The sequence below is a fragment of the Nothoprocta perdicaria genome, unplaced genomic scaffold, assembly GCF_003342845.1.
Source record: "Nothoprocta perdicaria isolate Ctin4 unplaced genomic scaffold, notPer1 scaffold_3, whole genome shotgun sequence".
NCBI classification, from domain to species: Eukaryota; Metazoa; Chordata; class Aves; order Tinamiformes; family Tinamidae; genus Nothoprocta; species Nothoprocta perdicaria.
Genome location: NW_020455532.1, coordinates 2446759 through 2518553, shown reverse-complemented (window position 1 = coordinate 2518553; position 71795 = coordinate 2446759). Strand labels below are relative to the sequence as shown.

The 71795-nt window shown below is 44.8% G+C and overlaps 2 protein-coding genes across 2 annotated transcripts in view; both read left to right on the top strand.

The window, feature by feature from the left end:
* The window catches only part of SLCO4A1 (solute carrier organic anion transporter family member 4A1), a 15902-nt gene extending 11908 nt beyond the window's left edge, over positions 1 to 3994 (top strand). Inside the window, exons 9-12 of the mRNA XM_026042192.1 lie at positions 115 to 287; positions 653 to 717; positions 1164 to 1312; positions 2351 to 3994. Coding sequence (XP_025897977.1) covers positions 115 to 287; positions 653 to 717; positions 1164 to 1312; positions 2351 to 2500 — 537 coding nt within the window. The 3' untranslated portion in view covers positions 2501 to 3994. The remainder of the gene's footprint in view (positions 1 to 114; positions 288 to 652; positions 718 to 1163; positions 1313 to 2350) is intronic.
* A 12878-nt stretch (positions 3995 to 16872) lies between these two features.
* Positions 16873 to 65864, top strand: NTSR1 (neurotensin receptor 1). The gene is made up of 4 exons (XM_026042098.1): positions 16873 to 17640; positions 53444 to 53645; positions 63485 to 63575; positions 65293 to 65864. The coding sequence occupies exons 1-4, from the start codon at positions 16960 to 16962 to the stop codon at positions 65540 to 65542; spliced, it is 1224 nt and encodes a 407-aa protein (XP_025897883.1). The 5' UTR covers positions 16873 to 16959; the 3' UTR covers positions 65543 to 65864.
* The last annotated feature ends 5931 nt before the right edge of the window (positions 65865 to 71795 follow it).

Here is a 71795-nt window from a genome sequence, read left to right as displayed (position 1 = left end):
CTTTGGTAGCAAAATCAACAGGTTTCTGCTTTCTCTGAAATTTTGTGTTTGCAGCCCAGCTGTGGCCCTCGCAGGGCTCTGCTCACAAACTGACCCTGCACATTCGTTCCCCAGGTCTACAGCGAGTGCAGCTGCGTCGCCGCGAGCCGACGCTCCGGCCCTGGCGAGGCAGAGGCCGGGAAATGCACCTCCTCATGTGCAAAGAGGCCCCTGCTCCTCTTCTTCATGTTYGTCGTGATCCTCTTCACCTTCCTCAGCAGTATTCCCGCTCTGACAGCAACTCTGCGGTAAGTGCCATGGGAAACACCCAAAATCTTGGTCTCCCTTTCATTCTGCTGCCTGTTCAGAGCAGAGGGGCAGGAGTGCAAACTATTGCCATCTAGCTGGGGAGGCAAAAAAGCAGCATTTGCAGCACTGTCCTCTGTGCTCACAGCAAAGCAATTAGCCATGAGGCACCCAGGTATTGCCTGGCTGGCAGTGAAGGATGTGGCATTGCCCAGCACGAGCCCCAGGCTCCAGAGGGGAAGGAGGGCCCATGCTATGAAAGAGGCTATGGGAGCCGAGTGTGATGGTGAAGCAAGGATGGATGGAGGTTCTGGGCAGCCCTGTGGCATTTTCCAATGATCCCTGTTGTTTTTTTCTTGCTTTTCAGTTGTGTCTCCGACAGGCAAAGGTCGTTTGCRCTGGGGATCCAGTGGATCGTCGTCCGAACTCTAGGTAGGGTGCGAGGCGAATTGGCTCACGTAGGTCTGGTTGGTTTGGTGGAGCACATCTGACCCTGTTACTTCTGAAGAAAGATGTGGGTTTGGAAAGGAGGGGGATAAGGCATACGATGTTGAGAGGAGGATCTTCAAAACTCACCTGTAAGCAACTCTGTGCCACCTGCTCTAGGTGTCCCTGCTTGAGCAGGGGGCTTGGACTAGATGATCTCTAGAGGTCCCTTCCAACCTCAATCATTTTATTGTGATCTTTCCTCTTGCTTGCCCACTCATAAAAAGGTAATTCTCTTTGCATGCCATTTGCAAGCTGAAGCTGAACACAGCAAATAGAGCAGTCCCAAGGAGGAGCTCCCGCTGCTCTGGGACAACRTAACAGAAGGTGCATGAATGTGTGGAACCCTTGGCAGGGCTGATGCAGAGATGTCCCCTTCCCTCTCCCTGCAGGTGGCATTCCCGGCCCCATCGCCTTCGGCTCCATGATTGACAAATCGTGCCTGCTTTGGCAGGACCAGTGCGGCGAGCAAGGATCTTGCTACGTTTACCAGAACTCGGCCATGAGCCGCTACACCCTCATTGCTGGACTCGTCTACAAGGTGATGCCACGTCTTTCCTTTGCCTGCAGTGCCTACAGATGCCCACAGTGCTCTGACAGGCTGCGTGTTGCACTGAGAGAGGATTTTGCAGAGCTGTRTTAGGTGGTTCTGCCCACAACACAAATTACACTGTAATTGAGGAAATGTTCTTGCTGAAGGCAAAGCTCCATTTGCTTCTTGCCATCTAATGGTGCTTCGGGCACTATCATTCTCTTTTATTCTCATTATTTCCTAGGCTTACAGTTTTTGTTGCAGCACATGAAAAATCTCCTCTTTTCCTAACAATTACTGGAGTGACTTTTGCTAGAAATGGMATTAAGTACCTGACTGCAATGTGTTAGTGAGAGTGAGAGAGGTCACTGTGGGCAAGCTGTAAATAACCATTCCCCGATCACTGCTAGAAAATACAAGAGCTTAGCTGCAGGTTTCATAGTTATTAGCTCRAAAGCATCATTTTAACTGCTCCCAGACAAGCACTTGGCTCACAGAGTAGGGCTTAGCAGATGCTGTGATAAAGASGCTTTCAAAATCCTTCGAGAAAATAGTTCTGGCCATGTGGGTCCGCACCGCGCTGTGCTCTGGGTGAGTATCCTTGTCCAAACAGCCTCGTAGATTTTCCATGTCTCATTGCTGTAGAGCCCAGTAACTTCTGATTTTTGCCATATCTGGCACTGCTGCCCAGTGTAACCTTCACCCTCATCTCCCTAAAATCCCGCTAGGAAATCTCACCCCAAGAGTGAAATGTGTGCCCTCCGCTCCGCTTGGGATTGCCCGCTGGTGCCCMAAATGCCAGGACTTGCCTTTGCAAGCTGGGAGACCTCTGATTTCCATCCCTGGCACTTGCTTTGCATGACGTGGGGCTGAGCAGGAGCCTCCCCTCGAGCGGGGGACTCGGGGTGCTCGAGGGCACCGTGCGCTCGGGCACCTTTTGGACCCCGCAGCTGCTTTGCTGGGCAGCACCGGCTCAGGACCAGGCCCAGTTTAGGGAGTGAATTCAGTTGCTGGGTGCAGGACTAACAGGTATTTCTGTGGYTGCAGGTGCTGGGAACCACCTTCTTTATAGTCGCCTGTTTACTCTACAAACCACCACCCGCGGAATCCGCTCCGGGAAGCTCGGGCACATCTGAAAAYGGGAACAGTGACCTCCAGGAGAGCAAACCTCCGCTCCAGACCAACGAGGACCAATAGCACCAAGAATGTGCGGTGACTGTCCCCCTCTCAGTCTCAAAAATGCTATGGCAAGACATCACTCAGTTCCTAGGATTTTTAAATTAATATTATCGATTTTTTTTTTTTTTTAGCTCAAGAAGGATAATTTAACTAACCACTGGTGTACTTGCTATTTTCTCAACTGCAGAAGCACATTGAAAGTTGTGCGCTGATGCCATATGTGTAGTTATTTAATTTTATTTAAAAAAGGGCTACTATAGCTTTATTCCATGTCTGTAGCAAGGCAGGATAACGTCCTCCACCAGTGGAAGTTGCACCCGTAACTCCAATGGAGCACAAGTGGCTTAAACCAGAAGAGCGTCTGGTCCCTAATATCTCCACCATAAAGCCAATTGTAGCAAAGGTTGAGTTGGGGCTTCTTAAGCCTGAAAAGAGACCCGCTGTCCTGCAATCTGCATTGCAAAGAGGACAAGTGGCCCTTAAACTACTGTATGCAAAGCAAGTAGCCAGGGTGGTGTCTTCCTTTCCCCCTGAAGCATCATCATGCCCGTGCACTTCCAGCTGGTTGGGCTGTTTAAAGGCAATGCCTTTTGCAATGTGCACTGTGCTGAACCTGCATTTATTTCCCGCTGTTGTTCAAGGGATGCTTTGCTCTGGGGTGCAGGGACACATGAGAAATGGATCTATGCAAAGCTGCTCTTCGTTTGCTCTGTAAAGATGTTTTRCCATATTGTGGAAAAAGCAATGGGTTTATTTTTTTCTTCTGTAGACTGTGAGCTTAAGGGAGAGCTTGCCACAATGACAGACTGTCTGGTGTGGAGTGGGTGCTGGATTGCCACCCGCTGCTTGCTCATACAGTGTCCTCTTAATGGTCTTTGAGCGTGCACTTACAATCTTGGACACATGTCATTTCTAAGGGGTAAAGAAGAGGATTCTGGTGTTTGTCAGGGGTACGTCTGCATTACAGACTCTCCTAAACATCCTCAATCAGGCCAATTTGTTGCTTAGTCTGCCAATATTTGCACAGACCAAACAATCCAGGTACAGCTCCAGGGACAGCCTGGGGCCGACCCCGGGACCCGCGCACTGTAGAACTCACTCCTCGGGGCAGGACGTGCAGTGCGGAGCTGCACAACTGGCACTGACGCTGTGCCAGGTGCTATTTAGATTTACTCTGTAGGTATTTTGTATATTTTGTATATTTATGTTTCCTTCAGCGGGCGCAGGATGGGAAGCTGGTTTCAGTTCGCTGCCAAAGGACTAAATCTGCTCCGAGCTCCGCGTTGGGTCTCTCCCGTTGCCCATGGGGCACATGGTGCCAGGGATATATAAAAAAAAAATGGGATCTCCATCCTCTGAGTGGCTTTAAAAAATAAATACGCAAACTCCTTCTGTCTGCAGATATCCTGCAACCAAAGCCTGGGAGCTGGGTACCTCAGAGGTCCAGTGTTGTTTTGGGCACAAAAGTGCATGGTTTGGTGCACCTGCACCTCCAGGCAGTATCTCTCAGGAGGGGGATAGGCAGGTGGCCATGGAGAACACCAGGAGCTGCTTTTTCCCAGGAGTTAACCCCAGCAGCACACAGAGGCAGGAATCTTTAGAAGGGGAAAATGCATGAATGTATTTTGGGAACATGTTTTATGTATGATGTATTTATGAGGGATAGAAGCTGCATTTTTTTTTAATATATACATATAAATATATATAAAAATGGATATTGCGATGCAATTCTGGTGTTTATAAAGCAAGCTTTATCTGAATGTGTGCTTCTAGAGCAAAGGAAAACCTTGCAGGTCCTGGGGGATTACTGTATCCATGTGGGACTAAAGCATCAGGGGCTTCAGGAAATAGAAAAAAAATGTTCTTATTCCACAAACATGTTATGTAGGTGTACAGATAATTTAAGAAGAAAAACAACCAATTTGAAAGTACRTTTCCCGCTCCTGTATAAAGTATTATATTGCTATAAAAAGCATATAAATATAACTGATATTTCACAGGTACTTTGTGCGTGTCTTTGCTCTCCCTCATTCTCCCCAACCGTGGACACTGCAGACCAGCTGTGACCTGGAGCCGAGGGGYTATTAGGGAAGCAGGATCCAAGGAAAAGGGCCGTAACTTGGCACTTGGCATCCCCTGTTTGCACGGAGCAGCCCGGCTGGAGCCACCGCGCTCCTGCAGACCTGCCCCATGCAAACGAGGCCAAAGTCCTGGGCCGCATGTGATTTGCTTTAGGGCTGGTTCGTTCCCTTGAAAGGCACAAATAAACAACACTCGACATGGAAGGAAACCACTGGGCRGGCAAAACAAATAAGGACAGGCAAGCAAGACCAAGCAGGAAGAACAGACTGCTATTTATTGGGGGAAATCATGAAACAAGGCAATCCATGAGCTATTCTCCCAAAGTTTGTGTAGAAACTTCCTGCAAGTTTTAAAATGAAGGTGAAGGGAAGCTCGGAACAGCTGATTTTGCAGCCTTTGCTTCCCTTTTTCTCCCTTCATGACCCCTCTAAGGTGCCTCTCCCTCCCTCCAGGTCCAGGCTGGCTTGTGCTGCCTGGGCGGTCCCAGGTTTCATCCCTATTTTGCACCCCAAGGCCTCATTTTTTTCCCAGGGATTGAAGTAGGTGTAAATGTGCATAATTCCCTTTTTATACTTGGATTAGTTATACCTGGAATATATTATTATTATACTTGGAGTGGAGAGGGAAATAAACTTGAGGGACACGCTCTAATTGCATCAAAACAGCCGGCGCTGAGCACAGCCTTTTCCGGGATGCTCCCAACCCATCCTGCCCAGACCTGGAGGCCCTGGCAGTGCCGCTAGATGGCAATGGAGACGGCAGCTTGGAAGGAGCAGGACTGTTCGTTTGCTTCATCATCATCGGTGACTTGTCCAGACATCCCTGTGCACGGGCTCTTCCAAGCGAAGTATAAGGAAAGGCCAACGCAGCGGGTTTACACCAGTAAACTTTGCAGTAAACTTGCAAATATATTTTAAAAGATGTGAATAAGATCCAGGATAAGCTTCTTGCACTTAAAAAAGCAAAGAAAACAGAGATATTTCCAGGGAAAATGGACATCATTTGTACACATGAAGTGATGCACCGTGTGAGGGCTSAGGGAGCTGTATTATTTATATGAGGCTTTGACAAATTTGTATTCTAAACCTTCGCTTCCCACAAAGGGTACAGCTAAGGCCACTCCACTCGTCTTCACTAATTACTACYCAGGACTGGAATATTGAAATGCCTCCCAGATGGCACCGTCCCCCTGCYCAGCTTCTCCGGGCTCTGCATCGCACGTGCCAAGCTGGATTATCCCAAAGTTTAGACATTGTGGATTCACTGCTGCAGCTTTCTCATCCCAGCTCATGCATCCCTAAGGGAATGGGTCCTGCAACCCGGGATGGGTCCTGCAACGCCTGGCCGGACCCAGCCTCTTCTGCCCGGGAAAGCAGAGCTCCTGCAACGTAAATATTGCAGCAGTTAAGGAAACACTAACGCAGCAGTAACTATAGAAACTGTAGCTCTTCACGCCAGGCATATGGGCTGCACTGGGTCTAGCAGAAAAATGTGGTTTCTCGGTGCTACCGGTCTCAGCAAGGTGGATGATTCACCTCCAAACCCGCTACCCGAGCACACATGCATATCTGGGGTTTTCTCGGCAAAAATAAGCAAAGGGGCCAAGCTGGAGCTGCTGAGGAGGGTAGACAGGAGCTGTCATCAAAGATGTGCAGCCACCGAGCTCTTGTGCTCACCCTCTTGTGAGCTGTGCATGCGATGCACTAAATGCAGCAGTAAGAGCACCCATGCAAATTGTCTGCATTTGTCATTGCAAACTGCTGCAAAACTTCCAGGAAAAGAGTTTTGGTCACTGTTAAGATTGCCTTTTTTTAACATCAATCTGTACTGTATTTCTACTTGGCAAGCCTTAACTCCTACATGCRTTTAACTCATCTAATTAGACGAAAGAAAAACCCTCATTAGGGCACAGTGTGTCTAATTGATTAGCATTCCCCTGGAATGCAGGTTTCTCTCACTAGCGAATGCCTCTCTGCAAGGTGCATCTTACGTGTGGCTTTACAAAATGCTCAGTGCTTTGTTTGAAAATTGGTGGTGAGGGGAAAGGTAGGAGACGGAAGAAAAGCCCTGAGCACAAAGTTGTGCAAGAGTCTTGGGATGTGGTGGTTTCCCACCTTTTTTTGCATTGTTAGTACTAAAAGGCAACTAATGATTATTTTGCTATTCCATAATGCTTGCAAAGATTTTGTTATTTTCTCCTATACTGACAGAAAAAAATATTTATTTTTTGAGAGACAAAAAGTGACTTCCAAGAATCATTTGCAGGCCATTATTTTTGTGGAGTTATTTTTGCATCCATTGACTCCAAGCGGGAGCAGCGGGAGAGGCCCTACAGCTCATACATTATGATCTGACTCACTGATAAGTTCCTCAGTGGAGCCGTTTCCCAGCCCACCGTTGCTTTCCTTTCCCATTTATTTATTATTTTGCTTCCATCCTGCCCATTTCCTCTCCAACGCCTGCCCTTCCTGGCATCGCCTGCGCCTTCCAACTCCGTGCAGGACAGAAAACCAAGGGTTTATTGATCAAATAGGGATCCCGCTGCGCCTTATCCCGAGCTTTGCTCTTTATTCCCAGCTCCCTCTTCCAAAACCAGGAAGCCCCCAGGGACTCCACGTCCTCCAGGGCTCCTGCCACCTCCCGCAGCCCCTCTGGGGACATCGCGGGTACCCGAAGCGGATTTCACAGCACRAATATCCACGTCGCCTTCCCTCTGATCCCAGGCTTTTGCGTTGCATAGGACAAGAAGAATAGCTGAGAGCGAAAGATCAAGTTAGGAATTAAAGATACTGGAAATTTAATTACTGGAGAAACCAGCTGAGAGCATGCAAATGCTAAAACAGATTAAACAGGAAGCGTTCATTAGGTATTACCGTATTTGCTTCCTTAATATCCTGTTTATATAGATGAATCTAAACACACTATGTACTTTTAAGGGAGCCAAAAGGACTCCCCACTTCCCCAGGGCCAAGTGTTTTTATTTGGGATTCTTCCTATGGGCATATATGATTAAAACTCCCAAGCAAAGCCTTGCAGAAATGCAAACATATCCTGCAGTTGATCAAAAGTTGTAATTAATGCAGACAATTAATAAGGCATCAGAGATGGACATCTTTTACCAGCCTGTTCATGCCCACCAGCCTGCACAGCTGAGCTCCACAGAAAGCCTCAAACCGCCCCCTTCACTTTCCCATCACTTCATTCTCTCCTAAAAATCGGGATAATGACATTAAATCCCCCATCAACTGGAAAGTTTTCCTTGTCTTTTAGCATGGGAAAGTGAGAGGCACAATTAATTCATATAACCCATGAGGGCCAGTAGCATGTACATGGAAAACAAGATTACTGTTCCATTCCTGCACATCCATACAGCATGAACTAAGTTCCTATGGATGCAACGTCCATCAGCAATTAATCTCCTTTGGTGCATCAACCCTGATGCTGCCAAGTTGTTACTGGGTCTTCAGTAAATGCTCCAAATCCCAGTTTTGCTGCCCAAAGAGCAAATAAGCAATGAATAAAATATTTAGGGGACCCCATAGCTGTAGAGAGCAAAGGAGCTTCCAAAAATCCCACATCTTGTCCTCCTGCAGCAGCTTCGCGTGGCTCTTACCCAGGYGCTCAACACCCAGCAGCTCTGGGCAGCTGCTATATATTGCATTTACATGTTGCTAATTTTGATAATATCCCCTATGCATTTAGAAGGAACATGTGCAGAAAGAAAAGCCCAGTGCATGGGCAAAATCATCAGCCTTGCCCATAATTTCTCCCCACTCGCTTTATCTTTCAGTGAGTGCAATAAATAAATACACCCGTGCATAAATTCTCCAAGTCCAGCTTTTCCCAAAGCAAATTCTCCCCGGAGAGCATATAAGAAACATCATCATTTAATTCTATAAGTGGCAGAAAAAACTACTTGACATTTTTCACTGCGAATATCAAGATTGTTTTCTTGCCATTGCGAGTCCCTGGGGATGTATTCTGCCTGGTTATCTCTGTTCAACACATTTCACGGGGGAGATGTGTTATAGGAGAAGCAAGACTGACAAAAGTAAAAATGCACTTGAATGCACAAGGCAAATTTATTTCTCCTTTGGCAGGCTCCGGCAACTGATATTTAAACAGTTCTTGCYGCATATTGTGGGCACACGGTGCACTTCAGCTGAGAAAATAGCTGCCTCGCAGGCGCTTCCCATTGCCCTCCTCATCACGGCGGCTCACACCTGAAGTCACACAAAGCTGCCTAAATGCATTTCAGTCCGGGGAATTCGKGGAGGCTGTTGAGAGCTGGCTATTCATTTTGTAGTGGAATTAATTGGGTTAATTATCCCTTCCTAGGACTTCATGCACAGTGGCCTGGGACCAGCAGTGCAGAAGCTGCAAACTCGGTGCGTGGTTTTGTGCCATTTCTGGGCAAAGCTGTTGGGTTCTTCCGCCAAGGAAGAGCTAAACTTTGTTATAAGTGTGGGCTGCCTTGAATCAATTTGTCACAGATAACCTTTAAATACACTAAATTCAAAATCTTAATGAATTGTGATCTGGATGTGCTCTCTCCTGGCAAATAACCAGGTGGGTGGGTGGCTCAAGGTGCATTGCAGCACCCAGGGCTATGGGGAGCAGAAATCAGGGCTGGAGTAGGGGGCAGCATTAACTCCAGGACTTCTCATTCAGAGGATGCTCTTAATTAGAAGCTCTTCTCATTAGACATCAATTATTATTTTGACTCAACACTGGAGAGCAAAATTTTAAAAAGCCAGCTATGTGAAACTGCACTTGGGGGGAAAACACTAATGAGCAGACAGAAATTATGGTGCTTTCTTAACGATGAGCATTGCTGCATCTGTGCACGCTCCTGTCACTCTGCATCCCCCGGCAGTGAGGAAGGACGAGCTTGCCCAGCACTTGAATATTTACCTGAAAAGTGCATGGCTTTCCAGAAGATGCCCATAAATGCTGTCACCTGCACTGCAACATAGCAGGAATATTCCCAGAACACCCCCTTTTGCATCCTCCTAGCTAAATCTGGCAGCAGGATTTGACTTGGGTAAAAGACACTGTTTTCCTTGCTTTCCACTTTTCTGCATTGTTTGTGATTCGTGTTTATTAATCTGYTTTCAAAGCTTCTTTGCCTTGCCAATAACATTTTATTTAAGACTCTGTCTTCGGCTGATCCTCGGCGTTGCCTTTCCCTCCCTGCCRCTGCGCACGAGTGAATCAAGAGGGTCCTTTACAGTGCTGTGAATGAGGCTTGTTGCCAAGGGCTGCTGAATTCCCCAGCCTGAGCTTCATGGCTAATTTGTTTAGCAAAACCAGCACGGCTCTCACTCGCATGCCGAAGGTCACCTTTTAATTAAAGTTAGTGAGCACGTGTGAGCGTGGGCAGCCTTGGGCATCGGCCACGGGGAGCACTGGCCTCTGCCTGAGCTCCTGCACCTTCCAGGGTGTGATGGTTTGGGAAATGCAACCAAACCTTTTGAACAGGTTCAAGAAAACCCGTGTATTTTTAATTACCTCTTAGTAATCACTGCAGAGAGTGCTCTATAAGTCTGCTTTGCTCGTTTGTCTTTCTAAAGTGCCCGAATGCCTTAATTACTGACTCGGGGTTAGTGCTGAATATCTGTGTCAAACCACGCTGCGCTTGGGTGATATAAGGCAAAGCAGGGTAGTAAATCCCCCTCTGAGTTTGAAAGGCTAATGCATTAGCATGCTGCCTCCCTGCCCTGCCTAACACCATAATCCGATGGGATTAGGAGATGGCTCAAAAACCAGGAGAGTGGAATTTCTCCCAGGAAAGCTGTAGCTGCCCCGCAGCCCTTGCTGAGGCTCTGTTGAGGCTCGTGCTGCCAGGTGGGAGCAGAGCTAGAGGAGCAGGGACATCTGTCCCAGTTGGTAATGGGACCGGTGGCTGTTGGCATCACTGCTCTGCAGGCAGCAGTCCCGGGCAGGGACMATGATAAAAATTCCTTTATTAAAAAAGGAATAAATCCCAAAGTGCTGTCTCTTCACTTCCAGGGGTAAAAACCCAGACCCATGATCCTAAACTCGTCCTGGCCCTTGGAGAAGAACATGCCTATGGATGAACCATAGAGCTCTGTACATATATTCTTCAAGGAGCTTCACAGTATCCTCAGCATTCCTGGATTAATGAAATCATACCTACAAGGAAAGCTGAGGAAGGCATCACGCACCAAACAGGGAGAGATTTYCAAAGGGCACTTTTCCAGGTGCAGGTGATGGAAATCGGGCACAAGAGAGTCTGTTCATGGACGGACTTTCATTGCAGAAAGGCAACGCGGATGCCCTCAGGGTGGAAGATGCAGCGGAGAACAGACGTGACTCACATCTCACGCGTGCTCATGTTTGGATCCCACACGTTCTGTGTTAGTCATGGCTCCAAGCAAGATCTGAGCAGCAGATTCTGGATGGATTCTGATGCTGTTCACGCCGTACAGATAGCGGCATCACTCCCCTGTCTCTACCTGAGCAAACGAGATGAGAATCCAACCTGTATATTTTGCATACTGGAATATACATGTGCTTATGGAGACTGTCCAACAAACATAGGAAAAGTGATGGAAGAGGATATGATAAAGGCACTGGAGAGGTGCTAGATGATATCATGTCTCCAGGGGCACTTCCAGCACTACTCAAGCAATGACAACACTGGAAGGGCTCTGTGTTTCATTGGCCCTGGGAGGAATTTTGCTCTTAGAAACCTGCAGGACCCAYGTTTCATTAAGGAGTGAAAGGGGTCCTGGTACGGTCACGTCTAAGCTCCTCTTCATGAGCTGCCTTGGAGACTAAGAGGACATTCGTGGGTCTAGCTGGAAGCTGAAAAGTACCAAATCAGGAAGAATAACCCAGAAGGAAGTTAGTTATTATCTGTACTGCTTATGTACACATGCACCAAATAGCCCTTTCTGCAGCAACACGGGGAAAATTGATGTGCACAGCGAAATTAGATTTGATCGTCTGGTTACCAAAGAAATAGAAACTTGCCATGGGATACACAGGTCATTCATCCTTTCATTAGTCTTTTGGCTTTTGTATTAATTCGCCTTTAATAGAGTTTTAAATATTGGTTCCAATGCAGCGCGCTTCCTAAGTAGCATTAATGCGGAATCCAAACCAAACGTTATCTGATTAATTCTTGAYCCAGTTGAGTTTTGTCTGCTTTCTGTGCTTCTACACACATATCGACCATATGTTGTMTCATATGCTGCTTTTTCCTTTGCTGATGCTTTGGTCCCAATGTCGTAATAATCATATGTTGCTCACGAGACTAAGGAAGTTCGGGAGGTAGCGACTCTGCAGTCCCCAGTGTTAAGGGGCAATGAGCATCGTTGTGTCCTCATCTCACTTGTTCTTTCCGTGTCCCCGGCCTCTGGAGACACACTCGGCACTCAGAGCAGCTCCCRGCACTCTCTGTTGTGGCAGTTTTCCTCAGTACTTTAATTCCTATTTCTACTGCAGGCATCAAATCTCCTGTGGATGTCAAGTAGGACGCAGGTAGCTGAGGCCCAGGAGCACCGCTAGCTCCTTTTTGATGCGTTTTGGTGCTTTATGGGCATTGTTAAATCATTTTTTAATGTGCTTAGGTATTTGCTTTGATGAAGGGAAGGCCAGCCTAAGTGCAAGATTAATATTTATCACCGTTTGTTCATGGATTTGATTTTCGGACTTCTTCCCTCTCTGAGGATGACTTATATTTAAGTTCTTGGTGGTAAATATTCACCTTAATTCCTCTCTTCTTGCCTTTTCGCTCTCAAAGCAGTAGCTCTTGCCTGAGCTCTTTCTTTTTTTTCCCCTCCTCTGTTTCCTAGCAAATTGCAGTTATAGGTGAAGTATTTTCTCATTCAAGCCAATTTCTAGAATTACTCAAGCATTTAATTTAAAGGAAGCACGCAATTAGAGCACAGCACTTCAGAAAATTGTAATTCCTATACCATAAAGCTGCCTTGGATGCCCTAAAACAAAACCTGTGAGCTCAAGCACCAAAGGTGCTGTAGGGTTGGCCATCAAATCCGAGCAAATGGCCAGAGGAACAAGCCATTTGAGATCTTTTATCTCGAATAAGTCATCCTTATTTCAATGAAAGAACTTGATTTTCTTCTTTGAAATTTAGGATGGTAGAGAGAAAGGGGCTGTTCTTAAATAAGTAAGGCCTTGGTTTGCACTTTCAGCTTCTCCTGTGCTTGGTCATTCTCCAAGCAGCATGTTAGTGTGTCCAAGGACCCAGCCATGGCCTCCAGCCCACTAGCTTTGGGACTGAGATTTGTCAGGGTATTTGCAGTTTAGCTGTGGCAAGAAGAGCAGAGAGGCAATTCTAAGCAGACAGTGCTTTCTCAGAGATGTATTTTATTTTATTTTATTTTATTTTATTTTATTTTATTTTATTTTATTTTATTTTATTTTATTTCTTGACAACTAGATGGAAATATTTGCCCTCGGCGTTAGAACAGTTTGTGATGTATGAGAAAGTTGAGAAAGGATAATTAGTGTCTGGAGATTCCCTGTTCTTAGTAAACACCTTTCCACTAAATTGACCAAATTTATTTCATGCAAGCTGAGGGTTGATTTTTTTTTAATTCCAGATTTTGCAGTRCCTGCAGTTCTTCCAGCAATTTTGCACAAGACTTTCAGCAGATCCCAGGCATTGAATGCAGCCACCATCAAGGCTCAGCATATCAGAAAAGAGGGGGAAAAAATTCCCTCTCCTGGAACTCTGCCCAATCTACCAGGTTTAAACTAATTTTTAAATTMCAGACCTCTGCAAGGCAGGAAGGGTCAGAAATAGTCCCATTAATGCCCAAAATGCCTGGATCAGACCCCTCCTGAGAGTGGCAAGCACCCTTGTACATTTAGTGGTGTCTGAAGAGTTTCACGGGCATTTTTGATTCATTCCAAAAATGGGTGGAAATCATTGCAAGAAGAGAGCGGAGAACCTGCCCCTTTCTTCCAGGTGTCTGCACTCAGGCCAGGTTGTGATGGAGAGGCAGAGCCACCAGCTGGGACCTTGAGCTTGGACCATCTGTGACCGCTTAGCAAGGGGACCAGGGCTGAGCAGGAATGGGAGGCCACTAAGTGGTGCTGTTGGCACCAGCAGAGATGCTGGGAATAAGGGAAATGGGAAAGTGAATCCAGCCCTTGGAAAATATGATGGCAGCTCTCAGGGGTCTTGGGCTGATTGTGGCCATCACAGTTGTCCCAGGCATGGTGATGGGAAACGTTGCTGTCGCAGGTCCATGTGTCCCAATGCTCTTTCTGGGTTTAGTCTCTCCTTCTTGCCAATCCATGCAGTGATGTGCTTAGATTAAAGGAGTCTCAGGAGGATCCCGTGCTATGAAAACCAGAGGCAATAAATATCACTTGTCAACTATTTTGATTTAAAATGCTCTTCTTCAATGAGTTGAGTCAAACACAATCAACAATACACAGCAGTCAGCACTCTCTTATTGCTCACCCAAACTAGCAATAATTTATTTTACTATATGAGGATCGCAGAGAGGGGAAGGCTGCACTTCCATGTCCAGAATTAGTGACATAGTCAATATTGTCACCCAAAAGCTGATATATGCCCTGATTCCAGAAGGATCCCACCTGTGGAAAGCAGACTGCAGTAGGGTTAATATGAAAAATTCTTCCCTGTTCCCAAAAAGAAGCAAAGACGAAAAACACTTAGGTCAATATAAAAGGGGGTGAGGCAACCTGTGGGCCTCACATCTTGGCACCGTGGGACCCTCTGCTCAAAGCTCAGGTAGTTTTAATAGACAAGGTCTTTGGGTGACATTTTCCTGGAAGATTTTAAGTAAATGCCTTGCCGTAACATTTGAGATCCGGTGTCTCTTGATTTCCATGATTCTTTTTCTCTTTAAGCCACAGGCACACACATACAAAATATATTAAAACGAGCCTAGCTTAGCGGAAAGGTCGTCTAATTCAGAAACAAACAGCGGGGATTTAGGCTGGAGCTCTGCTGCATCTCCACCTCTGCCTCCGTTTGCAGGGAGCACGGCTGAAAATCCCACAGGGATCAGAGGTGCAAGAAGGAGGAAAGTGCTTTAAAATGTTCAAGAAAGCTTTGCGTCTGGGATTGCTCTCACTGCTCCCTTGTCCTCGCCATGAAACTGGGGCAAATCCCCATAATCTGGTGTAATTTTGAGATCATCGCGGTGTACCCAGGCTTAGGGGTGGCTTTTAGCAGAGTTGCATTTGGCTGGGAGAAGAACAGGATCTTGGTGTCCTTTGTACGGAGTCCCATCTTCCAGGGACACCTGGAAAAGAGCTGGAGGAGCCCCATGTCCATCCTCACAGATATTCATTTCAATTAGTATCCAATTAGGGATACATGGGATCCCATTGTATCCCAATCAGGGATACAATTAGGGATCCTTTTCACTGTGAGACCACTCCTGGCATCTTTTCTGCATAGGTTGATGTTATCCCAGGCCATGGGATGAAGAAGTGTAAGAATTGCCCCTGCTAGTGAGAATGCTTCAGCTCTGGCTGAAACAGGCTCACCGAGTAATGAATGGAATATATTAAATTAATCAGCTCATAGRAGCACCTTGCTGCAGCATTTACTGATCAGAGCCCCCAGACTTTTCATTAGGGATAGGTACCTTTCCAGTGCACTTTTATAAAAGGAGGTATCTTGCAATAAATGTCTGCTGGATTTAAAGCATATATGCTTTAAAATTAGAGCAGCAGATGGGCATCTTATTCCTAGGTAGCTCTGGAGAAGAGCTCATTCCTTCCAACATCACACAATTGGCACGACTTGCCATTGTCTTCCCGTCCACCTCTCCTTCCCCAGCTTAAATATCCTTGATTTTTCTCAAGAATCCACCCAAGAAACAGCAACAACTGGTGACACCAGCTGGGAACACCAGTCCTCACGAGCCAACCTCCAGTAATGGAAATTTCATAGCAGAAGCTTTTAAATGAAAGGAACATTGGTGCTGGGAGAGATTATTAGTCATTCTTTAAACTAGTGTGGGATGAGTGCTAGAAAATATTTCTCGTCCTATTTGTATGACTAAATAGATCTGATTTTGTTTAGCCTTCCACAGGGATCCTATCTGCCAGAGCTGGAAGGAGGGAAGTTTAGGGGAATATTGACTCTTGGAGGCAAGGTGGAGAGTTTGCAGCCTGTGAGCACTGATGAGGTGGTTGACTGCAGGACTAAGTGCCTTCTGCATCCAACAACTACAGGGTCTACAGGACTCAACACATTCAGCAGGCTCATGAGCACTAGCTACTAGTGTTTGCCAATGAATAATTTGAGCAGTTATTGCCAAATTGATGATTCCTTGGGAGTAATTTTTCCAGATTTCTCCTAGGCACTTATAAAGACCCTGCTCATGGAGATAAGTGAATGGACAACCAGCTAATGGGTTTACTGGTGCTGTGTCCCTGGCCTGAGAGCGGGTTTCCCCACTGCAGTGTTTGGGTGCCCATTCCTGGGGAGTGGAAGGGGACATCCCTTGTCCCCTTGGCACTGCCATGGCACTGCCCCACTCTGTCCCTCTCCACACACCTGCACTGGGCACAGRGCCACTCAATGAGAACCTTAAATCCCCAAATTTGTGAGTCTGGGCTGGGGTAAAAGCCACCAATGGGGACCAAAGTATGGCAGCTCTCTGCCATCACCACCCTGCCATGGGGCTGTTGGGACACCAGGCACATCAGGGCAGAGGCAGCTCCTTCCAGGGACTTTTTGCCTCCTTTAAAGTCATTCCTGCCTGCAGGAGCCACCGCACCAGGGTGGGTGCTGGGGGCCACAAAGATGGCCAGGGGTGATGGAGCATCCCTGGTGCCTCTCCTCTTGCCCAGGGTGAGGGGCTCTGCGGGCACCCCCGGCAGCCTCTGCTCTGGGACATCCCTGTGTTTGCTCAGAGTGGGGGATCTCCTCGGGGGGATGCAGAGGGGGAGGAAGCCCCGGGATGAAGGGGCAGGTGGTGCCTCCCTGAGCCACTATGCGAGACATGATGTGTGTGTGTGCAAGAGGTTCAGTGTGTGCAAGGTGTGCAAGGGGTTCAGTGTGTGCAAGGGGTTCAGTGTGTGCACGGGGTGCACGGGGTGCAGGGGGGGCTCCTGCCCTGCCCGGCGGCTGCGGGAGCCGCGTGGCTGAGCGCGGCTCGGCACGAACAGGCTGCTCGGCTGCCCGCGCCGGTTCCCGTGCGTGTCTGTGTGTCTGTGTGCGCGGCTCTCACTCTCTCTCACACACACAGGCAGCCCGGGAGCTGCAGGCGCCTCCTCCCCGACGCATTAAAACGAGCCAAGTTTCCACGTCGGGGCTTAGAGGCACCTCGGGGCGCAGACACGGARGCAGCGTGCGCCCCGGGCAGCACCGGCACCGGGGCCGGCACCGGGGCCGGGGCTCGGCAGGGGGGATGCACCTGAACGCCACGGCCCCGGCCGTGCCGGGCGGCCCCCTCCGCCTGCAGCCCTCGGGCTATGCCCTGCCGGGCGGCAACGCCTCCAACCGCTCCGACCTGCTCCCCAAAGGACCCGACGAGGAGGACCTGGACGTCAACACCGACATCTACTCCAAAGTCATGGTGACGGTCATCTACCTGGCTCTGTTCTTGGTGGGCACCGTGGGCAACTCCATCACGGCATACACGCTGGTGCGCAAGAAGTCGCTGCAGAACCTKCAGAGCACCGTGCACTACCACCTGGCCAGCCTTGCCTTCTCCGACCTCCTCATCTTCCTCCTCTGCATGCCCATCGAGCTCTACAACTTCATCTGGGTCCACCACCCCTGGGCTTTCGGGGATGCCGTCTGCAAGGGCTACTACTTCCTCCGGGATGCCTGCACCTATGCCACGGCGCTCAACATCGCCAGCCTCAGCGTGGAGCGCTACATGGCCATCTGCCACCCCTTCAAAGCCAAGAGCATCATGTCCCGCAGCCGCACCAAGAAGTTCATCAGCTGCATCTGGATCGCCTCCTTCCTCCTCGCCATCCCCATGATCTTCACCATGGGGGAGATCTACGGCAAGGAGCAGCAGCCCGACTCCATCATCTGCACCACCATCGTGGACGCCTCCACGCTCAAGACCGTCATCCAGGTGGGGGCCCAGGCGAGCGGGGGTGGGGGGGAGCCCCAAAGGTCCCGGCAGCGCCTAGGGGCGGGAGGCAGCGGGTCGGCGCGGGGGGATCGGAGCAGCGGGGCTCGGACCCGCTTCACCCCCCCGCGCTGCCCGGAGCGGGACTGGGAGCCGGCGCGGGACCGAACCTGCCTGTGCCCTCCCCGGGCTGGGGGCTAAGGCAGCTCCGGGCTGGGACCCCCCCCTTAATGCAGACCCCGGGCTGGGGGCTAACACAGCCCCGTGCTGGGACCCCCCTTAATGCAGACCCCGCGGTCCCGGCTCTGCTCCGGAGTTGCCGGGTGCCCCGCCACAGAGCGCAGTTCATCGCCAGAAACGCCGCTAATCCCTCTCTTTTCTCTGTATCCCCTCCGCCTCCTTTCCTGTCGCCGGGCGGATCGGGGAAAGCAAAACCCTCTTCCCCCTCTCGCAGTTCCTTTGGTTTATTCWTAGCCCATTTCCCGTGTGCAGGAACAGATCCCTATTCCAGGAAGTTTGAGGCGTGGACTGCAGTATAGGCATCCCCAAGGAACCACTCCTTCAGAGCTGGCAGCTGGAATTTTTACTGCTTAGGAGAAACCTGCAGCTCCAGACTCCTCAATTCCAGAAAGGCTCTGGACATGTCCAAGCATCTGCTCCTCTCCCACTCCCACATGCAGAAGGGATTTGGGATTTGGGCATTGGCACCATTGCTGATGGGCTTGGGAGGTCTGGTACATTTGTTTACTGGAGCATCAGCCTTGAAAAATGCAAGAGGGTTAGGAGCAGAGCTGGAAAAAGCAAAGCAGCAACGTGCAGGGATCTGCCACTGCCAGGCTCGTGCACGAGAGCTTTTCAATCTTTTATTTTGAACAGGAATTCTAGGAGAGTTTATCACCAGCTGACCGGAGTTTAAAGCCTCCATAAATCCTGCAAAATGTGCCCACAGTTCRAGGGAGGAACCTAAAGGGAAGCAAATCACAATGATTTCTCCCACTAGAAGTGAATAAGGGCAGATGATGTTCGATTCAAAGTCAGAGCCTGTAGACATGTAGCCCTCGCTCCCCAAGTTTCAGGCACTTTGCTCCAGCAAACCAAAATTGAGCCCCCACAAAAGCACTGAAAAATTGCTCTGAATTTTGCCTTGAAACCTACCTTTTATCTTGCAATTATGGAGGTTATATTTTTCCTGCAGATGCTCAGTATCTTGTGCCAGCCCAGTGTACTTAACCCAAATTCTCTACTCTCCACAGAGACACGAGCCAACTAATATAAGAACAATGTGGGTGAAATGCTTTATTTCCAGCCATCTTCCTTTTAGGATTAATCTGGGGCTCAACGTTAACATGATAGGGCTAAAGAGATGGGATTATTCCCGGCCACGTCTTCTGAGACTACAGTTTAAACAATTCACATATTTCATATTTCACAATATCACTGTTATTCGGTATATACCATATCCTGTTATCCAAGCAAGGAGGCAGACATTAATGCACAGTGTGTGGACTTCTCTCATGTTGTGTTTTTTATTCTTTTTTTTCTTTAATTACATGTGAGAATTCATTTATAAGTAAAAACAGAAGGAACTTTGCAGCTGGAAAAGAGGCCTTGGCAGCTGCTGKAGTAAAAGCAGCATCCCTGTGTTTCTGGGGGAGCTGGGAAGGAGGGAGAAATAGTGGGAGACCCAGGAGACAGGGAAAGGGTCATGGTAATGCAGGAGAGCCCGATGCACAGGGCTGGGATGTCCCAGATCCCCAGTGCACAGAGCCTGATGTCTTGCAGCTGGGAAATCCTAAGCCCTGGACTTTTGCAGTCGATTCTAACTGCTTTAAAGCAAGTCTTTACATCCCTCTGTGCTCATTTGCTGTCTTTAAATGAAACAGAGCAAGGATGCACTTGCTAAAGCTGGCAAATCACTTGCAATAAATCACTCGACATATTTCACTCCTCTTCTGTTTGGCAAATTGTCTGCAGCACAGTGGGATTTCTTAAATTTTTTTATATTGGAATCCGTTAGTTTTCCAAGAGGTTTGTTGACTGATTGAAAGCAAGTCCCAAAACAAGAGCAACTGCAACTGTTCATAGGCTCGGAGCCACTCTGACTTGTACTGAATGGCTCTGCTCGGATAAGCGTGGGATAATATTCCTCCCTGGACCCGAATGAGCTCTCCAGGATGAATATTTGACTGTATTAATTTAAGATCTCCTTTTTGTAAAAGTTCTCCACTGTTTGCTTTGAAGATTTCGGTTTTAATGGGCATTCCTGGGAGAAGCCAGATGTGCATGGGAGCAGTCAGGCTGCTTCATGCAAAGGAGAAGCAGCAGCTATTGAAGCAGCGCGCAGCACATTTCACTTCTGCCCTTTTTTCTTAACTCGTACCACATAAACAGCAGCTGTAGAAAATAATTCCTGGTATTTTTCTAGCAATTCTGTATTATGCTCTGCATCATGTGCTGCTAATGAGGAAGAGCCACAGGGAGCAAGAGGGAGCAGGGTGTCGCTGTGGGGTTTTGGACATGGCCAGTGAATGATGCCACGATGCTGCAGGACCTCAAGGGCTGGTGATATTCAACCTTTCCAAGCAGGACTCTTCCCTGGCTTCCTCACCTTTCTTGCAGTTGTCTACAAGCAGTTTGTGGCTCTAACTTGTCCTATATCTCCTTCATTGCCAAGCTTTCCCATCACTTCTGTCAGCCAAGGACGCCTGCCTTGAATTTTGGCATCACCCTGGAGTCTGGTAGCAGGCGTTAAGTGCATTATAGCTGTGCTATTTAGGCCTAGTTAACACTTTAACTGGCAGTCTTCCTACTGCAACCGATTTCAGGGTTTTTTTTTCCTTGCCATCCAAACTGAGCGCCTCTCAAAGCCATTTCCACACAAGTAAATTAATGTTTTCATGCCACTTCAGCTGGAGTAGGCTTTAAAAGCTCCTCATTGTGGCAGCGACAGATAAAAGCGCTCTAAGGCAGAGCACGTTGGCTCTGCTCGCTCGTGGGTCAGTGCCCRTGGTTTGGGCTGGTTCCCAACGGGGATTCGGGTCCCTCTGTATCCCACCTTCCCTGCCAAGGGTACCACACACTGCACAAACACCATTTTTCCTGCATTGCCTCTTGCTTCTTTGCTTTCCTAGCTCTTTTCTCACAAGGTCCTTAGTGGAAAAAAAGTCGCAGAGTCAGGCAAATCCTAGACCTGCACTAAATCCCCAGGATTTTAATTAAGCCTGGATTAGAGGGCATATGTACAGGGGAGGCAGGGCAGCTGGGCAGCTCTCTGCTACCCCGTAATGCCCAGAAGAGCCAGCAGCATCTGCAGGGACAGGCCCTGGCACACGCTGATGTGTGTTTTGTCCTCGTGGGCAGCTGGTGTGAGCCCGGACATTACAACACACGTGGCAACGAGCCCTGAGCTGCTCTGCATGGAGGTGGCATCACCAATTTCAAGCATCCCAGGGATGCAGAGCTGGAAAYGGGGCTGGAGAAGCAGCAGGAGAACAGGTAGAAATGAGAAACTGCCTGCAGGCTCTTCCCGCTCCTTGGGAATCACACTGGGAATTGTGTGGAGTGCCCCAAGGCTTCCCTGGGCTCCCGTTTTGAGGAAGTTTTGCTCTTTCTCGGTCCATCCTTGTGTGGCTGCAGCTGGTGAACCCTTACAAGGCCTTTCTCTTGGATGCTTTACAGCATCCGCTCCTTGCTCGCATGATCCGTGGAGTAACTACGTCAGCACAGGGAGCGGCCGGGAGCTGGAAAGTGCTCTCTCTTTTATTCCTCCTTGCACTCCTTCCCGTGGGGTCTTCCAAGGCTTTCATGTTGGAGAAAGAAGCACAGGGAAGGAACATCCATCTGCTCGGGGCAGCCTTTTTTGTTAGCAATTTTTTAATATTTTTTTTTCATGTGGCAGCTGTTGCCTGACCCAAATGCTACCCCGACCCTCTTTATCCCTCTTCCAAAGACATCTATGCAATTCCCATCTGTCCGAGAGGCCCATGAAGTTATTAATTCCTTGTGTGATATTGCAAACTGTTTCTTAAACCTCATGCTGGTAAAGCAGTGGTAATCTTACCCCTTGAGCCAGGTGACAAAATTATTTGGGCTACACCCATAGAGTCTTCACTCAGCAAAGTCTTCACTTTTGGTAAAGAAATGGATGCAGAAATGAGCCCTTTGCTGCGGGAGGAAGGACTGATCCTGATTAAAGGGATCCTGCTGCTTCCCTTTGCAGGGCAGCAGAGAAATGGAGCCGAATCCGCGTCCGGCGACCCTCTGGTCAGCTGTAGAGCAAGGGATAAATTAAATGAGCTCTGGTTTTCATTGCTTTACGTAACTGCTTGGCCATGCTGCGTTTTGCCAGTTCTTATATAATTTATATTTTTTTTCCCCTCCTCCAATTGATCTTAATTCACTCGATTCCTTTCCTCTCCCTCTCCCGCTTCCTGAGATGTCAGCCAGCAGGGAGGAAAGGCCAGGGAAGGGTGGCCGATCAATTTAGTCCTTATGTTTTTCTCGTAAAGGCAGTTTGCAAAGGCCAAGGAGATGAAGGTAATCACAGGGTCCTCCTTCACAGAAAGGAGGGGAAAAAAAAGCAGAAAAACCCTCGCAGTTGGCTTTAATCTTCTTCCAGATCATTTAAAGCAGCTATTTAATTGTCCTCCCCTGCCCTCTCCCGCTTTCCGTGCCCTGCTTTGCTGGAGACTCCGCGCGGCAGCTGCTGGGGACGCGCAGATGTCGCTTCTGCTCCCGGCGGGCACCGCTGCTGCTGCTGCTGCTCCCTGGCCACGGGAGCTGGGCCTGACGCGTCACCCAGGGGACACCCTGCTGGGACATCGCCTACGATGCACCTCCTCCAGACAGGTGCAACTCTGTCCTTAGTGCTAGCCTGGTGTTGTGGCCGCGGGGTGCCTTGGTTTTCCCCTCTCCGTGCCACATGCGGAGCCCCTCGTGCGCATCCAGCATCACCTTCCCGATTCTCCATCCCTCCGTGTCTCCCAGGCTGGAGGATTTTGAGYGATGTTGCAGGGACGTTTTGGGCATGGCCTCGGAGCCACTGTCACCTTCTGTCTCAAGAGAGGTACCATTGGCAGGATGGAAGAGCCGGCGCCAGCAGGTGATTCAGGGATGTGAGATTTACTGCTCATCTCCTGTGGCTTTTCACTTTAGTRATTTTCAGTGCAGAAAAGGAACCGTTGGTCACAGTTTCATGGGAGGTTTTTTCCTACAATGGTGGAAAAAAATACTAATAAACACATCCTTTTTCTGCTGAACTATYTTTTTGATAAAGTTGCTTTGAAGCTTTTAAGTTCTCAGAGACCAGAACTGATCACCAGCCAGCAACCTGAATCTCAGACATGGGATCTTCCTAGTGGAGATGAAAAATAAGAGAGTAAAATATAAACTTTCAGGACTTCTTTAGCATCTCAAGGGGGAAAAAAAACATGTTCAATATGAAGTAGTCTTGGAAAAGACTAACGTGTGTCTACAGAGTAAAGCTGCACTTTTAATGAACAGCATTTTCTTATCTGCAAATCAGGGAGGCATTTGGGGGATGGCGAAGCAGAAGGTGTTTGGCATGCCCGGAGTGGTCACGTCGCGGGGACCTGCGAGGTCCCCGTCCCTGCGCTCTCCTCCCTGCGTTTGCACCCAGCGCAGATTTGCAGCTCCCCGGGTGCCGAACTCCACGCCGTAAATCTCCCTCATTAAAACCTTCCCGTTGTCCCCTTGCCAAGCAGGTTTCTAAAAATATGAGAGAGAAACAGGCAGCCTAGAAAGGCCTGGGCGTATATCTGATCCCAGCGACGCTTTCCCTCCTCTTTGCAAACACCCTCTGGTACTTTCCTGCCAACTGTTACTGCCTCTGGATAATAAAGAATAAATTTAGGGCTGTTGCTGCCAGAGCCAACTTGTGCTCTTGAAGCAAATGATTTGCTTTGCTGCAAGAGATGAGTCCCTCCTTCAGAGAGCTCCTCTATCCCAGTGTCTGCTTTAAAATGAATGAGGTTATAAAACGATATTTGAGGCACCCAGTGCGAGATCTCTGCAGTCATGGAAGCTCTTGGAGGGACCTGGTTTAATCCTTGCATTCCTTTTTCCCTGATGGATGTACCCAGGAGAGACATGCATGGGGAAACGGATGCCTGGAGGGGATGGGTCAGCACAGAGCCCACAAATGTCCCACTCCCTGCAGGCAACGGCCACACTAAGAACTGCCACATGTTAAAAAGCAGACACTTGACCAGATACTGTTGCTCTGGGGACCAAAAATTCACAGTTTCCTTACTGCAGGAATGGGTCAAGGATTGGGAAGTGGCAAGGAATGGGTCAAGCAGCTTCTCGGTGGAACAAAGACCTGCTGCACATCAGCTCTACCCCTTCTTTGCAGGGTGGTGTCCCCCCCGAGCAGACCCCCGTGCTCAATCAGGACTCCTAGAGACAATTAATGCAATCATTACAGCGCCTTGTGCTATTAAAGCATAAGACATATAAGGCACTGCAGCTCTGAGACGATGAATGCGGTCTCAGTACTTTGCAAGACCATATCTTATTGACATGGAGAGTTTGTTTAATAAGTTCTTAAGTATTTGAGTGCGTTCAATACTAATTTAATATTAACTGACTTTTGTCTGCTGCTCCATTAATTTTTCAAGACCATCTTATAAAAATGCAGCTTGCACAGCGACTGGAGAAGTTCGGCTTGCTGCTTGCATCCCTCTATTGATATCTCCTGCAAAGGCCTTAGATTTTACCCTCACAGGGACAATTTTTACATTTTAATTCACTTGCCTCATTCAAAACCCAGGCTCACAGGAATGGACTTCCCTTTCCCAAGCCGTATGTTCCTTTTTCTATCACTGTCACTCACTCAATGGTCTTGTGACCATTATCACACTCATTGCCCCGTAACTCCAGCTGGGAGAAGTGTGATAAGGGACTGCCAGAGGAGAGGGAAATACAGGTCCAGAGATTAGATTTTTGCCCACAAGATACAGCAACTGGATGGTGTGCAATGCCCTAAAAACTTCACGGACACCTTTACGATATGAGGGATGTATGGGACTTTTTTGGACAATTTGATAGAATTTTCCTTGCTCCTATCCTCGGCAAGACAGGCACAAGCATTTCCTCAGACCTGCCTGATTTTCATGATAAAAAAAAAAAAATCCATCGAGTGAGTGGAGGGAATAAGGCAAGAGAAGAGCCTGGTTTGTATAGCAGTTCTGCAGCAGGGTGATTAAAAACGAGCCAGCAGGCTCTGAAAGCTGCTCAGGGCTTTCGAGGTGGATTAGTGAGCCGGGTCCACCGAGGCAGTCAGTGGGGCCCGGTGATGCGATGTGACATGGCATTGATCGTGTGCCGTCATCCAAGGACCCGCGCGCCAATGCCCCAGGGCCGAGGATGGTTCCACTGCCGTCCTGCCAAGAAATTCAGCGCTGGGTCCCCCTGGATGGTCCTGGGGGGGACTCAGCCCATGGCAGCTCCTTCCCGCTCCAAAGCAACACCCCCAAATCTTTCTCTTTCACTTGCACTGATGATCCTTGCTGTCTGCCACTATTTCCAGCCCCAAAGTAAGCAGCAGACCTGCRGTTCTTATCTGGAAGCCCTGCAGTTCTTATCTCCTGAAGACTTTAGTCATAACAGTGCTGGAAGAAATTGCATTTGAACCAGGGATTTTAATTGCAGTAATCAAAAGTTTCTCCCCTGATTTGTGTTTTAATCACACACACCCATCCATACCCATGGAGGCCAGGAGCAGCCTTCCTCAGCTGTTCACCTCAAATTCCCCAAGGATTCATCTCAGTTTATTTTAGCCCAAGCTTTTTTTTTTTAGTTTTTATTAGAAGAACAAGACTGTTATGTTGATATAAATAAGACATTTATACTTCAAATGAAAAAGCAACCAAGCAACCCCTCTGAGGTGTTTGCTGAACACTACCTCCACCAAAGCCACATTCGGCTCTCCCCAACCCAGCAGGGTCCACAGTACAGCCGGTGCTGCCAGACCTTAGTTTATACCCTAGACCTCTCTGAGAGTTTTAATTGCCCCCAAAATCGTTTCTCAGGTTGTCAGCAGAGGAACTTGCAACGAGCATTTTCTGCAGTGCTTTGGGTATCTGTCCGGACCCATGCAGGGCACCAGCAGCTGCTCCACCATTGGAGCCTGCAGTCAGCAGTCGGACAGTGTTTGGCTTAAATATGGCCTTTAATTTATTTATAAGGCTGTATCCGGCACTTGATATCATATTTAATGCAAATAACATTCAGGAGAAATCCCCACTGAGAGGCACATTATGAAGATTAACAACCTGGCTTTTCCTATGGCTCCTATTTATGCAGTGCTCGTTTGCGCCTGGTGCCTTGCGAGCACTAAGAACCCTCCAGTCGAGGAGGCTCCTTCTCGCACTGCCATTTTGCAAAAAAACAGGGCAGAAACGCTGCGATTTCACCCAGGGCTGTGCAGCAATATCCAAGGGAACGGACCAGTCCCGAGCCCGGCCCCTTCCCAGCACTGCATTTAATAGGGACGGTGAAAGGTAAACGCCGCCGCTCCTGGAACATGCCATCTGTGTGGGTTTGATTTCTTTTAATTATATAGCCCACTTCCATTTTAAACAAGCTGTCAGGAGGATTAATCTCGCCGCATTTAAGATGACACTGAACATATTCTCCTGCCCTGCAATTATCCGGCGCTGCTTTATTCCCTTTTATAGTCACAGGAGGGATGCGTCAGGTGAGATGCTGGGGGCTCAGCACCTCAGTAGGAACTTTATTAATAGCTCTGTGTCTTATCTTCACTCTGAATCCTTCTGTATCTTTCTCATCYTTCTGGAAAACCGAATCCTGCCCGAGCTGTGGCTGCCTGCAGACCGTGCAGTCGTGCACTCTTAAAGCACTCTCCTCCTCTAAGCACGGAGGGGATCGGGCGCATCCGATGAGCATCAGCTGCTAATAGGTGGATGCACTCGTTGCTTGCTAAAAGGCTTCTATTGCCCTAGAGGGGAGGGGAGATCTCAATTCTGTATTTCTCCTAAGGTTCTTGAGCAGGGAATAACCGGGGACACCGCGGCAGCACGGGCAGACCTGGCTGCTCTGCAGGCTGCTGGTGGCATCCCGGAGCCGAGCGAGGATCCTTTATTCTTGAGCCCGTTGTGCGGTGAGAAAGGAGTTCCATCTGAAGATAATATCCAAGAGCGGATGCACTGGGCAGCTGCAGTGCCATTTTTCTGCAAATCAAAGGAAATGGAAGAAACCTCTCAGACCGGCAAGGCCAGCGCAAAACAARCTCTGTCCGGGAGCAGCAAAAAAGCTCCGAGAATCTTCCAACAAGATCCCCATGATGGATGTATTTTTCCCTCAGTTCATCACCAAGCCCGAGCAGGAGGTCCTCATTGACAGCATGTCTCCAGGTGATAGTTTTGGTGAAAGGGAAAAAATACTCTTATCAAAATAAATGACACTTTGGAGAGAGAAGAAATAATAATAAAACACAAAAATGCACCATTAGCACCTAGGTCTATGAGCCCAGGGTCTAACTATAGACCCATGCTTGCATATTGTGCTCTTCCCAGTCCTGGTGGTTCCCACCGCTGCTTCCCAGGGTTTTGCCAAAGGGGCTCCATGTTGTAGCACTCACCTTAGCTCCATCCTTTTCCTTCTTTCCTTTCTCTCCCCCTTATCAGTGGAGACTTCTCAGAAAAGGCCTCCATCCTTACAATGATATTACATTGGAAAATAAAGTGACCTCATATCCAGATTACTTTGAATCCAACCTAATTGAGAATGGGCAAATTGCAGGGCGTGCTCTGGAGGTTATCTCATAACSCATACTCCTGCACTAAATTCCATCTCTTAATTATTGCCCTGGAGAAAATTGCTTTGAAGTGCTCCCGGGGCCCGTTGTGTTCTTTTTGAGTTTAGGTCTCCTCGTTCCTGCACAGAAAGCAGATTGAAATAATGTTCCCCTGTTTCCCCATTCAAAGGTCATTGGTTTCTTCACCATGCAGTGATGGAAAACTTTATTACACTCGCCAGCTATTAAGGGGGGGAAAAAAATGTCATTTGCTCAGTTTCAAATTAAAAAAAAAACAAGGAAAAAAAAGAAAATAAAGRCAATGAAAAGCCACAGGCAGCCTGTGAAAAGGAGAAGCCAAGAGACYAGGGCAGAGATGGGGCAAGGAATGACAGCTTTATACACCCCGCACTGGGTAGTGATAGAAGAAGYCTTTGTGCCTATAAAACAAACTGCTTTTTGTTAAAGCAACTGTTTACTCAGAGTGCACCGCTGCAGCTGCAGCTTTGCACGGGAGCTGTGTGCCTGCAAAGGCACCGACTTCCTCGCATCCGTGCCCCTCTGCTCCCGCTGCCCCCCGATTTTCCGTGCGAGTTTTCACTGCAAGCTAAAGCCTTCACCAAGCGGCCTCAGAGAGCTGCCTGCTTTTAAGGATATGTGTATCGATTGYTGAAGAGATTATTTTGATTTGTGCCCTGTAGGTGTTGTTGCTGCAACACTGAAGCCCAGCTGAAATATTTTCTGAGCATTAATTCCTCTCCAGCTGTGGGTTTGCTTTCCTCTTTGGGAGTCCTGTGTATTGCACTAAAGGAATAGCTTCATATTTAGCATAAGATTTCCCTGGATTTTTTCAGTCCTGCCTATTTCTTCTTGGCCTGGGTGTTTGCTGGCCATGTAGGTGCTGTTCAAGGCTCAGCAATGGGTGCAAATATTCCCTTTCCTGAGGTGRCACATCACTGTCAGCTGCACTTTGGAGGTCCTAGGGATTTCAAAGGCCACCGTTAGCCCATGCTGATGTTKGAGCTGTGCTGATGGACACAAACCCCTCAGCAAACTGCTAGTCTGAATGAGCATCCTTAAAATTATTAGCAGCTCCCAGCATGGAAGAAGCCTTGAAGAATTAATCCCCAAGCTGCGACAGCGGCAGTTCGAGGGAGTTTTCATTCCTCTGCTTGATATTCTATTGAAGTTTTGTTGGAGATGATAAGCAATCTCCGAGAAAACAGGCTTTTTGTTTCCAGGAACAGAGAATGAATTGCAAGGACTGCTGAGGAAAGCAGTCATTACCCAGGTAGGCGAGAAACGCAAGCGGGATCGAGCGTGGCTCTTTGTATTAATAATTTGAACATAACTTACCAGAAATCTGGGTACGCAAAACTGACTGGGCTGTAAAAGCAGTGGGAACCAGTGACAAAATATTCATTGATGGTCCCTAAAAAAAGCAGCCTGTGCCAAGACTTTCCTGCAAMGCGGTTCCTGCTTTTCCTTCTGCTTATTGCTCATCACTTGGCAGATACGGGCTGGTTTTTGGGACCTCCCATGACCTGGGAGAAGGCAACAGTAAACAGGTAAAAAGCAGGGATATTGCCCTGCGAGGTCCCCAGCCTCTCACAGCCGCCAGGTTGCTGAAGTTCAGCTTTTAAACTGTTTTAAGGTAAATGAGACACGCTTGCCTGAAGCGCCGCTATCAATTCCATAGCAAAAATGGACTGATAAAATAAGCAGAGCTTTCCCTGTTATTAGTGCTGTTTAGATAACTTTGAAATGCTTATWTTTTCAGCGTCATGAGTTACGTTTCCCCTGGTTTGGGCTCTAGAAGGAGTCAGTGAATTTCCTTTTCGAGAGGACAGCAGTTGTGCTTTCAACCACCACCCAGGCAAATTGTTTTGTACTTCTAAGCTGGGTGCCAGGCTCATTCACACGACCCTTTCTGTGCTGGCAACGGGCAACGTTGTCCACATTTCGTGAGCCCAGGCACTGCTCCATCCAGCTGTGGGGCTGTGGGTGGCCCTGGGGACAAGGGCATGGAGCCCTGGACCCTACCAGACACACTTGCTGTTTGCTTGGCAAGGACTTCTATGTGCAAGAACCACTCCGATAGACCTCGAGCATCTTTCATTACCTTTTTTAGTTAAAGCAGTTCCTCAAATTTATAGAAAACCTCATGCATCATTTTGTTTTCAGTCTTCCTTGCTTAATTTATGTATTTATTTATTGTTGGTTCCTGTCATGTGAGTCCTTGCACACCCAGATTTACATCAAAATTCAGGTCCTGCTGCCCACTCCRTGCAATATTTTGTGAACCGTCTCTGCATTAGACCTTTAGAGCTTATATTATTTTCTTTTCTTTTTTAATTCATGGCAGATAACTTAACAATAGGGTGGGAGTGTGGGCTGGATCTGCTACTCCAAAGGCTGTCCTTGCCACACGGGAAGAAAAGTCATTTCCCAAACTAMCTGTTCCTGTTTTCTATCACTGTAAGTGAGAAATGACATGGAGTGGTCCAAAAAGTGTTGTGGAAACTGTGCTGTTTAAGTCTCCCTTTAGTGTGTTATCTGTCAAAGTAATTACATGTGGCTCAGTAACATCAGACTGCTGGAACAATATCATTCTCCTGTAGCTTTTCCATTTCCATTTAATTAAAACATTATTGTTTCATTCATATTAGTTTGCATTTTAAAAAAGGAAGGAGAAGATGGGGACAGAGAGAGAGACCAGCTGATTGGTAACTTAGGCTCTGCTTGAGTAAAGATAAGCATTAATCACTGTCACCGCATTAGGRCTCTCTCTTCCTTTATTTATCTCAGACATCAAAATGCTAAAAAAGAGAAGAAAAAAGCCCGTGCCTTGATGGCCCTGATTTTGCTTGCTCCATTGGGTTCCTATGGAAGGAGAGCGATGTGCTCTGCCTTGCTACTATGAGTTGTATTTTGGAACACAAGGAAAATAAAACATTCCCAAATGAAGTTCTGCTGTGGAACCCAATCCAGTTGGAGACAGAAACAACATCCACCTCCCATTGCTTTTCTTTCCGTTGCGTCTTGTCCCTGCCAAGCGTGTGTCCCTTCCGTGTGCCGTGGCCACGGGAAAGCAGTGAGAGTACCACCCGTGAGCAAGCATCCCTGCTCAAACAGTAATCTGGGATAATCTCATCCATAAGTAATGCAGCCTGGCTGCCCATCCTGCCCGGCAGCCAGTTGCCCTGCAAGGAGGTGATCCAGCACACGTGGAAACGCCGATTCCCATGGAATGAYGGGCTGGCTGCTGGCATCCAACCAGCCTTGGCCACCCGGCTTTCCTCTCCTGTGCTCCGAATGCGGTTGGCATCAACCTGGCACTCATCCGGAGCCACCCCCGGGAGCTGGAGCAGCCTTGGGCTCTGCTGCCCTTCCCCTCTCCCAACACATCAAGCACAAGCGCCGCAGGCAGCGGAGATGCTCGAGAGAAAACCTGGCACTGAGACAGGAGCAGCGGTGGCCACYGGGGGCAAGGGCTGCATTTTGAGGAGGGGAGCCAGGTCTGATCGTTGAAAATCTCCCTCTTGCTCAGGTGTTTTGGGAGGCCCTGGAGCACGTGTGCTTGCATGGGGTATTTTTAGCAAAATTTAAGTTTACCGGAGGTCGCGGAGAAGTAGAGCATCAACGACTTGAAGAGTTGTCATTCTAGTTGCAGTCTAGCAGGAGTAACACATTGACTTATTTATGAGAGAAGTCGGTTCCCTTCTCTCYGTGTCTCACACAATCTGTTTTACCACTCCCGGCACAGAGAAATAATCATATTGTCAACAATTCTGTCTTTAAGAAAAGCAAATTAGGCAAGATTTGAGAGAAATGGAAAATGTTAGCAGATTTTTTCTCATTCTTTCCAAATTTTTCTGTGCTTTCACCATCTAAATGAATAAACAGCAGTCCCTGTACTAGTCAAAAGAAGAGRGGAAATCATTTTGCAAAGTATGAAGTCTGATGGAAAAAACATCAGTCTTAGCAACTCAAAGTGGTTKTGTGAGCCTTACGGTGTCAATGCCATGTTCCCATCAGCTGATTTGGAGAAATCTTGACTTTCCATCTGATATTAGGAGCTTGGGAAGATACTGGATGGCCAAGCTCCAGGAGAAGACCAGAGTGAGTAGTTTTCTCTCAAAGCACATTGCAGAGAAGGAAGACTTCTGGTGGTGATGGAATCAAATCTGGTTGTGGAATTTGTGCCCAAAGATGGGACTGAATTTGTGCATTGTGGATGTTTGTGTGATTTCATGGATTTTGATGGTGTGCCATCCAAAAAGCATTGGCCATGAATATGAACAGTTCAGAGCTCGTTACCTGGGGTAATATGAGTAGGACTGCCCACTAGCAAGAGGGGCTTGGCTGAAAAGCCAGGCACTGTAGCTACAACATCCTTGTGCTTTATCAGTATCATTCATTTCATGAAAAAAAGGCCTCTTCTTATTAAAGAACAGTCTGTCATAACTGTCTTTAAAGCTGTCATTGCCAAGAAGYCAGCTGTCACTCGCAAGGATGTGCTTCTGGAGCTGTTTCTGGCTAATTCTCCCGAAATGGCACAGTAGAGCAGTGCTACAGAGCAGAGAAACAGCCCTGGGGCACAGCAGGGTTCATCTCAGGCCTGGTTTTCACTAGATACTTGTGCTGTTTCTATGCTCCTCCTAGGAGGGGCTGGTTTCTCTAGTTGGTCTAATTCTTATTCAGGGCTTGTGGCAGTTGAAATGTCTCTTAAGAGCCTCTGTTGCCTGAGCACCAAAGCTTAAACCAAAGTAGGACTTTGGCTTAAACCAAAGTAGGACTTTGGTGTTGAGAAAGTCAGGTTAGACAAGAGGATGGGCAAGTGAAGGGCCTTGAGTAGAGTTGGGTTCCTGGTGCTGACGCTTGTGGGCTGGAGCCCCTATTTCTCTTTCCTCCGCTGTTTCTACTGGAAATGTTTCTCTTTCCCTTGGGAGAACAAGGGGTTTTGCAGTTTCATCCGCTTTAAAAGGAAAGAAAACGTGTTGGGATCAACCAAGAAAGAAAAGAAAGAAGTAAATTATCAGAGATGAAACAAACCAAAGCRATTAACTTGGGGTAGACCTACAGCACTTTATTTGCACTTTGTTTGCAAATAAAACATTGGCTTTGAGCTGAGGTGAAACACTGCTTCCTTTTTGGCTTATAACCCGTCTTTTTTCTATCTCTTTTTTAGCTTAGGACAATTCTGAAATAAAACAGAAGTTCGTCATGATTTTTCATTTAAATATGTTGAAATGAAATGTGTTAGCGTTTCCAGACAGAAGAAAAATGTTTGTTTGAAAACACTGAAATAGTTCAACGTTTCCCCCCTTCTTTCTGCTGATACTGTTTATTGAATTCAAGCATGAATCCACGAGCAGCTTTTGGTTTCCTTCCAAAAATTCAGTTCTCATCAAATTCACCGTTCTCCGCAGAAGATAAGCTATCCGTAATTTCAGAATAYGCAAGCAAGAGCAAAATACTGTGCGCTCAGGCTTGCAACTCGTGAGCCTTTTACATCAGTCTTCATCTTGTTGACTTTGTTGGATTTGGAGCGGGGATCTCCAGAATTCAGAGCATTTGAATTCAGAATTCAAAGGCTCCATTCTCCAGGTGGAGGCATAAAACAAAAATTTCTGCATCAAGGAGCTACTCACGGGTGGCAATAAAGGTAGTGGAGAGTCCAAGCGGCACAAGATTTGTCCTTTCAATTAAGTGGTGGTTGTGACTGCTTCAATTTTTAATAGCTATTCATAGGGTAAAACCATTTTTCAGCCCTTTTTACATCTTGTCTTTCCGAGTCTCTATCCCTGTGCTGYTCATTACTTCAGAACAGTGTGCCATATATCCCTAAATGCACAAAGCTTTTAAATTCTCAGATGGATCTCTCCAGTTATGTTTCTCACACAGCTTTCTGTGTACTGAGTCAAAGCCTCTCTGAGAAGGTTTCTGCCAAATTATATAGCGAGCCAGGTTCTACTTTTTTAGAGCTTATTAATTAATGAACAATAATTGAGTAAACACAGGCATAAACTATCCTCRAAAAGTTAGGTGCAGTCTTCTTGGCTTTCTCTCTTGATTCATTCTGTTTAAACTATCTGTCTTCTGGTACATCTCTTTTTAAGCCTCCTCATGCTCCTCCATTTCTTAAGATCAAAAGTTTTCCTTTGTCTGTGCCAGACAGATCCTAGAGGAAGAATATTTAATAGGCTCTCCAGCAGGCTCTAAATATAATAATCCAAATAGCACTCAAGTCAGTGGTGCCTCTCCCCTCTTTGCATTTGGTTTGTGCTCTTTATTCTGCTCCGGAAGCYGTGTGGGGACTTTGCCTGTATCACTAAACATCAGACAAAACCCTTTTTCTCTTTTACAAATCCTATTCTACCAAAAGCTGTGCCATAGAGTAAAACTCCTGAATATATTTTTGACAAACCTCATATGATAAATCTCTAAATGGAAACATTTTAGTGTGTTCCATTTAGATTTGAACTCTACCTTCAGAATTAAAGTTTTTCCTTGTATTACTTGTGCACATTTAAATAGAAAAGCCATTTTTTTCTGTGCAACAGGAGAAAAGATCTGAAAAAGTGGTTTCAAAATTACACTGAAAGAGCTATTGCAGAGCTGGTAGCCTTTGCCACTTGTACATCTGCAGCTGCAAAGGGATCTGGATGCGTTGTGCAAGGATCTAGGGTGATGAGGAGCTGACCTGCACTTCTTGGCAGAAGAAWACATCAGAACTCCCTCATGCAAACTGTGCACCAGATGTCAAAGTGGTCAATGTTGGCATATATCTATAGTGGTAGCTCTACTTTCTGAGTCCAAAAGTGCAGGAAATACAAGGTAAAATGGTTAAGTGCTGTAAGCAAGGGATAAGAGGGGTATTTTCAGAGGTAGGCTGGGTGCCATCAAAGGAGGATTGTTTTTGAGGCTGCAGATGGAAAGTTCTTATAAGAACAAACAAAAATGACAAATACAAAAGGGTCTGGATCTGACTAGAGAAAAAAACAATACAATCTGCAGCAAACATTGCAAGATTCAGATTATCAGGGAGACAGTGAGAGAAGATGAAGCCGAAATGCACCTTTATTTGGAGACGTCTGTGTTGGGGTGACCCAGCTGCGACGCCTTGTCTGCGTAAGCAAGGAGGTGGCATGGCCAAAAATCCCCAAAGAGAAACATTCTCAGYAGAGATAAAGAAACGCACAACAAACCCTCTGGGCTGGCTGAGATCTGGCTCTCTTGTGCTGGTTGTCCTCTTCTCTGACACTATCGCTCATGTGTTGATTGTAAACACTGGCCCAGCAGGGAGATGAGTCTTGAAAACGTTTAATTTCTGCCCTTAAACAAAATCAAACAATGCCTCCAGAGTCTGTAATTCAATGCAAGCTAAATGGAAGGAATGACTCATTTCAGTGCTTTCCGTTCCCACCAACACTACCTACAGAGTCCCAAGACAGCTCTATTTAAGTTCATCGGACATGAAGACACCAGCATTTATATCCTTGCCTGCACTGATTTTTGAAATCTTGTRAAAGACAATAGCGATTGAGAAGGGGAACGTGCCACCACTCTTCAGGCTTTGCTTGTGGTGCTACCCTTGGCAAGCCACACTTGGCCAAGACGTCATGACCAACTGCTTCACCAGAGAGATCAGTGTGATACATGATGAACCCTCATCTTCATTCTTGCACTCCCCACTTTAATATTCCTCTTCTTCCTTCAGCACTTTCCCTGCCAGCAGAATAAATGAGGACATTGATGTTTTAATTTCCATGATTTAGTTTCCGAGTTGGAAACATATGGCAATTAGAAGAATCAACTTTTTCAAGCTACTGCTAATTCCTTTAAACAATCATGAATACAGATGGAAGGCCAAATTCTAACTGCATCACTGAAACGGCATGTATTTTTTTTTTCCCTGAAATCTAAAATTTGTTTTATTCATTTGTAATATCTGTGTACTCAGTCAGACAGCCTGGCATTTCAAATCCTCTGCAAATGGTATTATTGCCTCTAGTAAAAGCAATACTACACAGGCTTTAGACTGAGGTATGGAAAGTCAGACTTTCCAGTGTCTCATGAGGCTTCATTCAGAAATAAACTTTGCAAAAAAATGGATAAAAATCAGGGTGAAAATGTATGCAACCAAGGGGTTTAGATCAGATCTGGTTATTTCCAGCCTCACTTTATTTACCTGTAAAATGGGCATAACCACTATTTTCTGGCACTCAGGAGGAAACGGGCCATTTTGCTTAAAGAATCATATAATGTCTTTGTCCAGACAAGGCTGAATAAATTCAACTTACTTCCTCCATTTCAACGCTTTATATGTTATTCTCTCTCTATGAAAATTCATTACAGTGCCTGAATTCTGAGAGCTAATGAGAATTCTCTGCACTTTAAGCACCGAAATTATAACGCTGTAATTACCAAAGTATCTTCCATTAGATGAAATAATTTATGAGAACTTGTCACTTAAAGGATTTGTCTTTTACCTAATCAGAAATCAAAAAATATAAGGCTATTGTCATATTTTCTGTTCCTAGACTAAAACAGGAACATATCTTCTCATTTTGACATGATTTCTTTGGGAGAACAGAGGGAACTCGATTTCTGACATGTCTTCCCTACCCATTGTGGCTCAAGCAGAGTGTCTCAAAACAACTTAGAGCTAAAGAACTTCAGCTTCAGTGCTCATGACTGATCCTTCTTGTGACTGATTCTTCATAGAAGGTCAATGGGAAGGGCTTGAATTAACTGCCTTGACATTCAATTAGAGCAACAACAGGTCTAGTACCAAAGGCAGATTTCTCTTGAAATGACTGACCTACGTCTACACAACTTCATTGTAGAACTGATCTGTTCCTCTAAGCCTCGGCATAGGTTTGATGCCAATCTTGGACTTTTTCTGTATGTCTTATATTCTTTTCTGAGTGGCTAAGTTCATGTGCAGCAAGTCAGCAGAAGACCAGCAACACCCCTATTTTAGTGTTTTGGGTGCATTATATCTTCTACCTTTGCAAATTGTGCTGGTCTTGAAGTTCAGCTGAATGCAAATATCCAGAGCATGAATATCAGAGCAAATCAGAAGATTTGAGGGACCTAGAACCCAAGGTAGAGTTAACAGAGAGGTCTCAGGTGTGAATTGAAGGGTATATCACCCTACAAAATAATTATATTTTTTCAGTACTTTTGGCAGATTTGAATTTGAAATCCCAGGTATTTTTCTATACCTCTTCACACTTGCAGAACTTCTCACTTTAAAAATTTTTAAGGCCAGACTCAGACCCAGGCTGAATAGGTCACTCCTCTAGCAGTCCTGGACTGCATTATAAACAGTTTATTTTCAACTGTGAGAGGTAAATGATAGTAGAAGTGCTTTTGTAAACCACCGTGAGGCATTATTTTGTAGGCAGAGAAAATATCTTTTACTAGAATAAGTAACAGAACTGTAAAACACACTAGCAAACAAACAGAAAACTTGGCACGTTCCTGAGAAAATATGACCATTTTTGATTTAAAGCAGGAGAAGATACCTTAGTTAAATATTGGATAGCTGGTCTGAGTGTGACTCATCCATTAAGATATCAGCAAATCTGAAAGCCAATTTAGTCCTGACAGTGCAAGGATGCTAAAATAGGAAGATAAGAAAACTAACAGTCCTGGATCCCTGGCAGTAGAAAAGGTTCATATTGCTTTTCATGCTTATAATACATTCCTCAGCTAAGAGGGGAAAGGGTTACTGTGAATATTGGTATTTTATTAGCCTTTTGCACATAGAAATATTTTTGAAAAGTGAATAAACATGCTGCTGTTTTTTCATCCTTTCTTTGTGGTTGGAAGGAGAGAAAAATATGAGAGAAATTAATTGCATTTGAAAGGTATCAGATATAAGAAATTTGAAGAAGACATCAGTCATTGAAATGAGGAGAATGTCTCATTAGAAAGCCAATTTGCCCTTTATTGAGATGGAGAGGCATTTGCCTGGCAGGATCCAACAGCCTTGCTCTGGGAGCTGAGCAGAGCTGTCCTTCTCCTCACACACCCGGGCTGAACCTTCTCCTCCTTCCTTTTCAACAGTGCCCTATGTTCTCACCCCAAAAATGTAAACCCAAGAAGCACCTGAAATGCTCCCTCTCACAAATACCTGGACATTTCTTTCCAGCAAGCATCTCTTCAAGCTTCATTTTACGCCCACGCAGGTGGCATTCAGGGCAAATTTTTAGCATATGAGCTGTTTAACAGCAGCATTAAGCAGAAACTCGATGTGTTGGCCCGTGACTGAGGTTGCAAAGGCAGTAAATAAAAGACACCTCATTTTTCTCGCTCATTCTGAAACCAGTTTRTAGTAATGAATTAAAAATTAAAAAMCAGACTAAATACTCAATTCTTATCTATGAATATTTATAACAATATTGGACTTGCAAATCAAAGGTAATTTAAATGTCAAAACCAGTGTAAAGTCTTTCCTTTGTAGGATAAGTCAGAGAAAATTTATCTTGATTACAAGTCATAACATTGGGAAATTAGCATCTTTGGGTGTCAGTAATAAACACTTCTGTGCTATCCCCCTCTTCAGCTATGTATTTTGCAAAGACAAGAATTAATTTCAATTAAAAAAATGGCCCCTTAATTAACTAGCTAGGCGAGTAACAGGGAAATCCTGGTTGCATTCCTGCCATAATGATTATTTCATCTTGCTAAATCACCTCATGTCCTCTAAAGACCCTGCCTCCATAACCRTTTTGAAAGGAATGGTTTCTACCTGAGACTGACTCTCATATCAAGAAAGCCTCTCTTTTCATTGGGGATAAATGCTGCATTTTTTTTCACAGCTTGTGCTTAAAAAGGAAATGATTTTTGTTAATGTATAGCAAAGGCTGGTGTCAGCAAGCACCGGTAACATCAACCGCAAAATCGCTGTAAGTAGATGATGTTACTGACGACCTCTGCAGTCATGCTCAGATCTCTAATCTGGACCAAGAGGTGCTAGGTATCTGCTCCTTATTCTTACATTGCCAAAGTCAGGTGTTTTATGCTGATTTCTGCTCTCCTAGTTCATTTTTTAACCATTCCTCCATGGACCCTTGTGGTTTTGAGAAAGGTAAATCTGAAAAACAACCCTACTGTTAGCAGTCTGAAAATTGCTGTATGGAAGGTTGAACTACCATGGCAAAATACGTAGAGATTTTTCTAAACCTGCAATCATAAACTTAATTTCAGGAATAGCAGTTTTAGAGGCAGACAGAGCTCCTGTACAGAGTTCAATGAGTTCATTGRGCCCAACCCCTCACAATTGCCTCATCTTTTAGACTATTAGACCAGTCTTAAGCGCTGTCTACAGCCAGATGCTTTGGAGTAATGTCCACAGAAATTTATAACAGAAAAGAAATCTACCCACAGAGAAAACAACTTCCTCATGACAGTCATTTAGTGCCTGGATTATGCCTTCAAGCAAAGGAGGTTACATAAAGACTACACTCRGTAATGAATTCTCAGTAGCAATAGCAGGAACAAATCTGACATTTGTCCTATTAGCTTCATTTGTAGTCTTATCCTGTGGCATTTAGTTCTACATGTTCATTTTGCACCTTATTAAAAAAAAAATCAATTTTGTGAAATAGGGAGGCAATCAGCCTAAGGACTCCTCTTTGTTTTTTTGTGATAGATTTATGACCTTTTTGATGTGTTTTGCCTTGAGTTTGTTTTCTGAAGGATCACGCATTCTGCACCTCTGTGGATTTGGGGTCTCAGTCGCTTCCCCTCACTCCTTCCCTCCTTGTCCCTCAGAGTTGCAGATCTAAAACTTGCCTGAGGTCCTTGGGATCTGACCTGGTCAACACAGGGAATTTTAACCAGCCAACAGAGACATTTTCACCACTGAAGGGCCACAGGTTCTTTGGTTGCACTCTTCTCCCCTAGTTTGGGCCTAACCTAGCAGAGGCCTTTCCTCTGCTCCCATCTTTAGCCAACAAGTACTTCCACTTTCTGCTCTATAATCTCCCTGCTMTATGTGTATTTACCAGCTGATTTAGCCTCAGGATTTTGTGAGGTAGTGGCTTCAACACTCAGAAACCAGTAGATTCACTGAGCAATCTGGAGACACCAGGCCACTCTACAACAGGTCTTGGTCTCATCTTCCAGGAAAAACGTCTTTTCTCCAGAGATGGAACCCCACCAAGGCTGACACCTGTAATTCTGCAGTAAGAGCAGTATAGTGCATGGTATTACTATGAAAATATTAAATAGCCCTTTAAAAAGTAGTCTGAAGGTTGTGCATGAATAATCACCCCAAATTCTCTTAGAGACCTCATAGTTCCCCTTGCATTATAATGTTTTGAGATGTAAGATGAAGCCTCCAGAGTAGCCCAAGGTGCCCGTTAAGGTAATGGTAGACACATCTAAGAGAGTTTTAAGGCACCTACTTGTGGAAGGCCCATGGGCTGTGGATGGAGCAATCCAGGTTGTCCATGACCACCTTGGAGTCACTAGGGTTTTCTAGTGGAGTTACTAGTGTTTTGCAGTTACTGCAATGTGGAGCAAATCTCGCCAGTGCTGGCCTCCCAGCCTCCCATGCCGGGCTGGGGCTCTGATTCAAGGCCAGGTCAATCCATGAATCTATTTTGCATGAAGAGCAACCTGTCTCAACACTTCAGGCAAGGGAATTACTCATTAAAATGTAAAAGCACAATTGTGCCCAGTTCTCAAGCCTCCTTTGAAAAAGATAGTTCTGAGCATTGCCAGCTCTCATGCTGTTATTTTTTTCTCCCTTTCTGCATTGTGTGAGCCATTTCTTTCTCACTCTTACAGCTCTGAGAAAGGAAGGTGATACCCTCATTGAACTGATGCTTTTTCTTCTGTCCTCTGGACAGATCTTTTCCCCATTTCTCCTGCCATATTTTACATCCTCAGCTCCCCATCTCTCTTTTGCTGTAAATACCTTTAAATCCCTGTCTGCAAAGGGTGGGCTCTGTAAATGTGCTGAGGAACAAGCCAAGCTGTAGAGAAACCCTCAATTTCACTCACATCTGCAGAAGCAAAAGTGGTTTTCAAAGCAGGGCTGAAAAGAGGAGGTGATTCTGCAGGATCAAAGGGAAAGGTCCTGCAGTTCAATGAGAGCATCATCCCTGACTTTCTTCAGGCCTCAGTAGATCTGAGCTTCACATTGTAAATTAAAGATAGTAATTGTGGATCAGAAAAATGCACGTTAGGTAACTGGAGTTTAAARAATGAGCAAGCAGCAGATCACAGGTACATCCCATAGGTCAAGGTCTGACAGGAGAAGAGGACATGTCTTCCATTAAACCCCCTTGGTTTTCCCATGTGAACCATACCTGGACGTGGGCATGAAGACCACGATGCACACTAGCAAATTTCTTGCTGCTCTGTTTATTCAGTAATGCTACTGGAAATACTCAAGAGTAAAAAGGTCTTGTTTAGCTGCTTCCAAAGCCAACAGGATTAGACCTGAAAAAAATGACTGTAACATGACATTATTATAACACATTTGGTGATTAAACCAGATGACAAAGGCAGCCTTACCGATCCACTTCCTGCTGGGAATGCTGGGGGTCCACATCACCCCAATATTCACTAATATTCACAAATATTGCTATTTTTGTCCCCCTGGTGTTCTGTTTATGTGCTGGTGGAGGAAATGCAATCAATGGAAGACGCCCAGCTAGTATGTGATAAAGGAAGAAAGAAAAATCTTGTTTTATGTTATATTTATGTCTTGCCCACAGCAAGGGAGTGACAAAGTAARAGGATTTGGCCACCATTAAATAAGCACTCAGTGAAATGCAAATGCACTTTCTTTCTTCAAATATAGAAAACTGAGGAGAGACGGCTGAAACTTTCTCATGATTGGCAAGATGATGAAATCCCAGAGACCTTCACAAGTAGTTCCATGACTCTGAATCAGTYAGGCGGGTCTATAAACAAAACTGTGTGCCTTAATTTGCCTCAGTCACACTGTTCTAACACAACAGAAGGAGATAATTTTAGTCTTCCTCCAAGATACCACCTGGAGGACATTTTTTCTTGGTAGCAAATCCCATTATCCTGATTAAGAGATGTGTAATGGGGTGTCTTGGATCTGCAGGAGAGAGGTTCRGGTTCACATGTACTCAGTGCTACTTGACCTTGTTTGCTTTCGAGAGGTCAGCTACATTTCCAAAGTAGCAGAACATCTTCAAGGAGAGCTGGAGATCTCTCCAGGCCACCTCCTAGYCTGTTGAGAGAATGGAAGAGGTAAAACCTCCTGGGAAGGGCTGCCATGGAATTAGGGACTGCGAGAGGATATTAACAGCATTAACATTAACCTCCTCTAGAAAAAGCCTGGAGTTAGTTGGTGTAATGATTTTGTGTAATTGATTTTATTGCACTTGCGTGTTGTTTAGCGATGGAACCAGCAATAGCTGCATGGATTTTCTGTGCATCTCTTTGTGGACCATATTTCTGACTGAGATGAGCAGAAACATGAAGACTACTTCTAACTTGGCTGCCGATGGCAGAAAAAGTTGTCCAAAATCACTGCTGTTCCATAAGCACAGTTAAAATCCACCTCCAGCTCTGCGACTTATGACAGCTGCCTCTCCCAAAACCCACAGCGGAGCTTAATTTGGTCACTTTGTCCTTTATCTTCCTCCACACCAGTTAAGTCCTCTGTTCTGGCCAGCTTTCCTTCCACAGCCACCACAGCTCTCTCATCTCCAGGAAGGGGCTAATTTCTTAGGTGCAAACTCACTTTCTCCTGGAAAGTTTCATGGGAAAAGCTGTCAGCTACTCTAGGGAAATATATCTTTTATAGCTTAATTACATACCTGCACTACATAAAACCAACCAAAAGCCTTTTTGTCACTCTAGTAATAGCTATAATGGACATTTCCCCTTACAGAAATGCTAAATCCACATTGCTTCTGTACCAGGGATGTTTTTCTTTAAGTGGACCAGCTGTTATCCTAGGCCAGATGTTGGTCTCCCCCCCAGCTCTGGGACTGTGATCAAGTACTTTATATCAAATTAGCTTGTATTAAGTTAAAAGAATAAAAACAAAATACCTGCATTACCATGGCCTAAGAATGCAAGTTAGGAAGCAACGATGCTATTTTCTTAGTAAATTGAGAAATATTCCAAACTTCAGCTTTAAAGTTTGAATCCCAAGAGATATTGCAAGATTTTAATTGCTACCTTAATCAAAGTTTATTGGTGCTAACCAGAGCTCCTCATGGATTTAAAATTCAACCCATTTGTCAACTACTAATTATTTTAAGCAGACAAGCTGTTATTTTACCAGCTATATTAATGTAACTTCTCAGCATATGTGAACTACTACAAATAGCTTCAGAATATTTGATTCTAAGATATAATTTAACATACAAAGTATCTTTGCAATGTTCTCACTTGTCTCTCAGCCAAGTATAGGAATAGGTATTTCACCCCTTGGCCTTTTCCACAAGACATCTTCCAGCTCCTCCCAAAAAACATGAAAATAAACAGAAACGGGTCCAATGGGTTTCAATGGGAGGAGCATGTGTTCTTTCCTTTCTTTTTTATTATCTCTCTCTTGACGCATATACTCAATGCATCAAGCATCACTTCATTTAACTGCTTGTTGGTCTTAGTATTTACAAGTCTGTGCTTTATATAGCTCCATGCTGATGGCTTTGTGCCATTTGCTTTGTTTACTTCTGAAATGCAGACTAGAAATTCCCATCCTAGCTGGTCCCTTTAAGTGTTTTAATACATGTGTAGGCAAAAGCCATCCCTAGCACTTATCGGGATTGAAATGACTCAGTGTTACCTAAAGACAGAAAGAGAAAAGTTGAGGGATAATTGACTGTCACCACAGTTTGATTATTTTTGGACTTGCCTCGGGAGAAAACATCCAAGCATAATGGTCTCATTCATTGCAACACATATCCTTGAGCATGAACTGAAGAAGCAGGGAATAACACAGGTTTTAGAGAAGCAAGGATCCTGGTCTTGACTCACAAAATCATCTGCTGTGCTTTGTTTACACGGAGATACACTATTAAGCTAAACACGTAGTCTGCACTGTCAAGGCTGTAGTGGCTGCCACTTTGGCAACAACCCAAAGTAGCAAGGAAGCAGGATGATTTTTCTCAGTTTTGACAAGAACATCATTAGCTCCCCCAAAAAGGGCAAAATCACCCAGCATCAGGGCAAGCACTAAGCCAYGGAGGCCCTTTGGACAGATATCCACCACACAAGCTCCCAATGCTTTTGCAATGCCTTGTAAGAAAGAAGAAAGYAGAAAGGATAAATGCAAACTAAATATTTCCAGATGGCAAAATTTGAATTAGGACTGAATTAGTCAGACTGAATTAAGAGCATTAAGCATTATATGAACATTTCTTGCATTATGTATATGATTGACAAGCAGCAGACTTGGGAAAAACAAAGTACATTGTGATGGGTGATGGACTGTATCCCTTTGACAAAAACTCACTTTTRCTGAGTGATGAAGATGAACATCCATAATGTAAAACAAAGCCTTTTGCAACAGATATGTCTCAAATGTTAAAATCAAAAACTTCTTGCACCTTCACGTTTGCCAAGTTCTCTGAAACACCCTTCCAGGATCTCCCAGATTTGGTAACTGTCTCTTTCTTTGGGAATTGGACCAAAAGAGMCATTCAGGTTTGAGACCAGCATTCCAAAGATCAGGAGAGCAGGAAGTTTTTTCCTTGTGAATAGTGATACTGAAGAAGGTTTTATGGTATTTAACCATAGGGAACTATTTAGTAATAGGGAGCTTGAAGGTCCCCAGGGAATTGGATACTCAGATATTACCACTGTGCACAGTTAGGTAAGATAAGCCTTACATAAAACATTTATGTATGAATCATGCCTTTCTGCTATTACCTACGATAAATATGAAAATACTTTAGCCTAGAATTAAAACCGTGCATAGAAATGATGTTAAATGATCTCATCAGGTATCCAGTCAAGCTCAGGAATGTTGCCATTACTCAGTGCTTTGACATCTCCACAATCCCATCATGACCAAGAGAGGCATTTAAGTTGTTCTGCATCAGATGTTGTTTCTTATGAACTAATGATTTCTCCACAAAGGGAGATTTATGAATGGGAAAGCTGCTGGAATGTTTTTGCCATAGAGATATGATAGATTTCTTTTTGTCTCTATGCAATTTATTTCCATCTGTTCTGTATCTTATTAACTCCTGCAGAGTGTGTGATTAACTTAACTTCTCAAGATCATTAGCTGTTCTGCATTCCCATTATAGTTTGTCACTGTGGGACTGCACACAGGCTTAAAAATGTTACGTGTTAATTATTCTTAATATCTTAATCTGCAGYGACTCTCCTGTGATGTTCATGGATCTAAAGAGAGGAGTCTTGTTACCAGGAAAACATCACTGGGCTGGAGCAAACACAAAATGCTAATCAAAACACAGTTTAAGTGGACCCACTTTCTGATCTTATTACTAGAGCAAAACTCAACTCTAAGGAGTGAGGTGGAAATATGGAAAAGATCTTAGCTGGCTCTTTGCTGCCAGCCTCATGCCAGGAGCTGTTCACGCTCTCCGTCTGCCACTTGAATTTGTGTCAGTCTTTGACCCTAACAGACTTCCAGCTTCCTTCTTTTTGCTCATGAAAAACGAGTGTCTCCTGACAGAGCATTCTGTACCGTGTGGGTGAAAAGTTCAAAATGTGCATGAGCATGGAAATAATTTCCTCACGGTTAGCATTCACCCTGCGTCTTTTGGACCACTGCAGATTTGGGACAGTACCCTTTAATCCACCCACTGCTGAGGGTGTCAGGGAGGCCTTGAGGGGTAAGGTACCACATTTCAAGACATATCCTACTCGTAGTTATGAAACAGAGCTGAGAACCCACCCAGCATTCAGTCCAGGAACGTTTCCTTACTCTTTTCATTGTGAGAAACAAGTGAGAAACGTGAATTCCTTTTGGGAATAATTTTTGGGAGAATTTGTGTCTGGTGTCAGCTGCTCCTCCATGTAGGTGCTGGGATGCTGCCTTATGTGCCTGTTGGTCCTGCTCGGTTGTGTCCTAGCTTCAYAAGTTGCCCCTGTAATTGGTTTTGTACCAATTTTTGTACCAATTTGTACCAATTTGTACAACATTTTGTACCATTATAAACTTTATTTAAAGTATCTCAGGATGATATTTAATGCTTTAGAAAAGACCCCACTGGGGTAGAGCTAAGCTGCTCCTCAATCTTTCTGATCTATGCATACAACTCCCAGAGACAGACAGCGAACCATCTGAAATCAGATTAGATTAGGGCAGCTCAARCTGACTTGGTTGACTTGGGTGTGAAATACGGAACCTGTGACCCAGAACCAGATATAATAGCCTAGGGTTTAGAGTGTGACAACAACCACAGTGTTCAATGGCCACTTCTCTTATTGTTTTAATTATTAGCAGTTGGGTTTTGGTCTCCTGATCAGAGTAACAGTGGAGTATGAAGGAGAATCATTCCACCCAGCCAGCGGAGCTCCCCTGCTCGCTGCATAGAGGTGGTGCCTGCAGATACAAGAGGACATCGCAGTGAAGGAGCAGCTGCCAAAAGAGCCGGCACGGAGCACCCAGAGCTCCCCCTCTGCGGCTGCGGGCAGCCTCGCTGCGAGGACGATGGCTCTGCCAAATGCATCACTCTGCCCGCAGTGTTTTCAATAGCAGCCACCAGGAACACACTGTGACAGGCAGCTTTGCGTAAGGTGAAAYGTGGAATGTGTAAAGATCAAGCCCTTGCTCAAATACCTTGTTAGAGCTCCAGATCAAACACAGGTTTTGTCACCTGCCCCTATGCTTATTTGTCCATTATTTATGTTTCCACACAGGGGTGAATTTGTCTGGGGAAAGGACCCGTGCACGTATTCTGCAGTACAAGCCCTTCTCGTGCTGCATATCCAGTCAAGCATTTCAAGCTTCTTAGTCTGTTCTCTTACTTTTGAATTCTTTTAGGCTTCCTCAAATCTGCAAATTTAATTTAGACATTTATTACTTAAACGACCTAAGAGATTGTAAAGATTTGATACTAAAATCCYGTGCTAAGTAATACACTCTAAACCAAGATACGCTGATATGACTGATATGCTTCTTCATTTTTCCTTTTCTAGGTATAGATTTTCGATTTCCACATTCTTCCCTCTCCCAGGTACCGCCTGTGAAAGCAGTTGCTGCTTTCTCTCCGCRCTCACAATTGCAAACCTATCCTGCCCTGTTATAACTAAAGAAATGGCATTTAGCTGATAACAGCTAAACATTTGGCATAGAAATTTGGAAAGCTGTGCAAAGATGGGATTTAATTAGATGGTAATTTATTTTCTGGAAAAGGAAAGTCTTTGGATTTTTCAGATACATTCTGTGAGCATCAAATATGAGCATCATTGCCAAAAGTTCTTCTTGGCATGCCAGTGCCATATGCATTTCCTTTTCCTGCTTTGTCTTTCACAGGTTGCCATATCAAGAATCATGGTAGTTTGCTTATTAAGGACTGAAATTATCCACTGGGTGGTTAAAAATGCTAATTGTGGACGCTGAGTGAGATAACCAGCAATTTTGTAAAGTACATTTAGTCAAATAATTATTTTTTGGCAATCAAATGTTGATGTARCAGAACGTGCTTTCCTGATTGACATATGCTAACAATACTGCCTCCACAGTCAGGGGGAGGATAATTTACTTTTCATTTCCATTGGAAATTAGGTGAAGGAGAATGAGGTAGATTGTTAAAATCATCTATGTGGTTTAATTGAACTGATTTACTCAAAAAACACATGCTGAATGATACTGTGCGTCCTCCGGAGCCGAGTCCTCTCCATTGTCACTTCCAGGCGAGCTGCAAAGTCACATCTTCTCCTGGGAGAATATTCATCCCCATTTGGGTTAGCAGTTGTTCCCCAAGGTAGGTCCTCGTCCCCTTGCCAACCCCAGCTTCTGCCTTCACCTCTGCCTTGGCTTGGGCCATCCTTTTGGCACGCAACCACCCTGGACACATTTTGCTGCCAGAAACCCAGAATTTAGTTTTGGCTGCCAATCAATCAGGCCCCAGGGCAGGAGACCCGGTGTCACCAMGAGGACCTGCTCTGGTGACAAGTGTATGTCAAAAACTTTGTCAAAACTCAGGGCTAAAATTATCCCTTCACCACAGGCCATTTGCTTCCCACTGTCCCACAYATCCACTTATGGCAGCTTGTTCCTGGCAAGGGTCTGTGAAATCTGCAGCTGTCAATTTAGGGGATGCACCAGGGCCATATGAAACAGCATGGGACTGCCATGTCTACTGGCGCTTCACACTTTATTTCGTCCTCTGGCATTTTGATTTCATGCTTTGTGTTGTATATTTATTTAGGGAAAAAAAAAAAAGAGACCTTTCATGGGTAAATACAAAACATAAGTTAAAAAAAAATTATGTTTATCGTTTTCAATGAAAGAGTGTTCTGTGATGCAAATTCTCTCATTCAAAATATTTTGGGTCATTCCAGTTTGGGGCTTTTTTAATTATAAATACTTCCAGTGGACTTGTTTAATTTGTTGCCCTGTCTCCAGGAAGACTAGATCCAGACTTTAACCTTATTTTAAACTTTAAACTGATTAAGCAGTCTCAGACCTAGTAAAATATCTAAAAATATCGCTTAACAGTTCTAGATCCTTTCAGAACTGTGCACTGAAGAAGCATGGAAATAGTCATTTGCTGTCACTCAGGTGAGACAGGCAGTCAAATCTGCCTKGGAGCAAAGCTGCCCAACTACATCTAGGCAGGATCCTCCCCTGACATTCCCTCAGGTTGGATAAAGAATTTCTAATTAGGGAATTGACCCTTGATTTGATGGCGGTTTTTTTTCTGCTTTAAAAATAACAGTCACTGATGTCACAGAAATAAGGAAAATTCAAAAGTGAATGCCAGGTCTCCACTAACTCTCCTTTTCCTCACTTGCAGTAGCTTCSCTGCTGAGTGCCTGGTCTGGGGAAGGTTTTTGATGCCCATTATTAAATATTTGGGCAGGGGGAAGGAATTCGCCACTGCTTTGTCCCCTTGGAGATGCTGCTACCATGCAGAAGCGGACAAGAGCCCTGACCTAGGCAATTAAAGGTCCCTTCTGTGCTGGGATAGGGCAGATAAACCCAACCTGCATGTCTTTCCTGGGAACAACAGTCCCTGGGAGAGCTTCTTCCCATGGCTGGGCTGCACACAGCTGGGATCACTACCTTGGGGTGAGGCTCAGAGCAAGCTGCACCTTTTTCTTCTCTCCAAYTGCATAAAATTCCTCTAACAGCTGTGATTTTCCCCCTCCTCCCTTTCAAATACATAGATGCTAAAGTCTGGGTTTGTAGGACRGAGGGAAAAAGAAGTTCCCAACTGAAAAAAACATCTCTTTTCCAAAGTGGCCTTTGGATATGTGTTCCTCCAAAAGTGACCCTGGAGCACGACTGAACAAACCTTGKTGGAACTACTAATTTAGAGGGCCTATTTAAGCCTGGTGGGGAGTCATTAAGCGAAGTTACACGCCTATCTTATCTCTCACTGTGGTGAACAAGCTGATGTCTGCTTTCAGCGGTAACCCAGGGAAACCATGGCAGCTGAATAATTCGAGGGACAACTTGGCAAAAGCAAATCACGTCAGCACGAAGCTCAGCAGAGCCAGGAGAGTTGTTTTTAGTACAAAAGATTTAGGAAAAGTCACAGACCCAAGAACTTGGTTGTTATTTGATTTCATTTGATTTTGCTTGTCCTTTCCACTGTGTCTCTCTGACCCTTCTATTTTGAAAGAATAAGGAAATTCGCATCACCTTAAATTTTCCTGTCTCCTCCTGCTTGSATAGACAACATAAAGTAGGATTTTTATGGAGCCAGTTGAGATAGTCTGATAACTGGCTTTTTCTTCTCCAAAAGTGTGACTGAATTTCCATGAGGATCCGTTTGTCTTCTTATGAGCTTACAAAGTCCTCTTGGCAGCCTTGAGCTGCCTTCTGTGCCCTGCAAAGCCCTGGCTCATTTTAAGGCTTCATATGTGGGGYTGAATTAAAGTTTCCTTTGGCAATAGAGAGCTAAGAGAAAGCTAGGATGAAAAGCGTGCCAAAAGACGTGAGTGGCTAAATGGACTCCCAGCAAGGCCGAGTGACTTSTCTTGGATCTGAGAGACCCACTGAGCACATTATACCCATGCAGGAGGAAGGGCTGAATCCCCTGTTGTTCTCCTGGTTCTTCCAAGGCCGGGAAGGCTCAGGGAAGTTCTTTAGGAGCCTGGGCAGGAGAGGACTCTTGCTTGCAGCAGATCCAAGCTGGGAAGGTGGCTTTGGCGTGTGTCATGGAGCAGCAGGGAGCAATCAGATCAGCAACTTGGAAGCCTACACAGGCATTGCACTTCTAAGAACTGGATTAAGACAGAGCACGAATTGCTGTCACGTCTTTACATCCAGTGAGCAGTCAAATATCTCTGTTGCTCCTGCATGAGGTTGAGTGTGTAGGCAGAGCTTTCTGCTCAGAGGTCACCCTTAGCTGGCATACACCTCTTCATGATTTTATACAGTAGAGAGCAATCCGTGGAAGTGTGATTGGTGTCTTCAGGGCAGCCTTTTTAAGAGCATACCCTGCTGYTGATGAGATTGTGTAAACTGGAAATTCACTGCCTTGGGTAGCTGATCCTAGAAGTTAGGGAGTGCTTTGGGCAGTGGGATTTGGTCCATTGAGGAAAGGGAGAAAAGCTCTGACTAAATTAAACTAGGAGAAAGTTTCAATCAGTCTGCAGATAGAAGGAAGCCGAGCTGTGTAGTGTTTAATTTTCAACTCTGCTTCAGGTAGATTGCAGGGAAAGATCTCTAAGGTACCTACGGACACAGAGTTCACAAAGGTGTTCACTGACAGTCGCCACAGACACTAGAAATTTCAGCACTGTATAAAATCCCATTAAATGCCCACATAAGTTTATCAGGTCCTGAAGGCCTTGGATGTATAGTCCTAGGATTTCTCTTGAAGCCAGTGGGGAACTTTCTCTTGTCTTTGTAGAGAGGCCAAGTTTGAGGCATCAGCTCCAGCTGTGTATAAAGGCATCTGAAAATGAAGTCCTACTGAGCTGCCATGCAGAATTGACTAGGGTCTGAACTCACAGAACCTAGAAAACCCAACACTGGAATACAAAGGGTTCACAGGAGGGGAATTAGCTTTGTAGCTCTTCCTGTGCTCAGGAATTTGTGCTTGCAAATAATTCTTTCCCCAAATTAAAACCTTCTGCCTCCAGGGAAAATATTGAATTTATTTCTGACTATATGAGGGTTGTGGTGCAGCATGAAGACAGAGGAAAAATCATTAAATATAGCCTTTCATGGAAAGCATGCAATTTTAAAAATTTTATCATAACAATTCATAAAAGAGAAAGTCAATACTATTCTAGACAGTTTCTTGAGTTCCTTGAAGAATGTACAATACAATTAAGGAATGAATCAAGGTTTTAAAGAAGAGTTTTTGAGCTCTATGTAATTATATCAGGCAAGACTAATTTACAGGTAGGGCAAATTTTTTGAACAGAAGCCAACAAACTATGAATTCCAGGTAACAGAGTTAAGMACTTCCCTTTCCCCATTTGCCCAACAGGTGGGAAAGGATATTCAGCAGCTACAGCAATAGAAATAGCCACGTAAGACCACGTGCTCATTTCTGAACCTGCTAGGAGAAGTTCAGCCCAGCTGTACTGGGGAGACTAAATAAATAAACCCAGTTCTTTACAAGTGCAAATTACTCTCTCGGTAAAACTGTGACAGTTTGTACCAGATGAGAATTTGTTTCCTGTTGCTTAATGATCTTTCTAAGTGTCTTGAGAAGGTTCCAAAAGATAAGTATTTTTTTGTATTCAGAGAGCGTGATGTCCGTTATCTTTCAGAAGGTAGGGGTACCTTAGAAAATCACTATGTATTTAACAAAAGAAGCCATTAACAACTTATAATGGCAGTGTATATCTCGGAATTTCCTCAGGAAATTATCCATACAGGAATTCTGTTGTTATTGCTAGCATAAACCAAGAGAAATGCTCTCACAGTTGTGGGTTGCTAGAGACAAAACTCAGCTGGTATTTTTGCTAAATTCATCAAGCTCTAGAGCACACGCTGTACAGAGATTTGATCTAACTRAAGACAACTTTGGCAATAACAATGCTGCCTGTCTTTGCCAAAAGAGGAATTGTATCTTTCATAAATTTACCAAAAAAAAAAAACATATATATATATATATATAAGTGCTTCTAGCTGTATGTGCACCTGCTGCCCCTATGATTAGGTGCTACTTATTTCTTTGTTTTGTGGGTGCTGTGTTGTATCATGTGGGTTGCTTTCCACCCTTAGCCTCAACTCCAACTTGGATTTGGTTGCACAGTGAATGCTTGAGAAGATGGAGCACTTGTTTGTAGATGAGACTTTCCTGGCTCTTGAGTCTGCAGAAGTATGTACGGTTGGGTTAGGATGCAGGGATACCTCTGTATTTTAGGGCACTCAGATGCAAGAATAATGTGGCTATTCAGGAGAAAAAAAGCTAGAATCCTTGGGACACAACATGAGCAAAACTCCCTATTTTTTTGGCAGTTTTATTATTTTAATTGCTTTATTATTTTTAATAAAGCTGCTTCCATACTTCTAGTGATTTGTAGCATGCAGTTTAACTGCCATTAATATTTTGAAGTTTTAAAACTGCCCCAGTTTATGCTGCATTATGACCTGTTATGCTTCCAAGAGATATGAATGATCACAGAAGCTTATGGAGAAGAAATTCCTGTCCATCTGGTGACAGTGTCTGTGGACCCTTGTGGTTGTACAACCATTTCATTGTAGACAAACAAGCAGGCAGAAAATCTCACCTGCCAGTCAAAAGATTTCATAAGACGTGAAAGTGAAAGACACAAAACCAAGACCCTCTCTGTGAAGAGGTCAAGGAGCCTCAAAACAGAGATCCTAATGTAGATACAGTTGCATTGATTCAGTTCCTCCAACTCTACACTTCCCAGTCTCTTAGATCACCAAATTGCATGTGAAAGAAAGTGTCCTTCTCAACAACTTGGACCATGGGATATTAAGTCAATGGGAAGACTTGAAGAGACTTCTGTTTTGGTCTGCGCTCATCATAGCGATGTGACAAACTTCCTCCTGAGTCTTTTTGGAGAGAACATCTTGCCCTTGGTCCCTGTGTACTGATGAGGAGTTCACCATCCCATCAGGCCAGCCTTGACACAAACATATAGACAGAGCTATAGATGCCTCTTCTTTCCCAAGCTGCCTCGTTAAGCTTGTTTCCAATCGAGTTTTATAGAGAGCACACAGAGCACACAGAAAGACTTCCTGCTTTTATTTGACACGAACAGTGACTTCCACTTGATTCAATCATTGTTTAATTTGATCCTCCATTTAATTTTATCAAAATTGTAGTAATCAAATAATTTGTACTGCAAACAATATAACTTCCACTTGTTTATTCCGATCAATTTTAATCCTTTAAGACACAAGGTTTATTGGATAATTTGATCAGCAGATAACAAAAAGCTCTCATTACACCTACCAGGAAAGGCCGTAACACACACATACACACACAAAAAAAGAGAGTAAAAAGATTCCAGTGAGAGCTCATAAATAAAGAAAAACATAGTAATATGCTGTTATTTAGAAATCATTCTATGCACAATGAAAGCTAAGAAGGATCCTGCTGTTCACAAGATGTAAATATCAATGGCGTATGTCGGTCAAGGTATTTCTGGCGATGAACTGCATTGAAAAGGGGAAGACACATAATTGGATGCAAGCCACTTTGTCTTTCTCGAGGCTGACCCATCTAAATGAATGCATGTCAACGTTGTTTAAGCTTTCCCTCTGTGCAATAAGGCTTCTTCTTCTTCAAAAGYCAAAGTCATCAGAGTAAGTGCTTGGAAGAGATTTCCATTGCATGCAGTTTGTGTCTGGTTGTGTGAAATAAAACGCAATCCCTTGGTTCAGTGATCATTCTTCCTTGACGGTGCCACTTCTCTTCCCCACAGGCCAACACCTTCATCTCCTTCGTGTTCCCCATGGTCGTCATTTCTGTGCTGAACACTATCATTGCCAACCAACTCATGGTCATGTTCAGGCAGGCTGCCCAAGAAAACCAGGTTTGCACCATCGGAGGACAGCAGACGATGCTCAGCATGTCCATGGAGCCCAGTCGGGTGCAGGCCTTGAAGCATGGCGTGAGGGTCCTACGTAAGTACTCGCACACTTTGGGCCTGAGCAGGCTAGAGGCGTCTATGCAAATGTGCTTTCAGGAGTAACAGTCTAAAAATGGTAAACGCCCTCATTCAAAAATTGTCTTCAACAAAAAGTAGCTTTTTTGAACCCCCTAAACATCCCCCAAATGATTTGTCCCTTCCAGAATTGCCCAGCTTTCTTCTCATAGCCCAAACTTTGGGGAAAAATCTTTTATTCTTTTCCTAGGTTTCCTTTCCTTCAATTTATTGAGGAGGGAATTCTAGGGAATTTTATAATCTATTTTATTTTTGACTTTCTTTTCCCCTCTTAATCACTTTTCTCAGTCCTAATCTTCTCTTAAAAGATAAACGAGAATTTCATATAGAAAAATGGAGCTAGACAGCGAGTGAGCAATATGATGTTCAATGAAGTAGAAGATGAAAAATGAAAATCATGAAATAGAAACAATCTGAAAATAAGCCACTTTGTTTTCTACTTTTGGCCTTCTACAGTCTGAACAACTCTCATATATTTTTTTTTCAAATGGAATGGGTCAGAGGACTGACGTAAAACCAGACAAACTCATCTTGAGGGATCAGTTTTGAATAGATGGGTTCTAGCATCCCTTTCATATCTCGGTGAATAAGTCAATATGCCAGAGCAAAAGGGTAGGGAAATGCGGCAAAGTGGAGGTTTGTGGGCTGTGCTCAAGGGCCAGGGGATCTAGGAGACAAAAAGGCAGATTTTTTTCCAAATACACCACAACAGGGAGACAGTGGGAGAGGCAGAGGCCTTTGCTATAACTAGCTACGTCCCTATTTAGAAATGCACTTAAGTGTATTCTTAAATTCATTCCTTTTCCAGAGTGCCTCATTACAGGCTTTGAGCTAAATATGTACGTAAGTGCCATTCTACATAGTTATACTCTTCATTAATCAAAATTTAAATACCAAGTCGGCTTAATGATGTCTCCAGTTTTGCTAACAGACTCATATGGGACTCGGATCTGTATTTAGTGACGTATATAAAAAACTTTCAGAAAGCATGAATTGCCCTCGGAGTGGACTCGGCGCAGGATTTGCAGCCAGGTTAATGTTGTCCACAGTGAATCAGACACGTAAACTTCTCTGAGCTTTTATAAGTGGAGACTTTCAAATCTCAGTGTTGATGGATTTCTATCCTTGGCATTCAGTGAAGAACTGCTGTGAAGGTGCTCTCTGCTTTGTTAAAGGTGTATGGAAGTAGGGAAAACCAGCTTTCCTCTGAAGATATACATGGAGAAGTAAAGAATTTGTCACAAAATAATCATAGCTTGACTCAKATTTCAGATTTTCCTTGTCGGAAAAGAAATGTGACAAAATGACTCAGATTTAAAAAAGAAAAGATTTTTGATCAGTTCAGTCTTTTCCTAATGTTTTTCCTCTTCAAATCCCTAACTTACAATTGTTTCAAATGTGAAACCATGCTAAAATATCACTCCCTCTGTTGCTTTGCTAACAAAACATTTTTCACATAATCCCATGTACTTACATTGTATAATAACCCAGGGATGACTTCACTACATACTTGAAAACTTGACGTGAGACAATGACAGAGCCAGTGACATAATTCGGTTATTCCTGTTGCACATAACCAGAGTCAATCCATCTGAATCTTCTGCGTTGCTCTCACTTGTCCAGCAGTAGATTGCATTCTCCTACATGCAATTGCATTTAGAAGCTCCAAAAGCTTCCAAAACCAGCCTACATAATGCCATATAAACATACTACTCTAAAAAATTATATCAAATAGGGCTAAATGTTAGGGCCAGTCTGTGATAGGAAATGACTGGAAGCTCTTGATGAATATTGACCATGCTGGGAGAGGTCCCCGCTTCTCCCAAAGTCAAGTGCCTGGCTGTGGGGAAGGTAACTTGGATTTACATTCTTCCCTGGGAGTCAGATGTCTCCTTTTAACGTAAATCTGCAGATTTCTTAAGGGATACACGTGGACCTCTTTTATTCTTCTTCCTCATTGGTTTCTTCTTTTTTAGCTCACTCTTTTAAAGAAAAATTGGTTTCTTCTTTTTTGGCTCACTCTTTTAAAGAAAACTCCCTGAATCCCACAAGGCTCATGAAATTTTTAAATGGATGAGGTGCATGACAAAGAGGATTGAGCAACACAATATTTTTTTTCCTGTCCTGGTGATCCGTGCTGTAGGCCAGGACTAATTTCTGGGATTCCTTTTGTGAGTTGCAATTTGTCTGCAATAAAGACCAAGAAAGAATTTTTTAAATCCCAAACTAGATTAGCATGCATCAGATATTTCAAGAAAAAAGCCTCTTTTTGCAATGCTTCTAGCAGAATTTTGCAGCCCTTTGAGGACTGGCTAACTAAGCATTTTTCAGATCATGCTCTGTTCTGGAAAATATCTTCATACATATTTCACATGCAATGAAGTGTTCACATAGGTACACGCAGTTATTGCAGTTTCTCAAACATTTGTAGGTATTAGCAGAAATGGCCATTTATTAACTGCTCAGGTGGCTCTTCACAGTTTGAAGAAATTAAACAAAATTGTGATTGATGCAGATGAAGACAGAAAGAGAGGATTTTTTTTTCCATCCAAACAATCTCGATTAGACTAATCATAAATCATCTTTTCCTTTTCGCCTTTATTCATTGATATATGAGGCTAAAGAACAGACCTRCTCACACATGCAAACTCTCTGAGGAAGAGCTTTCAAATCAATTTAAAAGCGAAATTGCCCCAGCATTTTAACGATTCAGTCAATAGCAACTTAAGCCTTTCATATAAGGCTTTATTCCCCTTCTTTTTCTGCAGAGCTTTCATTCAGACTAGGTTAAGTAACAGATCCTGAGCCCAGCAATCAGTTTGTTCAGTGGAATACTGGATGTCTGTGTTAAATAAGATGAGGAAAACACCAAAGTATCTGTACGTTTAAAATAACAGATGGGAGAGCAGAAGCTGTTCAAAAATAGTATCCAAAATAGCTGCATGGCACCAGAACCCGCCCTGGGGCACGAGGCCYGCAGGTGTTGGTGGCATCTTTTCCAGTTTCTTAACGTGTCTTCCTCTTTCCATTTAGCTGCCTTTTCTCACTTTAGCCACAGCATTTCACACTCCTCTCTATCTTTCCAGTATTTTATACTCTCTAACACGTAGGAGAGCAAGCTCTTCATGGRTAACACCAGGGACACCTCAGCTCATGCAGCTCTCTGGGCCTGGCTCAGGAACATGGCCCTTACCGCTAGGAGGGCATGAAGTGGGTGAGATAGAGCAACACACAGCCATGGGTGGCCTTGAGGTGGCCCTTCAGGTTGAAAGCAGTGTTTGGCCATCATGTTTCTCCAACAGGATAACTTTGTAATGTGGACTATTGACCACAATGTACACACAAGTCTACAGCCCTTGCAGCAAATACAGAGAGAAATCACTGTCTTCAAAGCACCTTTCATAACTCTGCTGATTGCCTGTCAGATTGGTTACCAAGTGAATGGAAAGAAAGAGTTTTGAATGACACAAGCCTAGCTCTGGTAATGGGATTGAGACAAGCTGATGGGTGTTGAGGGGAGGTTTTGTGTATCCCAGGATGGACATTGGTTAAGCTTATTAAAATGTGATCAGTTCCAGGTAGCATCTGCTCTGTTACAGGAGCTGCTTAATGAAAGTAATCGTAAAGCACTTAGAGAGGTTCAACTAATTAAAACACTATCTGTCAATCTTCCACAACTGTCTGGGTGATGCTTCAGAAATACCCTTGTAGAAGATGAGGCCAAGTCCTATTTTAACTTTTAAGAATTTAGAAAATGAAAGCATGAGTTTGAATGTATTAGGAAATGCTAGTAAAAAGCCAGGTAGTAATGAAGCATCCATGCATCCTACATGTTTCATTAACATGTGCTTGAATAATTCATTAACATGTGCTTGAATAATTTCCCTTACGAAAAAGATATTCTGAAGAGTTCCTTTATTTCTCTTCACTAATGTTCTGATTTTGAGATTTCCATCTGAGGAGGATACTGCTATGAGTTTTAGTGCAACCATCCAGCAAATAGGAATAGCAAATATTCTGTAGCCACAACTCACAGAAGACCTGCACTCTGAAAATCTGCTGTTAACAGCTCTCTTCYATAATTAATATATCTAAGGAAATCATATTTGTCCATGAATCATTTCCTGCACAAGAAAGGAACCAAATTCACAATGACTGTACCCCTAATCAAAAGTTTGAACAACTCCAAGCAGAGTTCAACAAAACCCCTGTGACATTAAGCATAAGTAGRAATGCAGTTTAACAGCTGAAGTGTCACACTGAAATTCAAGAGGATAAATTGGCTCTATAACAGTTGTATATGTTTCTCAAAGATGTTTGTACTTTTAGGTTTACTTTACAGCCTTCCAAGTGAAAGAACAGTATCGGAGCAGTGTGTAARCACCCACTGTAGAGCAGAATGGATATAGCTCTTTGGACAGGGAGGCTCTTTTTCCTCACCTCCCAAAAGGTTTCCCTCCAGCGTTGCTTTGGTTGCATTGATGGGGAGATGTTTCTCTGGGCATTTAGGCTCTAGCAGCTGCATCTTCCAACACAACCATAGAGCTGGTCACGCTCAACAAGGAGATTTCCCAGATATCAAACCCTGTCCATATGAGTGTTTATAAAGCTAATTAATGCATTTTCAAACATCAGATCTGGCCAGGGCCTTAGTCACTTTGGAAACMTAGAGCAAGTACAGGTATAGGGTCCCCACTGGCAAGCAGGAACAGTTTGGGAACCTGTGAAACTCAAAGCRGGAGGGGAAAGCAGATTGGAACTGCAAAGGATTCTAGTTTGGGTTATATCTGATTTTGCAAAAGAAAAAGAGGTTTGAAGCTGATGAGAGGCTCTGGGTTCATGAGAAGATGACGGGAGGTCTTTTCTAACCTTCAAAGAGAAATCTTTCTTTCTTCTTCCTTTCACTCAGAATATCCTGGTGTCTCTGAGGAGAATGACACAGGCAATCAGGCAATTGAGCCTGGCAACTTCTTCTTTCTTTTTACAAAAGACAAAAGCTAATTATCTTTGAAGGAACTGGGGAACACACCCCTCTYCCCCCACCCGATTTGCACAGCACTGTCAAGAAAGTGCTGCTGTGCTAGGGCTATTCTGAAATTTTCTTTTAATCTTCATTTTCTGCCTGTTTTGCTCTGTATGGACAAAAGCCAGGCCTAAATAGTGCCCGAGCGGGCAGGAATTCACAGGTTTTCAAACCTGTGTTAGCTGAAGCCACTGAAAATTGGGAAAGGAGAGTATCATCTGAGTGGGAAAGGAGAGTATCATCTTGCTGCCAGGAATGGAAATGGAGTCAAATGTAATGTTCACGTTACTAACACATACAACTGCGACAGGGGTTTGCATCCAGCAAAAGGCTGGGAGCCTTCAACGATGTCCGAGGGAGTTGGCTTCTCAGGCCTATGTTATTCCCACTTTTACCTTGTTTATTTTTTTTCCCTATGGACTTTATCACTGTGCATCGGTGGTCCCCGATCTCTGCTGCTTGTTGCTCCACTTTTATGGAGATCCTTCTGCAGCCTGGTGACCCACATACCAACATAGGCAGTTTTGATTTTATTAGGTTCATACCCACCCTTGTAACTGCTACAATCCCTCGCTCAGGGCCTGCTGGTATAAATATTGCCTACAACCTGTCAGGTACTGCATCATACTAACATAAACAGCGSCTCGAGGTTTAGCTAGGCACTGCCAACTACGTCTACACTTGGCCCGGCCTTTGCCATCTGTCATATCAAATGGCAGAATGATATTTGCTGCCCCTTGTGATAGATTCTCTTGCAATGGCATCAGCTAAAWAAGCCTATAAAGCCCAGAAGCTTTGAATACACAAAGACTGTCTCTCCAGAAATCAGGATTAATGCAAATCCAAGATTTGAGCTCTGTGGCGCAATCTTAGAGGTTATTCAGTATCGAAAAGAGCGTGCATTCCTTGAGCAGAGTTGGAGGCACATGGCTGGTGAGGTGAAACTCCAAAGGCTTGGAATTTTCATTCGGATGAGGCCTAAAAATGGCTGCTSCCTTTACTCAGAAGTTAGGACACGCACCTTTTGGGCTTTATGCATCACGATCCTCCTTGCAAGGCAGAGAAAATAAGTAAAATGGTCAGATTGGGTTGAAGGAATGAGAAGAAAAGATGGGCTCAAGAAAAGTCCTCAAGGAAGGCTGCCCCAGGGCCCCAGAGCTGTGATTTGCTGTGACCTGAAGAGGAAGAAGGAGGCAGGACAGGGAGGAAAACGCCTGCCCAAGGCATCCTGCTCCAGCTGCCCCTTCTCCCCTGAGGCAGTTCTAGGCATTTTGGGCCTCAGATGTGCCGTAAAGAAGGACAGAGGGGCCCCAAATCCCCCCTTTTCTGTAGCTCCTGAACACAGTCGAGTCAACCTCCAAACACCTGTCAGGGCCTTTTTACACATGATTTATTTCTGAGCTTTCACGCTGACGCAGCCTGAGTTTTTCAGAGAGGTTAGAAATGGAAAAGGCCTGTGAGGTCATTTAGGCCGTTTCCCAGCCATAACCACAGGATAAACACAAAGTAAAATACAATTCGCAGCGTAATCTAATAYAATTTAACTTCCAGGATTGCTTCCACATTCGGTTTAGTCTGAAAATCAAGACTGGCATAGTTTAAATCATCTTTCGCGAAATGAAAAAGATGTCACTCAAAATTTATATTTCCCTCTGCAGGACTTCCTGTGCGATAAACAAACAATAGCTCCTCTCTGCTCCTATCCTCCTTCCTCCCTTGTTCCTTTCCTACTTGGGATTCGGTTCCAACAGACGGAAAATAGAGCCATTATAAGACAAAATGTAGAGCCACAGGATGTAATAATTCAGGCTCTAATGTACTTTTAAACTGGAAGCTRGATTTAGGAGGGAAGTGGAAATCCAGCCGTGTAGAAGGAACATTCCCAGGTGGCCGCTGCACTCCTGGGCCCCACTGTCCCTTTGGCCACTCTCAGGCCCTGGCCTTGGGTCACCATGTGGCACCTCACTTGCTTAAATGTGGAAAATAGAAGTTTGCAATGTCTGCTTCTATTAAGACCACATTTGCAAGGAATTATTTAATTCCTTTAATTCCTCTCGGTGCAATGCAGCAAGGCTGGGTGAGCAGAGGGTGGGAAGCGGCCGTGTTCCTTCCAGTACTGATGCCACCAGACAAACAGTGACCAGTTCTTGCACTCAGCATTAGATGGAATGTGAGCACGTTCCCACATATCCAATGCATCCCTGGGGACAGCACCTAGTAGGGCCGGATTGCCACCCTAAATCTCTTTGATCCCGTGTATGATAAAATTAAAGCATAAGGATTAAGGGTGACAAACACAGGGACTCCTAATCTGAGCAGCACAGCAGCTTGTGGTACAAAAACGCAGAGAATAGAGAATTCTTTCGGATATACAGCACAGCACGCTGCCATCTGGGATTTTAAAATCAGACCATAAGTGTCTCCAATGCACTTAGCTATGTGTTTAATAGAGTTTTAATTGCAGAGTGATTGCATGTAATATTACAGAATTACCACAGATTACTTAATTGACTATTCGTTTGTTGAGGTTCCGCAGTTATTCTTCTCAATCTGGGTTTCTGCTGGTATAGATTCCTGCCTCCATATTATTTGGCTCTGCACTCTCCAAGCTACAGGAGCACAGGGCATTTCCAAAGAGGAAAACACTTCCAGCCAACACATCGGTAAATTTAACAGCCAGATGTGCGGGATTGTTAAAGGTTATTCCAATAAGAACCCGGCTCATGCTGTTTCTAAAGAGGTACGTGCAGTGGAAAGCACATGGGAAATGCCAGTGTAAGTAGGTTGGTGCAAAGATTATCCAAACATCCTTGTGTGCAAAAATGTCTTTTCCATGGTGCTGGAAAGCTGGAGCAGCTCTGACCCTCTTTGTCTCAGCAAGGCTCTTGGTGTCCCCATGGGGACATCACTGCCCCGCTGCCCCTGACGTGACACTTCCCTCTACTCCCGTGCCACGTTTCATTTAGGGGATGTCCCCTCTGAAGCCCAAAGCAAAGCTGCTTGGGGCAGGAGCAGGCACAGGTCAAATTCATTCGCTTAATTGTGGCTTTTTAGATGGGCTAAAGAGCTGCAGGCAGCGAGTGACGCGTTCCGGCTGCGATCGCAATGACCGCGTAGCCGCCAAACGTATTCGGATTGAAATAATGAATTACTTGGACAAGAAAATGAAAACAGACCCTCCAGCCTTCCTTCCAAAACATGTCCCTTCAGCTGCCTTAAACTTTATCAAGTAAATGGCTTTTTCAGCATTCCTGGACGATGCTCTCATATTTCGTGCGGCCTGATACTGAAGGAGCAGAGTCCTCTCCAGCTCTGCATTGGTATTTCGTGAAAGAAACAGCATGTGGGGCTGGAGTAAAGCTGTCAGGAACCCCTGAATGCCAGTCAGAATCTGGTAGAGACTCCACCATCAATGATACCCCCAAAGAGAGGGCACAGACCCTTCTCCCCACCACATGTCACTGTTGGGGACAGTTGCTGAAGGCTCCTTGTGCCTCTCGATTGGGTAACAGTGATGGGGAGACACAACCCGGGGCTCTCTCCAAGGGCTGTGTTCTCCAAGGGAAGCAAAGCTGCTCCTCTGCTCCCCTCTGAGTTATGGCATAGTCCCATGGGAGAAGAGGGACATGGGTTGGAACATACCCATAGCAATATTTCTTCAGTCCCAAGGCAGAAGGAAAACCAGCCTTTGAGTCTAAGTACCAAATCTCGATTGCACTGTTGGTACGACGCACCGCAAGAGCACTCTGTTGCTTCCTATCCTTTAYAGGTCACATAAAGGACAAGAGTGATGCGGCCCTTACTCTCTGTAGAGCAAATTTGGGATAAAAAATTAACATGATTATTTTAYTTAGCCTTGGTATTCTGAATGGTTTTTATTGTGTTATGTTTTAACGGAGATTTCTTTATTTCCTGCTTGGATTCTACCAGAATCCTGTTTTTTCATAGAAGAGTTGAAATACGTATTACAAAAGGAAACACATCTCTCCCTCAATTGCCTGATTTATCTACTTTCTAAACTGCATTGACAAAATCTCTTTACCGTTTGGGCTTTTATCCTTCAGAATTAATTCATGTTCCATTTTGTTTTCCATTGTCTGATGTTTCTCAGCTAGAATCCAGAAGGAAATACATAAAGACTTTCTCTGCTCACCTTTCTAATTAATCATTTCTATTATGGCAATAGTCAGACCCAGGCGTTTTGCACTGTCTTGCTCAGATATTGCATAAATGCAGAATTGAGACAATTCTGTCTTCAAAAAACAGCATCTGAAGCCATTTATGATCCCAAGCACCGTGGGGACTGTGGTCAGTGGCTCTGTGCTGCAGATGTAGCTCCATGTAGCAAACTAATGGGATTATGTTGTCCCCAATTCCCTGCCTACATGGATGAAAAACATATCCTATCTGTCTCTGTGGGAACTTTAGACAAAATAGCAGTGCCACGAGGGCATAAAACACAAGGACAGCTGCAAGCAAAGCCCAATATTACTTCARCCACTATCTGAGCTAGGTACCAGCGGTCCCTTACCTACAGTGTATCTTCTTCTGCATCTACCCTTATAGCTATTTTCTCTAATTTCTGCTGCACTTGTCTTTATAGACATTTATAGGCTGGCTCTCCCTCAGGCTTATTGATGCTTTGCATGGCAACCATGTAAGAGCAAACGGAGCTTTCCACAGCGTGCAGGGATAAACTTGCACCGAGACAGGTCCCTTTGTCACCTCAGGTGAATTGCACACGGAAAGTAATGGGCTCTCTTTGTGCCTTGCAGGTGCTGTGGTGATTGCCTTCGTGGTCTGCTGGCTTCCCTACCACATACGGCGGCTCATGTTCTGCTACGTCCCCTCCGGACACTGGACAGAGTGAGTCATGGCACAAAAGCCACCCCCAACACACTGGGACAAGGAGAGGACCAGGTCCTCAGCACCTCGCTTTACAGATGGGGAGAGGATGGGAGAGCAGAGATGCTCTCCACACAAGCGCCTTGACCCCCCATCCTCTAATTGCTGCTTTGCTGCTTCCCTTGGATTTCTTCTTGGGATTGATAGCCAAATTTAGTCTTCATTTTAATATCTAAACCCCCAGAGGAGGCTGAAGGAAGCACTAGCTTGAAATTAGGTGCATCGACAGCCCTTGCTGCTTTTACTGAGATCCACAGAATAGTCCTCTGTTAACAACAGTGACAAATATTTTCCCCTGACAGTCCATGCTAAAATGGCATTTGGACTTGGGGGGATTACAGTGGATTGCCGTATCCATGACAGAAACATCCATCACCGGCCCTGGGATGGAACAGCTCATGTCAGCGCACGATTTAGTTCCACAACRCTCCAATTTCTAAGTGACAGGAGAGATTACACAGATGGGAAAATAACTGTACTGTTCACTGAGCCTGGGGTAGATTATTTACTTGCTTTTATAGGCAATGAATCAAAATTAAGTACTAGCAGTTGTCAGTGAGCAGAAAGTGGGTTGTTGGAGAGTTAGGGGGTAGCTGGGTGCGTGCAATTGCACCCATGTCTAATGCAGGGGCATTGCTGGCAGGGGTGCCAATGCCCACAAATGTCATCTCTGCCTTTCTGCAGCACCATGCACCTATTCAGAGCAGTTACAGAGCTGCCCATTCAATGGGAATATGGGAATAAGCACTAATTCCCTCTGGGAATATACACCCAGGTAACCTGAGGGGAAGACGCAAGAGGCATTTGGAGAAAAATAAGACCTTCTGTACAGGTCCTCGTCCTAAGTGTTACCTCCCCAGTGCTCTCTGGGGTGGGGTCTGTTTCCTGCAAATGAACAGGAAAAAAAGGAAAAATAGAAAATATCTGCAATGCTAAAAAGTGGATCAGCTGAGAGACGTTAAAGTTTTATCAACTCCAAGTGCAAATAATAGTAATTTACAGTACAGTAGTCTGCAGAATAGGATTGTAGATCCAGCCATAGTTAAAAATATAAACCTTATATTTAAGCATGAAAACAGAGCTTTGGGTACTCACTGGGGTAAACTGTTTTTTTCTTGTTTGCTTTCCTATATGAAAAGCACTTAAAGCAGTAATCAATTATGTAACGGATGGATTTGCTTTGAGTAAAAGGGGTAGAGAATTTTATCAGCAGTTAGTGTGAATTTATTYATAGTGGCTGCATTCAGACATTTTTTTCTTCTTTTAAAAGCCAAGTGAGATTTTAGAAAAGCCCTGAATTTACAGCCATATTATGAATGGTGAGCTATCCATGTGATGGCTAGTAAGAGCGTGCAGCAGCTTGACATAACAGTATATAAATGAGTGTGCCTACCCATGGAGAAGAGAAATTGTTAAATTAATTCTTCACAACCACATAAAGAGATCCTGCTTGTAAGGACTGGGATTAGGGTAAGATCTCTGTAGGTCATTTGACCTATTTTTGGTCCTCCTCAGGCGGAAACATGGTTGTTTCCTTGGTGGTCTATTGGCAAGCACATGTCCCTAACCAAGAGAGATTAGCTGAGCTTCAGAGTGTCTTTTTCTCATCTTTGTGGCTTTAAAATGTCTCGGATTTCCTCAGACTACGTAGATTTTTGTCTTTTGTGTGTTCTTGCAGTTTCCTTTTTAACTTCTACCACTACTTCTACATGCTGACCAATGTCCTCTTCTACGTCAGTTCCGCGATCAACCCCATCCTCTACAACCTGGTATCTGCAAACTTCCGACAGATCTTCATCTCCACGCTCACACTCCTGTGCCTGCCGTGGAGGAAGAAGAAAAAACGACTCGCCTTCACCAGGAAATCCAACAGCATCTCCAGCAACCACACATTTTCCAGCCAGGTCACAAGGGAAACTACATATTGAAGCCAAAGGAGGGAGGGAAATATATATCAACCTGGAATCAAAACTTGAGAGAGGCCTTTGTGACTTTCATGCATGGTCTCCAAATCCACGTAACACAAATGTGTTTAGCAAAGTCGTTTTTGTTGGAAAAATAGGCTTTGTTCTGCCAGTAACTTTGAGGTTATGTTAAAGCATTGGCCTTGCCTCTTGTGAGTAATGTCTACACGTTTTGTAACTTCAGCCTGGCGTAAATCCAGATGCAGTGTTAACTGGGAAGCCAAAACATGTAAAATGTAGGCAAATCCATACTGCATTTCATCCTTTTCTCAATGCAGAGATGCCATGGTCACATCCAAGGGTGTGAGATCACTTCTCTTGGTGGCACCGAGCAGAATCTAATGAGGAGAAAGCAGTGTTTAACAGAAAAGAATGTTTCTGGAGAATGGACATACTTGTCTGGGTATGTTCAATGAAAGAGGAGTGAAACACTCAGGGAGTCAGGCAGTTATATAAAAAAACACTCCTAAATTYTGATTAACATTACCTGGGTGCTCAAGAGAGCCACTTTAGCTCCTTGAAATTAAATAAGAGCAGATGATGCCTTATCTAGATTTGGGGGTGGTCTGGAGGAACAGAAATCAGTGCTGGTTTTGGAATAGGGATCATCTTCTCCTTTAGTGTATAAATGCGGTTGCTGGCACAGAGAGACCCCACTCTTGTTGATACTGGTACTGCAAGACCAATAAACAACTCTGGTAAAGTCAAGAATGCAGAAACTGTGCCCAGTTGGAGCGCTGAAAATGAACAAAGAAGGACAATCTTACTTCTGCCACAAGCCAAATCCTATTTTTACCAGGGGAAAAAGTCAGCTGGTTTGCATTAAGAGGTGAGAAACTTCCAGGCTCATGAGGGCTACATACTGCTTAGTTAAAAGCAACCTGCCCAAATTCTGTGGGATGCAAGGCCTTCAGATTTTTTTCCATTCTTATTCCAGTTTTACTCCTTTCTGCATTATTTTTGCAAGGCTGACATCTCGTAGGATAGCAGCTATAGGCAGAGACCCCTTGTTCCACCTTTTCTTTTATTTCYTTTTGCTAACAAACCTGTTTGCATACAAATGCACACAGAGCACAAATGCAAAACAGAAGAAGGTTGAAGCTGAGGAGTTTTAGCTCTGGAATATCTTCCTTTTAACAAGCCAGAGAAGTGGAAGCAAGAACTGTTGGGTCTGAATAAATGTTCAAAAACAGATGCRACACAGGGCTCTTGTGGCATAGTAAGTCAGGCTATTTGATAGAGAGAGTCAGAGGTTGTGACAAAGCCTATTTGCATGCTCCTAAACAGAAAGCAGGATCAAAATATAGAGAATAAAATCAATTTTCTCTTCCTCTTTTTTTCTCCTCTTGATTCTACCTTTGAATCTGGGTTTTTTTCAGGTGACCAAGAGAGGCAGCCTGATGTTTTCTGCTGTGTGTTTCTATCTCACCTGGAGTAACTGCGAGAACAGTTATTCTCTGGTGGTAGCAGCCACTGTGATTCATTCTGTGGTTCAAAGTGGCTGCATCAATGGGTGGGTAGATCATTCCTATTTGAACTTACAGTTCCTGGGCAGGTAGATCATTCCTATTTGAAAGCACAGTGCTCTGTGCCCTGAAATACCATGAATTCCTGTAAAGAGAGCAGTGCAGGAGGAAAGACTCACTGTGCCCATGCCTTGGGCAGGAGAGGCTCCATGCACATATCTCCATCAGAGGCTTCRTTAGGATGGGAGCCTTTCCTCGTTAAGGTGACAAAGCAGAAATGCTGTGTGGCCACAGGTAATTCAGCTCTCCAATCTCTGCCCATTCTACTCWTCTAACGAGGACCCACGTTGTGCCCAACGTTAGGTAGTCACTGTGTTAGACAAGTGGACCTAGTGCCAGGACATGTGGCCTCAGATCTTCCCTTCCAGTGAAATCTATCTCACAACAGTGGAGATCAGTCACTGATCCACTGAGGACCAGTGATTTTTCCTGGTTCAGATATAGTTATTTCAGGGGACAGGCCTCACAAGGCTCAGGACATAGAGAATATGCCAATGAGTTGAGTGATAGCTCAGCTATTCCCGAGACATTTATAACATGGCCATTGGATAGACCAAAACGGCTGCATCAGCCGCGACTTCCAACCRCATCTGCCAGGGATGGGGAGTTATCTTAATGCCTAATACAAAACCACTCCAAAAGAAAGGGCTCAAAATAGAAATCAGTGGGGCTTTAGTTTCTTCTGATTCCGCCAAACTACAGGCTCTGTCCTGTCATGCCTTCTCTTAATTTCTTGCCCTGGTTGTATCCAAATGAGGGCAGGGATTATATTTGACAAAGCACTTTTGTTGCTCATGTGTAGTTGACTCCTCTCGGGCAAGAAAAACAAGTTATGGGATGACAACAAAAAAGTAAAAAAGGAGGGTAATTTTTTTTGGAAGAAAACTTCCAAAGAAGCGATAAATATTGTCAGAAAAGGCATGAGCAGCTTGGAAGAAGAGGCTGCAGAAGCCTATCCATACTGCCTTGTGGGCTGTCTGTAAAATGCATGTGTTGCAGAAGCACAGAAAGACTTGTCGATAAATAGTTTACTCACTGTGTAGACCTTAATCTAATGCCTATCTATTGAGCTTCAGATTTTTATGAACGTGCAGGAGGACTGTAGCTGAGCAGGGCAGTCCTGGCAAGACGCAGGACTTCATGGCTGATAAAAGCCAARGCAGGTGAGCTGGAATTGGACCAAATGACTCTTTGTGGACATCGTCCATGGCAGGTCTTCTCCACTGCTCTCACAGCTCCTGCACTGGCAAAGCCCAGGTACCATGAGCAGAGGAAGAGGAGTCTTAATGTCATACTCTTAATATTGGCCTTCCAGGCAAGACACTGTTTAAATGGTTCTGGAGAGGACCCAAATTTTCTAACTTCACCTCTAAATAGGATCAACAGCTGGGAGGTAGATTCTGAAACCTCCCAAGGAAGCTGTAACTGCGTGTTGCTTTGACTTCCACTGGGATTTATCATCCTATATGTCTCAGTCGCTTTTGAATATCCAGCTTCGAAGTGTTAAACATTATTAATATGCTTGTTAAACACCAACCTGCTGAAATGTGCTTGATTATCTTAGAAAACACTGTACAAAGATTGTGGTCACACATAAGATGCTTGTCTTAGATCTTCATTACTGATATACACTGGCAGCTTGCAAAATATTTGGTTACAGCTCTGAGAAAGTATTTGGTTTGATATAAAAATGGGAACAAGCTGGAGTGAAAAAYAATCTATCACAAACTCTTTCCTCGGTGTTTTTCGGGCTGAAGAGTTGACTGTTTGTGGGGATTTGTCCAAGCAGTGTGCTGGCTTCTAAAGCTCTGTCCTTGCAGTTTAACACAGCCTTAATCCGAGACTGCAGCTCAAAGCTACCTCTTCCACGGGGCAAATCTGACCACCCGCATTGAGAAGTGGAAGTCACCGCTAAGTTCATCCTCTCCTGCTTCCACACTCGCTTCTGCTCTATACAACCTGTTTTCCTCCCACTGAGCTCAGAAAAGCGAGTGTAACTCCCCACAAATCCCCACAGTTTGGTAGAGGACGGCATGGTGCTGCAGCAAAGCAAAAGGTACAAAGTGCCCAGTGTGTACTGGGGAGGTATTTAAGAAATACGGTTCTTTTTCTCTCCATGCCTTTTAACGACAGCTAAACCACTAACCCAACAAGGTTCAGCTTTCAACCTAATCAAGCAGAAGCGGCTTTTGCCGTCAGACAAAGTACATAATCGCATCCCTTAATTCCTGTGTAGTTTGAATTCTCCATGGGGCGGAGAGGAGTGTCTGTGCAGCACGCCGTTAAGCTATGCAAATTTCCTATACGTGCTTTGAACCGCCCGTTTCAACTGAAAAAAGAAAAATCCATTGGGCCCACAGATGTGCAAAGCTGCCAGATGGATTCAGAGAAATTCCCATCTGAAGAGACCCCATCAAGTGATCTCTTCAAACATAATTTAGAGGTTTCGTTCAGCTTTGCAGCAAGGGCCACCCATTTGGCACGGTGCACAGGCAGCTTTCCAAAGTTGCCCTGTTATTCAGAAATCTTGCCCAGACAGGATTTTTCTCACCAAAGGCCCAGTACACATCAGTGTTCGAATGCTCTGCTGAGCTTGTCCTTTTTGCAAAGCGCATGAGATCTTGCTCTAGTGACTGCGCCCGCAGAGAAGGGAACTAAATGGAAAAGCCAGAGTTAGCAGGACACACGCTGCAAACACGGCAGGAACAGGACCTTTCCATTTATAAAATCAAATGTTTAGTGGGATAAGAACAAGGCGTGTTGCAGATTCRAGCTGGGCATCTGTGCGGCTACTGCTGGTAGGTGCCCATCGTAAGGGGACACGCACCCCTGCAGCTGGCAGTTTCATGTGCAATATGCTGAGTGTTAGCCCRATATCTCTCTGATTGTTTTGTTTGATAAGTGGTTTTTTTAAGAAAAAAGCCGTATCTGTCTGATTCCTGAAATTACAGCTGAGCTACTTCCATTTTTAGTTCAAATTGGGCTAGCAGGAAAACAGAACTTGCTCATCTGAAACTCTACGAAGCTGCGTCACAGCTTTGTGATGGAGAGACCCTTCCCCAGCCGTGTGATTTGATACTCCTGCACATGTTGTACTTATGGTGAACATTTTTTTTTTAAAGTGCACCTTTTTTTCTTTTTTTTTTTTTGGAACTACAAAACGTTGATGTGCTTTATTTTCTGTGGCCTGTTGCGCACTGGGAATAATGAATGTTAAGAGTGTGTCCACGTCGCCTTTGCAATAGTTGCTGTGACAAAGGGACGGAATGGGGCTGTGAAATCCTTTTGTGTAGCAATGGGAAACACTCTTTAAATGTAACATGCTGTTATTGATACTGTATTTAGTGATCAAATTGCAATGCAACGGTTACTTCCTGGTATTAGCCTTTGTACTGTATGGTATTTTATTCTATTTCATTTTGTTTTATTTTATTTTATTCGGTCATTTGTTGATCCTAAGAAATAAATATCTGAGTTTAAGGCTTGGGCTTGTTGGGCTTGAATGGCAGCTGAGTGTTTATCACGCAGCCGGCTTACAGACCGAGCTCTCTGATTGCAGTCTCAATGTGTGAAATCCCATTGCCCTTGAACTGATCACTGCACCTCCTGTGCAAAGAGCCCTCGGAGCACCCACACTGGCTCTTCTGCTCACCCGCAGCACCGGCGTGCCAGAAGAAAAACCCCCAAAATCACATTTTTCAGCCAAGCAGCCCTGATGACTTGGTGTCTGGCAGAGGGAAAGGCTGCTTGGAGAACAGCAACAAAATAATATTTAAATATCAGCGAGTGTTCATAGCCTGAAAACACATCTTCCAAAATGAAACGCCCCATCTCTCTGAAAGCTTTTCAGTGCTGCTTTCAGCCGAGAGAGCAGGATCCCCTGCTGTCTTTACACCATCAATTATTAAAGAATCCCAAATCAGTTATCTGATGGATCCTTTTACTTACCAGCCCGGCTCTGTTAAAAGGGGCATTTTCGGTGCACTGCCTGAGGAGCAGCAGTTTGAGCTTTAGCGGTGAAACCCGCAGGCTGCCGCACTGCCCTCGCCTCCCGGTTGCACAAGGATTCCATGCCGGGCAGGACGCTCCCAGCGGAGCATCCATTGCTCCTGCAAAACAGAGAGCAGGTTCAAGCAGGGGTGAGAAGCGATGCCGTGTCCCAGTCATTGCTCTAGGTCAGGGCTTGGGAAAGCAAAGCCCTCGGGAAGGGGAGAGCCCCCCAGCACCCAAACAACCCCTCACCTAATGTCACACRTCACCCCAGGCTCCACCAGCACAAAGGGAACCAGAGGCACTCAAGGACTTGCCGGTCTTCTTAGCAAGGTCAAGGCCCATGCCTTAAGCAACRAGGAATGCTTTCTCTTTGGTCCATATTGCTCGTTTCCATTATAAAACCCATTTCCATAGGGCAMAAGAGGGAAATTTCAGAGGCCTTTTTGAAACAAACGTTGCGTTATAGCAGATGGCTTCATAAAACTTAATAAACATCCACCCAGAAGTTAATTTATTTACAATGCCTTTAAATCCTCCTCTGCTTTATTGAATTGGTTTGAATTGTAGATCAGGCTGGGTTACRTTCGCAGGGGTATTTAAGCAAGAAGGCCATGGCAGGCAGCGCATCCTGGCTGTCACCAGCCTCGTGCGGGTTGTGAAGCACGAAGGGGCTTTGGGCACCCGGGTGGAGGTAGAGG